The sequence below is a fragment of the Papio anubis genome, chromosome 12, assembly GCF_008728515.1.
Source record: "Papio anubis isolate 15944 chromosome 12, Panubis1.0, whole genome shotgun sequence".
Classification (NCBI taxonomy): Eukaryota; Metazoa; Chordata; class Mammalia; order Primates; family Cercopithecidae; genus Papio; species Papio anubis.
Window position 1 is genome coordinate 51,801,493 of NC_044987.1, and position 72,089 is coordinate 51,873,581.

Genomic DNA, 72,089 nt, shown 5'->3' on the forward strand with positions numbered 1-72,089 from the left:
TGCACTCCAGTCTTGGGGACAAGAGCGAGACTTTTTTTTTTTTTTTTTTTCCACTTTAGCCTTTGTGCTTCCATTAACCAAACAGTTGGTTCTGGCTGCAGTCTAGCTTTTTGAAGCAGGGACAGGAGATTTCAAAACAGTGCTGCATACACAGAATGCAGATTTTTTTTTTTGTTTTGTTTTTATTTTTCTCCCCCCAAGTTCCTTCATTTCAAGGCCATGGACTTTTGCCAAGTTGTGAGGAAGTCAACAAAACAGGAGGCAAGACATGTGTCCACTCTGCAGCACTTCCCTGATTCATGTGGTCAAGCCAAAACAATGGTCTTGGGTATCTACTACTTACTAGACACTGGGCAAAAGTCTACCTGATTGAGTCATGTGATTGGACTTTGCCATCGGTGAAAGTAATGATGGGAGCAGAGTGGGGAGAGATAAGGCAGCAATGCTTGTGTATAGTGGCTGATTAAGGGAGAGGTGAATTTCTGGATTGATTTGTATATCTCTGTGAGCAGAAGCTGAATAAAGAAAGTTTCCATTCCTCTCCCACTGCCTTAATTTAGATCCTTTTCCTCTCTACAAAGATGTATATTTCTGAATTCACACTGATCTCCCTTATATTCATCATGCATACAGCAGCAAACATTATATTTTTGATCACATTATTATCTTGATGAAAACTTTCAATGACTTCCCACTGACTGCCTCAGCTTAGCTTACAAAGCTCCCTGTCATTCGGGCTCTTTCCACCTCTGCAACCACATCTCTGCCACTCTCTGCCTTGTTTATAAAATAATAAACTTTTTATGTCTAGCTCTGTTTGTTCATAAATACTTTGAGTGCAGAGCCTATATCTCATTTATCTTTTTTCTACTTAGCTACGAGCATAGTGTCTGCAATACAATAGAAGTTCTCTAAATATAAGCACATTGGTTTATTGAGGTCAAGGACCATGCATTATACATTTCTATTTCTAGCTGTTACCACACTTCCTAGTATGTTGTGGTGTTCAAACAATTTTGTTTAAGTCACCTGAACTGAAATTGGGCCTCCACAGCAATAACATTTGTTAAATAATGAACTTTTTGTTAATATGGCCCTGTCCTACATTATAGTAGATTTTCTCCAGTTATTCTTAGTGTGTGACAAATTCATTCTGCTAGCTATCAGCTACTATAGGCCTGATTTTTCCCAGTTTTTGCTCCAGAAAAGTCAATATTTGCATCCTATTCTGTTTCCTGGCTTTATAGTGTGTGTTTGACTGTTGGTTTGCAAACTTGATTTTGCAAGTCCAATTCAGTTAAATTAAATTTGATAGCCATATATATTAATTAAAATATAATGTTAGTTTGTACCATATTAATTTGCAAATACTTGAATATCCTTGACTTACAAAAATAGTTACTTTATGTGGTGGGCAAAGATAGTTTGATTTTTCTTAATCTTTCTACCTGTTTTCCTGGTGATCTGATGAGGGTAGACTGTCAACTATGAGTATATTGCTAAGCGACATTGCTTGTGATAAAAAATGATTGAGCAGCCAGGCACGGTGATGGCTCACACCTGTAATTCCAGCACTTTGGGAGGACGAGGTGGGTGGATCATGAGGTCAAGAGATTGAGAACATCCTGGCCAACATGGTGAAACCCTGTCTCTACTAAAAATACAAAAATCAGCTGGGCATGGTGGTGCGTGCCTGAACTCCCAGCTACTCAGGTGGCTACTCAGGCGGTTGAGGCAGGAGAATTGCTTGAACCCGGTAGACGGAGGTTGCAGTGAGCCGAGATTGCGCCACTGCACTCCAGCCTGGTGACAGAGCAAGACTCCATCTAAAAAAAAAAAAAAGATTGAGCAACTAAGATAGAAGAAACTATATATGAGTTATAAATACCTTATGCGAAGGCAATACCTTAGACTTTCTTAGGATGTTAAGTCTTGTAATGCCATGTCTTTTGAGGGGAGCCTGGAAGCTAAGCTTGTGGAGTTTTACAAAAGTTATTGATTTCTGTAGAAAGTGAGGCTTCTAAGCTAGGTTGTTTACCACAATGCCTGTGGTAGGCAGCCTCCAAAATGGATCCAAAAAATCCCTGACTCCTGGTATTCGTGCCCTTATGTAATTTTGTTCTCTTAAGTGTAGGCTGGACCTAGTGACACATCTCTAACAACTAGGATATAACAAAAGTTATGGCCAGTTCCAAGATAAGGTTACAAATGGCCCTAGGTTCCTTCTTGTTCATCCTCTCTTGTGCTCTTGCTTGACTGCTCTGATGTAAGCCTGTTAGTACATTGTGTGCTACTCTCCTGTGGAGAAGGCCTATGTGGCAAGAAACTGAAGGGAGCATCTGGCCAATAGCAAGAATGGAACTGAGGCCTTCAGTCCAATAACCTGTAAGGAACTGAACTCTGCCAATAACCAGGCAATGAGCTTATAAGTGAATCTTCCCCTAGTGAAGTCTTGAGATTACTGCATCCCTGGCTGATGCCTTGATTACAGCCTTGTGAGATACCTTGAACCAGAAGACTCAGGTAAATTGCACCCAGATTCCTGTCCTATAGAAACTGCAGGATTCAAGAAAAAAAAGGTTTGTTGTTTTAAGCTAGCAATTCTGGAGCCAATTTGTTATGCATCAATAGATAACTAATACCCTATATGATGCAAGTTTCATCTCCTTGCATCTGAGCAGTCATCTGGGAAACATGTATCTCCCAGAGAGCTATGCTGGACCAACACTGATGTGCTGGACCACTGCAAGGATTCCTGATGATGAAGAATGCTTGATGCTACCCTGCTGGCAAGTGGATTCTGTTCTATATTCTACTGATGCCTATGGTAGTGTGAGAGTCAGAATTTTAGTTGTACATATGAAGATCTCCCTGACAGTTGCAGATTAGAGTTAAGTCTAATATATCCAGATACTGTATTGGAAACTGGAAAAAGAATTATAGGGAGAGTCTATGATCTCCAGGAAAATAGACATGTAAGCAAATAAAATAGAATATTAGATGCTATCATTTATTAAATGATTATACTATTTTAGACGTGGCCCTTGGATCTTTACTCATCACTATAGTTCTTATATTATTTCTATTTGATAGATTATTCCTATTTAATATTATTATTATTCCTATTTAATGGATTAAAAAACTGAACCTGGCTGGGTGTGGTGGCTCATGCCTGTAATCCTAGCACATTGGGCGACTGAGGCAGATGGATCGCTTAATCCTAGAAGTTTGAGACCAGCCTGGATAATATGTGAAACCCCATCGCTACAAATAATACAAAATTAGCCAAGCCTGGTGGCATGTGCCTGCAGACCCAGCTACTTGGGAGGCTGAGGTAAAAGGATTGCTTGGGCTGGGAGGTCAAGGCTGCAGTGAGCTGAAATCATGCCACTGTACTCCAGCCTGGGTGACAGAGACCCTGTTTCTGAAAAAACAAAACAAAACAAGATAAAACAGAAACAAAAAACTGAACCTAAGAAAAGTTAATCGATTGAGCCAGTGTGTTAGTCCTTTTTATGATGCTATGAAGGAATACTGGAGACTAGGTAATTTGTAAAGAAGAGAGGTTTATTTGTCTCACAGTTCTGCAGGATGTACAAGTGTGACACAGGCATCTGCTCAACTTCTAGTGAGGCCTCAGGAATTTATAACTCATGGCAGAAGGTGAAAGGTGAGCAGGTGTGTCACATGGTGAGAGGGAGCAAGAGATATGCCAGGCTCCTTCAAGCAACCTGCTCTCGAACTAACAGAGCGAGAACCCGCTCATCACCAAAGGTTTAATGCTAAACCATTCTTTTTATTATTATTATTACTATGCTTTATGTTCTAGGGTACTAAACCATTCTTAAGGGATCCATCCTCATGATCCAACACCTCCCACTAGGTCCTACCTCCAAAACTGGGAGTGACATTTTAACATGAGATTTGGAGGAGACACACATCCAAACCATATCAGCCAGTATTACAAACTTAAGAAATGACAGATCTGGTATTGAATCCAGAGTGTGTTTGTTTAAATACCTGTCAACCTTAGGCAATGTTTACCACATCTTTCTCCTGAGAACCCTGCATACTGCCCTTGGATTCCATGATACTGTATTTCTTGATTGTATTTCCTGGGCTTCTCTTTATCAGAATTCTATATTTTTAAAACAGATACACACACACAATACATATGTATACAAAATTGTATGCATTATATGTGTGTATATATAAAATATATTTGCAATGTAACCATTTTAAGTATCCAATTCGGTGACCATTCATTATATTCACAATATTGTGAAACCATCACAGCTGTCTATTTCCAAAACTTTTTCATCGCTCCAAACAGAAACCTGGTATATATTAAGCAATAATTCCCCCATTCTCCCCTCTCCGTAGCCTCTGTTAATCCCTAATTTACTTTCTGTCACTATAACTTTGCTTATTCTAAATTTTTTCTGTAAGATAAGTCATAACATTCACCCTTTTGTTTTTGACTTATTTTACTTAGAATGTAAGATTCATCCATGTTGTAGCACGTATCAGAACTTCCTTGCTCTTTATGCCTGAATAATATTCAATCGCACACATATATTAATTTTTGTTTATCCATTTTTAAATTGACGTATACTTAAGTTATTCATACCTTTTTGTTGTATCTGTTTGAGTCCCTGTTTTCATTAATTTTGTGTGAATTCCTAGGAGAGAAGTTTCTGGGTTATACAGTAATTCTATGTTTAACTTTTTGAGAAACAGCCAAATTATTTTCCATAGTGACTGTACCATTGTACGTTCCTGCCAGCAATGTACAAAGGTTCCAGTTTCTCCAAATCCTTGCCAATAATTTGCTTTTTTTCCTCAAAAAATTATTATTATAGGCATCCCCATTGGTGTGATGTGGTATCTCACTGTAGTTTTGACTTATACATCCCTATTGACTAATATTGTTGAGCATTTTTCATGTGCTTTTCTCTGATGAATTGAATATTTTATCTTGTGGAGTGGTCATCTTTAGTGAGTTTTTTTTTTGTCTTTGGTGCATAGCTAAATCATCTTTCCTTTGTTCATATTTGTGTGCCATATTTTCCTTCATTCTTTAATTTTTGATATTTTTCTATTCTTGCATTTTAGTTGTGGATCTATTTTTTAAAAATCTCTTGACAATCTTTATCTTTTATCTATAGAAAAGTAGCTCATTAATATTTAATAGACTAACATACATATGGGCTTGTATCTACATTTTTTATGCTTTCTCTTTGTTCTACCATCTCTATGATTTTTTTCTCTATGCTATTTGCTTTTATTGTAGACTGAATGTGCTCCCCTACAGGTGTATGTTGAAGCCTTATCCACCAATGTGATGGTATTGGGAGGTAGGGCTTTTGGGAAGTAACTGGGCTTAGATGAGGTCATGAGGGTGGATCCTCTATGGTAGATTAGTGCCCTTGTAAGAAGGGGAAGAGATACCAGGCCTCTCTTTTCTGCCATGTGGAGATGTAGCAAGTAGGCAGCCATCTGCAAGACAAAAACAGAATCTGCTGGGTTTCTCAGCCTCTAGTGAGAAATACATGTCTGTTGTTTAAGTCACCCAGTCTATGGTATCTTGGTAGAGCTAAAACAGCTTCCTTTTGGATTGGCTCAATAACTTTTATCATCCATGTTTTCATATATATCACTTTCTTCTTGCTGCTGTAAGAAATGGCACAAATTTAGTGGATTACAACAACACAAATTTATTCTCTTATATTTATGAAAGGCAGAGTCTAAATCAGTTTCACTGGGTTACAGTCAAGATGTCAACAAGACTAATTCCTCTGGTGGTATGAAAGGGAGAATCTGTTTCCTCGCCCCTTTCAGTTTCTACTGGACACCTGTATTTCTTGCTTTAGGACTCTATTTCATCGTCAAAGCTCATAATTGCAACATCTGCTTTTATCATCACATATCTTTTCCTTTTTTTTTTTTTTTGAAATGGAGTCCAGCTCTGTCGCCCAGGCTGGAGTGCAGCGGCGAGATCTCGGCTGACTGCAAGCTCCGCCTCCCGGGTTCACGCCATTCTCCTGCCTCAGCCTCCCAAGTAGCTGGGACTACAGACGCCCACCACCACGCCTGGCTAATTTTTTGTATTTTTAGTAGAGACGGGGTTTCACCGTATTAGCCAGGATGGTCTCAGTCTCCTGACCTCGTGATCCGCCCGCCTCGGCCTCCCAAAGTGCTGGGATTACAGGCGTGAGCCACGGCGCCCGGCCTCTTTTCCTCTTCTATATCTCTGTAGTCGCCACATCAAATTCCCCAATACTTCCCTCTTATAAGAGGGCACTTGTGATTATATTTAGGGACTGCCTGCGTAGTACAGAATAATCTCTCCATTTCAAGATCCTTAATTAATCCACAAGTTCCCTCTTGTCATATAAAGTAACAATCACAGGTTCCAAAGCTTAGAACATATATATCTTTGGTAGTCACTATTCAGGACCATACTAGCATAAAATTTACACAATTTGTTCCAATGGAGAATGCTCCATTGGTCACCCAAAATATTACGACATGAATGTCTTCACTTATAATACCTGAAGGTAATCAAAACTGTTACCCTCCTTTTGGAAAACATAGGAAATTAGAATACTTTATCTCTTCTCAACTTTTATATTATATTTGTGAATTTAATTTTTATTTTATTCTATAAATATTATTATAATTATATAGTCAGTCTTCTTTCAGATTTATTTACATATATTTCACCTTTATTTTATTCTTTTTTTCTTGTACTTCAGACCTTTCATCTGGGATTATATGTCATAGAACTTCCTTTTGTGAGATTCATACAGTGCCAAACGTTCTAAATGTACTTGTTTGTTTAAAAGTGTCTTTAATTATCTGTCACTCTTGAAAGATACTTTTGTGAGTATAGAATTCCGGGTTGAAAATAGTCTTTCAACATGTTGAAGAGGTAAGTACACTGTCATCTGGCTTGGAATGTATTTGTTAAAAAGTCAGCTATCAGTCTAATTGATGATTGTCTAAGGGTAATCTATCTTCCCTCCCTCCAAAGATGCTATTAATATATTTTCTTCATCTTTAGTATTTCAATGTTACTATTATGTGTATGTGAAAAATTTCTGTTCATTTTCTTTTATACTTCTTGGATTTCATGAATCTGAGACATTGACTATGTCATCATTCTAACATCTGCTATTCTATATTCTATCTATATTTTCATTATGTAATTTGGAATAGGCACATACATTATACCTTAGCTTCCTTTTTTCTGTCTCTCTTACCCACTCTTTCACATTTTCCACCACTTCCTTAATCTTTGTGAGGCCTTCTGAATAATTTTTAAAAACGATTTTCAGTTCTATTTTCAATTGTGTCTAATATATTATTAAGACTGCACATTAATTTTTTACTTTGGACTATTCTATATTTTAATTCCAGAAGTTAAATTCAGTTTTTTTCCTGCAGTTATTATAAGGCTTTCTCTTCTTTTATTTTCTTAAACATTTTAAATATATGTTTAAAATACTTCACATTTGATAATTGCAAAATTATAAAAAATTTCTGAAATTTGTGTGAATTTGTTTCTGCTGGTTTTTATTTAGCTTTTGGATGATTCTCCCCTAGTGTGTCTTGTTTCCTTCTGGGCTCATTTTTGATTATGAAATACTTAGTGCCCACATAAAATTATTTGTGGGGATTTTTGAGTTTACAGCCTTTGTGTTTGCTACTTCCAGGCACCAAAGGGCACCTCTTGTCATGGGCCACTTTTAATTTGAGGCTTTTAGAACTATAAAATGCTATTAATATCAGTCACAAATAAGCTGGAGATTTATCTGCAATCCTGAAGACTTCGTGGAATTATTTTCATATCCCATGCCCCTTTCTCATCAGAGCCAAGGCAACTTTCCATGCATTAGCCTTGGATTGGGACAGGGTTAGATGTTTATTTAAGCCATTCTTACCTAATTGAATTGCCGTTGGAGTCACAGACTTTATTACTCCCCAGGTTTTATTGCTCTACTGAAAATCCTGGGAAACTCTCAAAATCTAAGCTCTTCCTAGGTATGGCAAAATCCCTCAGAATTAAAGTGGTTTCAGTGTTCTGCTCACCTCCTTGGATTTCTACCTTTGCTTAGATTTTAGTGTCATGATTCATAAGTCTGTTGTCAACTCTACATTATTTTAGAAAGATTCTTATAATGTTTTAACCTGAATTTTTTTATTATTTATTATCAAAGTTTGATACACATACTTGACCTATCTCTCAAGTTAATAGAAAGAGAAAATGTCTTCTTTGTAGCTTAACTTTCATTTTATCATTTTCTTTATCGATCTTTCTGTGCTTCAGTTGTGCCTTTTCTTTTGATCTAGTTTCAATTTCTGAATTTCTCCATTTAGATATGTTTAATCAGTTGTTTGTTTAGGCTTCCAATGAAAGTTTAGCGGGCACATAAGTACCTCGTTACGTCATCCAAAGATATTAAGTATATCGTTTGCTGAGTTTACACACACACACACACATACACACACACACACTCTTATATAATCATCACTCCAATTAGTGTCTAAACTATTTTCATAATCCAGTATATTCTAAATTCTGATGTGCTTCTTTTCAGTCACCTATTTCCTCACCAGGCCACACTATGCTCATATCTACAACTAAAGTTTTGTCTATTCTGCTCTAAACTTGTACATAAATAGTATCCTATGGAGTATGTTATTTTTATTTGGTTTTCACTCAGCATCATATTTTTCATATTTATGCATGGTGCTGTGTTCATCAGTACTTCATTGCTTTAATTTTTTGAGTAGCATTTCATTGCTTGAATATGCCACAATGTGTTAATTCATTCATCTGATAATGGACATCTGGATTATTTCCATATCTGGGCTATTATAATATTTCTTATTTTTTGTGCTTATGTGTGTAGAAAACATGCAGAATTTTAAAAAGAATTCTCTAGTGTTATTACCTAAAAGTAGAATTGTTGGGTCTATCTATCTGAAAAACCATTAGTCAACATTTTTTTTTCAAATTTGATTTAAAAAACAAAAACAGACACAGTGCGAAGAAAGTCTGAAAATTAACTAAAGGCAAATAAAACTACATCATAATCAAACAGTTTAAAATCAAAGATAAAGAACATACCTTAAAGGGAGCCAGAGAAAAAAGAAATTTTACACAATGGTATAACAATATTAATGGCATCTGATTTCTCCTGAGACAAAAATAGTGCCAGAAGACAGTGGGATGACATAATTATAATGCTGAAAGAAAACAATTTTTCAGGTAAAAATTTTAGTCCAGTGAAAATGTATTTGAAAAAATGTAGGTGATACATAGACATTTTCAACTGTACAGGTGTTGAAAGAACTTGTTGACAAGAAACCTGCACTACAATACATGCTAAAGTCAAGTGGGCTTGGTGCAGCCTCTGCGGTTATTCCTCCTTCCTTGCCACTCACCGCCACCTGCCTGGTTGCCTCAGCCCTGGGCATGCCATTGCCTCCATGAGTATTTCTTCCCTTGCTACCTTTTGGCCTTTGTAAACTTTTTATATTTTTAAAATTTATTTATTTTTAATTTTAGTGGGTCATAGTAGGTGTAGATATTTATGGAGTACATGATATATTTTGGTACAGGCATGCAATGCTTAATAATAACATCAGGGTAAGTGGGGTATCCTTCGCCTTAAGTGTTTATCCTTTGGTTACAAACAATCCAATTCAATTATATTATTTATTTTTTAAATAAGTACCCTGTTATTTAAAATGTACAATTAAATTACCATTGACTATAGTCACCCTGTTGTGCTATTAAATACTAGTTCTTACTCATTCTTTCTATTTTTTTGTACCCATTAACCATCCCCACTTCCCCACTCCCCAAACTCCCACTATCCTTCCCAGCCTCTATTAACCATCCTTCTACTCTCTGTCTCCATTAGTTCAATTGTTTTAATTTTTAGCTCTCACAAATTAGTGAGAACATTCAAAGTCTGTCTCTCTGTTCCTGGATTATTTCACTTAATATAATAATCTCCAGTTCCATTCATGTTGTTGCAAACAACAGAATCTCATTCTTTTTAGGGCTGAATAGCAATACATTGTGTAAATGTACCACATTTTCTTTATTCATTTAGTTTGTTGATGGACACTTGGGTTGCTTCAAAATCTTGGCTATTGTGAGCAGTGCTCCAATAAACATGAGAATGAAGATACCTCTTCAATATACTGATGTAGTCATTCATTTTCACACTACTGATAAAGACATACCTGAGACTGGGCAATTCACAAAAGAAAGAGGTTAATTGGACTTACAGTTCCACGTGGCTGGGGAGGCCTCACAATCACGGCAGAAGGTGAAAGACACATCTCACATGGCAGCAGGCAAGAGAAGAGAGCTTGCGCAGGGGAACTCCTGTTTTTAAAACCATCATATCTCATGAGACTTATTCACTATCATAAGAACAGCATGGGAAAGACCTGCCCCCATGATTCAATTACCTCCTGCTGGTTCCCTTCTAAAATGTGGGAATTCAAGATGAGATTTGGGTGGGGACACAGCCAAATGTATCAACTGATTTCTTTTGTGTATACACCTAGGAGAGGATTGCTGGATTATATAGTAGCTCTACTTTTAGTTTTTTCGAGGCACCTCCAAACTGTTATCCATAGTGCTTCTACTAATTTACTTTCCCACCAACAATGTGGGAGGGTTCTCTTTTCTCTGCATCCTTACCAGCATTTGCTCTTGCCTGTTTTTTGGATAAAAGCCATTTTTACTGGGGTGAGATTTTTTTTTTTGCAGTGTTGTGCATTTCTCTCTTGGTTAATGTTATTGAGCATCTTTTCATGTACCTATTTGCCATTTTTATGTCTTTTTTTGATAACTGTCTATTCAGATATTTTGCTTGTTTTAAAATTCGATTATTATATATATTTCCTATAGAGTTGTGTGAGCTCCTTATATATTCTAGTTATTAATTCCCAGTCAGATTGGTGGTTCACAAGTATTTTCTCCCATTCTGTGGGTTGTCCCTTCGCTGCATTGATTTTTTATTGGCTTTGTAGAATCTCTTGAACTTGACACAATCCCACTTGTCCATTTAGTTGAAGTTTTTCTACTTTTTTGATGTAGGCACTTACGGCTATAAACTTTCCTCTTAATATTACTTTTGCTGTATTGAGTAGATTTTGGTATGTGTGTTTCCATTGTCACTTGTTTCAAGAAATGTTTCAATTTTCTTAATTTCTTCATTAACCCACTGGTCATTTGGGAACATATTGTTTACTTTCTGTGTGTTTGTATAGTTTCCAAAATTCCTCTTGTTATTGATTTCCAGTTTTATTCCATTGTGGTCAGAAAAGATGGTTGATATTATTTCAGTTTTTTTGAATGTTTCGAGATTTGTTTTGTGACCCAACATATGATCTATCCTTGAGAATGGACCATGTGATTAGGAGAAGAATGTGTATTCTGCAGCTGTTGGATGAAATGTTCTGTAAATATCTGTTAGGTCCATTTGTTCTATGATGCAGAGTAAGTCCAATATCTCTTTATTGATTTTTCTTATGGATAATCTGTCCAAGGCAGAAAGAAGGTTGTTGAACTCTCTAGCTATTATTGCTTTGGAGTTTAATCTCCTTCTTTAGCTCTAATAATACTTGTTTTAACTAGCTGAGTGCTTCAGTGTTGGGGGCATTTATACCTGTAGTAGTTATATCCTCTTGCTGGATTCATTCCTTTACCATTATATAATGACCTTCTTTGTCTCTTAGTACAGTTTTTGACTTGAAATCCGTTTTGTCTGCTATAGGTATAGCTACTCCTCTTCTTTGTGGTTTCCATTGGCATAGGATATCTTTTTCTGTCCCTTTATTTTCAGTCCATGTGTATCTCTAATAAGTGTGTTTTTTCTATGCAATAGGTAATACATTTTTAAAAAAATACATTCAGCCACTCTATGTCTTTTGATGGAAGAATTTAGGCAATTTATATTCAATGTTATTATTGATAAGGAATTACTTTTGTCATTTTGTTATTTGTTTTCAGGTTGTTTTGTGGCCTTCTCTTTCTGCTTTCTTTTTTTAATTAAAGAGTTTAAGGCCGAGTAAGGTGGCTCATGCCTGTAATCCCAGCACTTTGGGAGGCCGAGGCGGGCGGATCATGAGGTCAGGAGATCGAGACCATGCTGGCTAACACAGTGAAACCCCATCTTTACTAGAAATACAAAATATTGGCTGGGCGTGGCGGCAGGTGCCTGGAGTCCCAGCTGCTTGGGAAGCTGAGGCAGGAGAATGGCATGAACCCAGGAGGTGGAGCTTGCAGTGAACCGAGATTGTGCCATTGCACTCCAGCCTGGGCGACAGAGCGAGATTTCGTCTAAAAAAAAAAAAAGAGAGAGAGAGTTTAATCCATTTACATTCAATGTTATTATTAATAAGTAAGGACTTACTCCTTCCATTTTGTTATTGGTTTTGTGGTTGTTTTGATCTTCTCTTTCTTCTTTCTTTACTTTCTGTCTTCCTGTTATTGAAGTTGATTTTGTCTGGTGGTATGTTTTAATTTTTTGCTTTTTATTTTTCATGTATCTCTCATATGTTTTTAGATTTGAGATTACCATGAGGCTTGCAGAGACATCTTACAACCCATTATCTCAAACTTTGACAATATAACACTGATTGCATAAACAAACAAGCAAAAATAAAACCAATAAACACTTTACTCTTTAACTTCATCTCCACGCTTTTTTTTTTTTTTTCTTTTTTTGAGACAGAGTCTCCCTCCATTGCCCAGGTTGGAGTGCAGTGGTGCAATCTCGGCTCACTGCAAGCTCCGCCTCCCGGGTTCAAGCAATTCTCCTGCCTCAGCCTCCTGAGTAGCTGGGACTACAGGCACCTGCCACCACGCCTGGCTAATTTTTTGTATTTTTAGTAGAGACGGGGTTTCACCATGTTAGCCAGGATGGTCTCAATATCCTGACCTCATGATTCGCCTGCCTTGGACTCCCAAAGTGCTGGGATTACAGGCGTGAGCCACCGTGCCCGGCCCATCTCCACACTTTTTAACTTTTTGTTTTCCCTATTTGTATCTTACAGTACTGTCTATGTCTTGAAAAGTTGTCATAGTTATTATTTTTGATTGGTTCATCTTTTCCTCTTTCTACGTAAGATATAAGTAGTTTACACACCACAGTTACAGTCTTATAATTTCTGTGTACTTACTCTTACCAGTGAATTTGTACCTTCAGGTAATTACTTATTGCTCATTAACATCCTTTTCTTTTTGACTGAAGTACTGCCTTTTGCATTTCTTGTAGGGCATGTCTGGTGCTGATGAAATTCCACAGCTTTTGTTTGTGTGGAAAGCGTTTATTTCTCCTTCACATTTGAAGGATATTTTTGCAGTATATACTATTCTAGGGTAAAGGTTTTTTTCTCTTCAATGCTTTAAACATGTCATGTCACTGTCTCCTGGTCTGTAAGGTTTCCACTGAAAATCCTGCTAGAAGTATTGGAGATCCATTGTATGTTACTTGTTTCTTTTCTTTTGCTGCTTTTAGGTATCCTTTCTTTATTCTTCATCTTTGAGAGTTTATTAATTGCCTTTAGGTTGTCTTCTTTGGGTTAAATCTGCTTGGTGTTCTATAACCTTCCTGTATTAGGATATTGATACTTTTCTCTAGGTTTGGGAAGTTCTCTGTTATTATCCTTTTGAATAAACTTTCTACTCCTATCTCTTATTCTACCTGCTCTTTAAGGCCAATAACTGTTAGATTTGCCCTTTTGAGTCTGCTTTCTAGATTTAATGGGTGTGTTTCGTTGTTTGTTTTATTCCTTTTTCTTTTGTTTCCTTTGTGTATTTTCAAATTCTGTCTTCAAGTTCACTAATTCTTTCTTCAGCTTGGTCAAGTCTGCTGTTAAGGGTCTCTGATGTATTCTTCAGTATATCAATTGCATTTTTTCAGCTCCAGAATTTCTAATTGATTCTTTTACATTATTTCAATCTGTTCGTTAAATTTGTCTAATAGAATTCTGAATTTCTTCTTTGTATCCTGATGAGCCCTTGGGCTTTTGGACCACCACAGCTAGGAATGTTCTGAGTCTCACTTGAAGCCAGTAAGTCTCAGAGGTAGGTATTTATTATAGTCTTCAGAATCCAGGCTTATTCGTACCTGTCTTTTTTGGGAAGACTTTCCAGGTATTTGAAGGGACTTAGGTGTTGTGATCTAAGCTGTATCTGTGTTAGGGAGCACCCCCAGCCCAATAATGCCATGGCTCCTTGGTGATCTGGGATAAGATCTGGAAGAATTCTCCTGATCACAAAGCAGAGACTCTTGTTCTTGTTCCTTACTATCTCCCAAACAAATGGAGTTTCTCTCTATGTGCTGAGCCACCTGGAGCTGGGAGTAGGGTGACAGAAGCCCCTCTGTGGCCTCCACCACTGAGACTGTGCTGAGTCAGACCAGAGGCCAGCACAGCACTTAGTCTTGCCCAAGGCCTACTGAAACCACTACCTGACTACTACCTATTTTTGCTCAAGGCCCTAGGGCCCTACAACCAGCAGGTGGCAAAGCCAGTCAGAGTTTTGTCTTTCCCTTCAGAGTCACGAGTTCCCCTAGGCCTCAGGTGGGTCAAAGATGCCATCTGGGAGCCAGAGACTAGAGTCAAAAACCTTAGAAATCTACCTGGTGCTCTATATTACTGTGGCTAAGCTGGCACTCAAACGACAAGAAAAAGTCTTTCCTTTTGTTCCCTCATCTTTCCTTTTGTTCCCTCTTCTTTCCACAGGCTGAGGAACCTCTCCCAATAGCCACCACCAAGGCAGGTTCATGGGGAGTACTGCCAGGGTTCTGCCAATATTCACTTAAGGCCAAAGGGCTCTTCAGTCAGCTTATGGTGAATGATACCGGTCCTGGGACTCACCCTTTAGGGCAAAGAGCTCCTTTCTGGCCAAGGGCAGGTCCAGAAATGCTGTCTAAGAGGGAAGGCCTAGAATTAGGGACCCCAAAAGCCTGCTTAGCACTCTACCCTATTGTGGCCGAGTTGGTACCTAAGGTACAAGACAAAATCTTTACTTTTCCCTCTGCTTTTCTCAAGCAGAGGAGTCTTTCAGCATAACCACCATAGCTAGGAATGTGCTGAGTCTCACCTGAAGCCAGTAAGTCTCACCCACGGCCCACGGCATATGGGTGTTGCTGCTTGTTATTCAGGGCCCTAGGGCTCTTTAGTCAGCAGGAGGTGAATCCTGCCAAGACTGGGTCCTTCCCTTCAAGGCTGCAGGTTCTCTTCTGGTCCACGGTGTGTCTAAAAACATTGTCCAGGAACTAGGGCCTAAAATGAGGGCCTCATGATATTGCCTGGTGCCCTAGCCTTCTGTGGCTGAGCTGGCATCCAAGATGCAAGACAAAGTCCTCTTTACTCTTCCCTCTCCTCTTCTTATGAAGAAGAAAGAGGTCACTTTTGTTTCTGCAAACTGCACTGCCTGAGATTGGGGAAAGGGTGGCACAAGGTGACTCACTAGGTCATGTGTCCCCCACGTCCACTGACTCTGAGCCCAGCACTAGGACTTGCCTAGGAATTGGCAGTCATGGGCTAGATTTCCTTTGAAGTTTATTTAGGACCCCAAGCACTTTAGCCCATGTGGAGTGGTGAGGCTTGTTGAAAGTCATGTTCTGACTGCTGGGATAGGTATTTCTCTCTGGCTATAGCTGGTCTAAATTATCCCTCTATGAGTGCATATTGACTGAGTTCGCCTGGGTTTTTCTTTCCTCTATGAGAAGGCAGCACTGAGTTCAATGAAAAGTCCCTCAATTGCTGTGCTCTCCCTCCTTCAAGTGCAGATTCTCCCCACCATGGAGCTGCTGCCAGGGAATGGGGTAGGAGTGATGTTGGTGATTCAGGACTGTCTTTCCTACCCTCCTCAATGCCTCTTTCAGTGATACGAAGTTAAACTGTGATTTCCCACTGATTTTTGGTTCTTATGAAGGTGCATTTTTGTGTAGATTTCAAATTTGATGTTCCTGCAGAAGGGACAATTGGTGAGGCTCTTATTTGGCCATCTTGCTCTGCCCCTTTCTCTTCTTGGCCTTTGGTACCATCTTAGCTGCCACTTTTCCTCTTGCCTTGAAATAGATTAGTTTTACTTTTTGGGTTCTTAATTACCCATTATATATTTTCCTTTACACATTAAATACATTTTTTATACCGTTACACTTTATATCTGAGAACTTTGGTCATCTAAAGAAATCCATTTTTTTGTTATTTCTGCTGTATCATATGATGGCTTGTTTCCTTTTGTTTTTGTTAATATTTTATTGGTTCGACTTAATCTGTGTGCAACCAGAGGGTATAAATTGATGATGCTTTCCTTTGGAAGTTTTTATTGTTTCTGTTGAGAGCTGGTGGACACTTTTGATTTAGTACTGCATTAGTTCTCTTTGAGGTGCTGAGCTTAAAGTGGGGGACTCCCCAGGTTTATCTTTTCCAACTTCATGTTGGCTCAAAACAGCCTCGCACTGATGTAGGCATTTACCCTAGGGTAACCTGACTTCCATATTCTCTTACAGCTTACCACTCTCAAATTTTATTTTAGCTCTTTGTTTTTGTTGCTGTTCTTCTTTCTTCCTTCCTTCTTTCTTTTCTTTCCCCCCTTTATTTTCCTTACTTCCTTTTTTTGCAATTTATTATAAAACTTGTTGAAATACATCTTAGAACTAGTTATATTGTCATGGTAGGGTACTTCTACACTGCCATACTGCAGAAAGTGGAAGTCAAGAGTCTAATCTCTAGGCTAGAAAAGTCACTCCACCTCAGGTACTCTTCAGTTAGTTTTCCCTGTGTGAAATGGAGACAGTAATAAGTGCACCTGAAGATGATGTTTAGGCTTGCTGAGGCAGTGTTTGTGAACTCACTTTGCAATCCTTAGTTACATATCAGTTAGCACATAGAAAGTCCTCGATTATTCCTTGTCAAATGAACTAGTAAATGAACATAAAGGCTTTACCTCCTGTGGACCTAGAAAGACAAATCAGAGCTTGTTTAACAGCTTTTTTCACTAAACCTGGAGAAAGTCGTGGCAGTGCTGCTCCCTTCATTGTGAAGCCATGCTGGGAGTAAACTAGAAATAAAAGGAAAACGTGAAGAGAATGTTGCCTGTATATATGAGCCTCTGCTGGGGATACTTGAGAAGGGTAGTTGCATGAGGATGTGAGAAATGTGTTGATAAGATAAAACACAAGCAAGATGGTTAGTGAACTTGAGAACAGCTGCAGAAGAAATGAATATAAAACAATAACAATCAGAAAATTACCAGAAGAAGAAAATACTAATATGGTTATGCATTTTTTTCATTTCAAGCTCTATTGTCTTAGAAGCATCTAATATGTAATATGCACACTCTACTTGCCTTCCTTTTTCTTCATAAATGTCACCAACTGTGGTATTCTTAGATGTTGTTTGTATAACTTAATTTCATTAATTTATTTTAAAAACACCAACATTGCCAGGCTCTTGTACACACATAATCTTAATTAATGCTTAAATCAACACAATGAGATGAGCATTTTTAAAATCCCAATTTCTCCAGTTAATAACACTGAAATGACTTTTATATAATTATTTCCTTTGATTTGCAAGACAAGACACAGAGTCTTTCCAGTAATGGCATAAAACAGGTTTCTCTTTATGGATGCCTGTATTCTGTGACAAAATTTTGTCTTGCATGTATCAAAAGCAATTGAGCAGTTCTTTAGCATTTGGAGTTGAATTATTAGAATGTTTGCATTTATCATCCTTTATAGTCTTTCTCTTTGTTTGACAGATATTTTTGAGAATATCTTTTTTACTAAATTATTATTTATTTATTATTATTTATTCCTTTCTACAATAATAAATCACTGCTAATAGAAGAGACTTTAATGTTAATGGGGGAAATACGAGAAATAAAAAATTTTGTTAATATGTAGAGTTCATGCCATGAAACCCATAGGTTGCAAACCTCTCAATTTGAAAAAGTAACCAGGGAGAGAAAAAAACAATCGTTTATGTGATTCAGTGTCCATAGGGTACAAACACATTGTTTGCAAGTAGCTCACATATTGCTGAAATTTCTCTTGTTTGTCCTCATGGAAAGAATATTGTATAATATGGTGAACAACTAACTGGAAAGCATCCCTCCAGAAAATGCAGTTTGGGTTGATGAGGTTACTTTTTACTGTGTTCTTTGGGAGCTTTATGACAAAGCATAAAGATATAGTACAATTCAGGGAAAGCGATTCTATAAAGGCAAATATGATACAGTCTGGGTATATAGCTCTTACACTGAATTTAGAAATATATGTATATAGATATGTATACATGTAATTTAGAAATATAGATTTCTAGTATTTCTGATTTCTAATATTTAGAAATTTCTAAATATATGTATACATGTGTGGGTGTGTATATATAATATGTATATTTTTAAAATGAACTTTATTGAAATATAATTTACATAAAATAAAACTAGCCATTAAATGTACACTGTTTGATGAGTTTTGGTAACTTTATATACTCATATACATATATATTCACCACCATAAGCGTTTCTGTCACCAAGAAAATTCTTGTACCTCAACCCAGTGAAACTCCCTCACATTTACAAACAACTGCTGATTTTCTGTCTGTCAGTAATGATTTACATTTTTCTTTTTGAGAGTTTCATGTAAATGGTATGGTAATATGTCCTATTTTGTGACTGACTTCTTTTGCTCTGCATAGTGTTTTTTTCTGTGTGTGTGTGTGTGTGTGTGTGTGTGTGTGTGTTTTGAGATAGATCAAGATTGTTGCAGGCATCTCTAGTTATTTACTTTTTTGCTGAGCAGTATTCTATTATATAACTGGGCCATATTTTAAAGGCCAATAGAAGTTTCTTTATCTACAATGCCAGTGATCAGTATTGGCTGAACATTTTTCTAGAGTTTAAATATATTCATTAGTCCTTTGATATGGTTTGGCTCTGGCCCCCACCCAAATCTCATCTTAAATTGTAATCCTCATGTGTCAGGGGAGGGATCTTATGGGATGTTATTGGATCATGGGATCCCCCATGAGTCTCTCATGTTGTTCTTGTGATAGTGAGTGAGTTCTCATGAAATCTGATGGTTTAAAAGTGTGTGGCAGTCCTCACAACGTCTCTTTCCTGCTGCCTTGTAAAGATGGTGCTTGCTTCTCCTTCACCTTTTGCCGTGATTGTAAGTTTCCTGAGGTTCCCCCAAGCCATGTGGATCTGTGAGTCAATTAAACCTCTTTTCTTTATAAATTACCCACTGTCAGGCAGTTCTTTATAGCAGTGTGAAAATGGATTAATACATTCTCGTCCCCCCAAAATTTTCTTTATGCAATATATTTGTATGCTAAATTAACAAGACATCAAAATGAGACCTTTTCTATAGGCACGCAATGTGAAATAATCACATCATGGAGAATGGGGTATCCATCCCCTTTATGTTACGAACATTCCAATTATACCCTTTTAGTTACTTAAAATGTACAATTAAGTTATTATTGACTATAGTTACCCAGTTGCTATCAAAAAGTAGGTCTTCATTCTTTCTTTTTTTTGTATCAAAACATTTCATGTGTCCCATAAGTATATACAACTACTATATATACCCACAGAAATTAAAAATAAAAACAAAAAAATGAGACATTTTCTGTCATTATTTGCTAACACCTCAAGAAAGTAAGTGAAATAGGTGGCAAATACTCCCACATTCCAAAGTGAGGTACAAATCTACCTGAATAGAGCTTACCTAGCAGGCAATCAAGAACTAGTTTTTCAATTTTTAGTTCACCTCTAGTCTCAGTTTTCCAAAGGCATTATAGTGGCCAAAGGGTTGTTGGCAATTAGAGCTGCATTTTTAAAAGAACATTGTTAACATGATACGTGGACACAGATGGGGCACTCATAGGGCAGCAGTGTTAGCAATCTGCTTTTCTCTTCATGCCAAGTGAGAGGGGCTTCAAGGAGGCCACTTGGAGAAGTTGATTCCATGTCCCTGGAGTCTGTCAAGATGCAGAGCCTGTTACTGGATCTATGCCTGAGAGGTCTGAAAGTGGACACCTGTCTCTGGAGTTGCCTAGCTGACAGCAGAAAGAAAGATGGTAGCTGCATTTTAGAAGTACTTGTGCTGTGCTTCTACTAATGACAAGTCAGGGTGTATTTTGAGGAACAAACGTGTGTCTTTGTAAGGGGAACAGAGAGAGAATAAGAGCTGGCAAACAAAAGCATGAGCACCTGAGGCCATTTTAAAGGGACATAGTTCAATGGAACAGGAAGGAATATATATGGAATTTCCACATGCAACCAGGGATTGAAAGGGAAGTGTATTATCCATGTTCAGCCACTGTAGGAGGAGACTGAAGCCATCCATTGAATGGGGCTTCTCTATGAGCCTACTAAAGCATCCTATGAGAGAAAGAGCCAGGTGAAATATCTCTTAAACCCGGAGAGCCCAGGCATGAGCATATGACATGCCATTGCCACATTTCTATCTTTTAGAACTTTTCTGCCTCCAAATCTCTTCTCCCTCCTCTGTTCTTAACCCTGATGATACCAGCAGCAATATATTAAATAGAGAAAGAGAATAAAATTACAGAAGTTGGAAATAAATCAAACACAAACATTTTAAATCTTAAAAAGTCTAGATTTTTCTTTTATTCTTATACTTAGTTGGACATATAGCTACTAAGTGATTATTGTTTTGTGATTTAGAAACAAAAGAGCAGTTTTGAAATAGGCCTATAGGGCATGTCTGAATGGACAGTGGGGAAGGAAAAAATAGTATTTTTTTCTGATTGCAGTTCCTAAGCCCAACTTGTTTAAAATTAATATAACTTGTATACACTTGCCTGATTGCAATTTATTTTCCAAAATAGATTTTACTGCTCAAGACATAGAATGGCTAACAACAACCACAATTTGTATGTTATCAGTATGCAATCATCTCAGTGATCTGTTATGAAACATACCACCATATCCATGTAATAGATACTGGACCACTCACCGTCACCAGTGAGTTATTCATGGCCTGGTGGACGTAACCACCTTCAGGTGCTATCCATTATAGCAAGTAATGACTTAATTTTTTAAATGACTTAATTTATCTGATGGATAATTGTGAAAATAAGAATTTTTTTTAGAAGAATTTGTGGTTTGAATGCTTTTTTATCTATTGTATCTATAGTCAGATACAGAGTGTTTAAAATGGCAGCAGGTAGTTCTAGGCAAGCAACTGGGATTCTTACTTTGAGGTCAGGGAAAAATTGTGGTTTAAGCTGATTCATTTGACTCACAGCAAAACCTCAAGGAGGTTTTGATTTCATCACATGGAAGGAATAAGGTGGCAAGAGCTAGGTGGACTATCAGCTTGCTAATCAAGTTGAGGAACTTGAGTACTTGATCAGAGGAGGAGGCAGAAGAAAACTGAATTCAGGTGAATATGCAGATAATTTCTGTCCACCGACATGCTCTGAACACCAGGAGTGAGATCACAAAATGATTTGGAGAAATAATTTGCCATATGTGAGGAATTAAGAATTCATATTTACTACTCCACCAATATTGATTTGTCAACAACAACTTCCAGGTAGAAAAATCCAGTGGCCTCTCCTTGGTCATCATTTTACTCGTCTTATTGGCAAATTATAATACATTTGAGACTTCCTTATGTCTAGAAACATTTTGTTAGCTATGTTTCTCGGATACACACTTTCTGGGTCCTCCACCTACCTCCTGCTAATCAGTCTCCTTTACTCTAGAACATTCCTATATTGGAGTGGCTTAGGTCTCAGCCTACATGCTTATTTTGTTCTCTATCTGAACGCATTATCTAGGCAATTTCAACTGTCTCACATTTTAAATACCACATATTTTCTGTCAAACACACTAATGTATCTCTATTCCTGGCCTTTCCTTGAATTCCAGTATCAAATCCAACTGCCTACTCAATATGACCTCCCCCTGATTTTTATCTTCAAACTTGCTATTCCCCTATTCTTCCTTTCTCAGTAAATGGCAACACCAATCTTCTTAGTGTTTAGAAAAGAAAAAAATGCTAGAGTCATTTGATGTCCTCTCTTCCTCTGACATTCTTTATCTGTTATGAGCTGAACTGTGGTCCCCTTCAAATTTATATGTTGTAGTTCTAACCTCCAGTACCTCAGAATGCGACTATACTTGGAGACAGGGCCTTTGGAGAGGTAATATTAAGGTAAAATGAGGTCCTGTGGGTGGGTTCTAATACAACTTGACTGGTGTCCTTACAAGAGGAGATTAGGACACAAACATTTTGTGTGCAGAGGCATGACCATGTAAACACACAATGAGAGGTCAGCCATTTATAAGCCAGAGAGGCCTTAGAAGAAATTAAACCTGACACCTTGCTCTGGAGCTTCAGCCTCTATAACTGTGAGAAAATACATTTCAGTTGTTTAAAGACACCTGGTCTGTGGCATTTTGTTTTGGTAGTCCTACAAAATTAATACAACATTCAACCTATCAGCGTATTCTTTCGTATATCTCAAATATGACCATTTCCCATCACTTCCTACATTCCTATAATCAAGTCACCACACCTTTTATTTGGCTCTAAATCTTCTCAACTGAAATTCCTACCCCTATTTTTCATATTTTTTTTGTTTTGTTTTGTTTTTTTGTTTTTTTGGTTTTTTTTTTTTGAGACGGAGTCTCGCTCTGTCGCCCAGGCTGGAGTGCAGTGGCCAGATCTCAGCTCACATCATTTGTATTCAGCAGCCAGAGCGGTTGTCCTATGCCGAATATCTTTCTATAGCTTCCAGTATAAAATTAAAAAAATAATAATACCCTGGACAATAAGGACCCTGTCCCTTAACAGCTGCCTTTCTCTTATCTCTCATCATCCTCCCCTTGGCTAACTCCTTCCTTCTTCCTATTCTGTGAATACCCTACCAAGCATACACCAAACTTAGGGACTGTGCCTTACTGTTCCCTCTGTCTGGAGATGCTCAAATGTCGACTCATCAGAGGAAAGATCCCAAGGACATCATGTAAAATGGCATTCCATCCTAGTCACCCTCAGTCCTCTTAAATGCTTCATTTTTCTTTGTAGCATTTATCAAATTAAATATTGATTTTTTTTTTTTTTTTGTAATTCTATCCCCCTAAAATGTAAACTCCAGCATCGGCAAGAATGTTGTTCTTTTAACCTTGCTTTGTTTAATAAAGTTGACTTTATTCCCAGCACCTATCACAGTACCTATGACATGCTCAATAATGAATAAATTTGTTGATAAATGAATTAATGTGTACTGATGGGTTCACTGTCTTGGCCAAGATTGGCTCAAGAAGGGGGTGTAGTCTTAGTATCAGGCACATTAGTTCTTGCACTTGGGAAGAACTGCAAAAACCAGTGAATGACATTGAATTGCAGACTCAATTTTGACAAGCTAAATAAATCTTCAAAATTGAAAAATTCAAAGTAATTATCCAAACAGCTATTTGCTTGCCCTAAGCAATGCCTACAGGAGGCCACTAATAATGCAGTGCTTTTGTTTGATTTGCAAAAGGTAATCGTTTTATAGGGATTGCTCTAGTTTTTGTACCTACATAATCTTTTTCTCCTTTGTTTATTCTGCTTATTTAGTTTATCTTTTTTTCCCTATTTCAGCACAGCTAGATTTGATCTGTGAGACTCTAGAAAACAGAACTTGGATCAGTGGATAAAGATAAGGGGAAAACACTCTGTAGCTACCCTGGGTTATCAAGTAATCTATTATCTGTGAGTATTAATGTTAAGGTTGGAGGACCACTGGTGGGAGTGTTGCAGGGGGAAACATAAACACTGGATCTTAATTTTTTATGTCCTTAGGCTAACTGATTCTTTTACCAGCCTTTATAGGGATAGGAGGACAGAGAATATACCAAAAACAATATACTCATTAATATTCATGGGAGGCAAGAAAGCCATAGCTTTTTATTGGTATCCATGATTTTTCACCCTTGGTAGACTATGAACCAATCAAGGTCAGTGAGTGCATCTGATAACCCTGGACAATAACGTTGGTTATGATACTTATGCTAATGATGCAGTGATGACAAGATTTATATATAAGTAGATTAAGAGCAAGGGCTCTGAAATCAGACAGACGTTAGTTCAAATCATGGCTCCACTACTTGCCAGCCATATCAGAAATTCCAAGTTATTTAGTTCCTAAGAATTTTAGTTTCTTATTTTAAAAGAAGGACAATAATAGTACATATTCCAGCTTACTGTATAAAATTGTGCAGAGGATTAATTGTAGAAAAAATATGTAAAGCATTTAGCATCGAACCTAATCATAGCAAATGCTCGATATACCTTCACATAAGCAATACAAATTACAATAAGAATGATAATATCTGAACAAATGCAATACTAATTACTGTGTGTTTGCCATTATTGTCCTTATGGAAAGCAACCATGAAGGGTGTGAGTCTATCATTTTATTGTGCAGATGGGCCTGCCCACCTGGCCTGTGAGAGTGCACCAGCCTCAGCGGGCTCTGTGTCCCTGTCTCAGACCCTACTTCCATTTACCATGCAAATTACAGAATAGCACAGGGCAATAACAACTCTAGTATAATAGACTGGGAGATCTGCACAGCCTGCTAGGGTGGCTCTGTGTCCTCATTATTAGAGATGAAAATGTATTCAGCACCATCCAGGTCCTTTTGTGACCACATTTCCATATTGATTAAACCTCACCATTCCAGGCTTCTTCAAATTGCTCTCTCATGCCTCATCTCCTTGTTGCCTTGCCATCTGTTTAATGTGTCTCTTGCTGGCCTGATGATCTAGGCTTCATTTTTCTTTGCAGGTTATATGCAATCAATCAAGTACAAATAAAAATGATAAATGGGCATCTATTGAGGGCCTACTATATTTCTTATACTTTGCATAATGTTATCTAATTCACAGTAATTCTATCAAATGGGTGTTGTAGCTATTCTACTTGATAAATGAGGAAACGTCCCCAGGGTCATAAAACTACCAAGGGGAAGGACTGAAAATTGAACTCTATGTCTACTGCTCTTTCCACAACTCTGTTCTTTCCAGTCCTTATAGGCAGCACTGTGCATCAGGCAATCTTAGAGAAGGCTGATCCAAGTAAGGGAAGGTCCCTGTGTATAAAGAGTTTGCAGTTTAGATGGGGATTCACATAGGCTCAGGTCTATAGCACTCTGGCAGGTATTATAAATGAATGCCGTTGTCCATGGAAATGCCAAAGTAGATGGTGGGAAACAGGAGAAATTTGAGCATGCGTTTCTCTTCTAAAAAAGGACAGTTACTACTCAACTATTTGTAACCATTGAGGAAGATATGTTCACCGTTGCCCTCTGAATTTTTAAGAGAAACAAGAAATATGGATTTTTTTGTGTGTATCTTCTTACTTATAGGTACTGGAAACTAAAATCCAAAATAATAATAATAACAGTAACAATACACAGATCTATAGAATGAGCTTAATAGTGGAGCTCATTGTCATTCTCCAGAGATGTCTGCCAAAATATATTTTTTTCTTGTTCTGCAGCACTGGAATGTTCTTATTCTAGCCTGATATAGCCTGGCGTGTGTGAGGGTGGTGTGTGAGAGCTTAGCTATGTGCCATGTAGCTCATGTTGTGAACTATAAAGATTGATAGATGCTCCAGGCCAAGATGAGGTGGTCCTTGCACATATACAGATGAGTTTAAGTGCAAAAAGGTGGCTATTATGCTCCTAAGAGTTCTGATGGGATTATTGCTCATACACATGTTGTCATCTGAAACTGCAAGTGTTTAGTCCCGAAATCTCTGTGCCTTGGAGACACTGGTTATTTCTCTGCTGGTATCCTGATATGCTGATTTTATATTATATAATTCAGGTAAGTTAACTGTATTAGTCAGGATATATATATCCTATTAGTTCTGTCCCTCTAGAGAACATATATATATATTTAATAACTCCAATTTATATACACATGTATATATAATATACAGATTTATCGTATGTATATGATGTATACATATAATACATATGTATTATATAATATCCCATTTATATGTAATATAATACATCTTTATATTATATATACATACAGTACATATGTATTACGTATAAATGGAATTTATTATATTAAGTATATATATTATTATATACATATAATAAATAGGAGTTATTAAGTACTAGATGATCACAAGGTCCCACGACCTATGTGCCTGTCAGTGATAGAGTGAATAAACAAAATGTGGTACATATGCATCATGGAATACTATGCAGCCATAAATTTGTTTAAGCTCCTTATAGATTCTGTATATTAGCTCTTTGTCAGATGCATAGTTTGCAAATACTTTCTTCCATTCTGTAGGTTATCTGTTTACTCTGTAGATTATTTCTTTTGCTATGCAGAAGTTCTTTAGCTTGATTAACTCCCATTTGTCAATTGTTTTGTTTTTGTTGCATTTTTAATATATTAATAAGGGTTCATGCCATTGGTAGTATTTTAATATACATGCCAATGTGATAAGAAGGTTTATCCTGAGGTTTTCCTATTTAGTTGAACCATACAAAATTGCCATTTTTATGAATAAAAAATAGTTTAAAATTATAGATTTTATGTGCTATTACCTAATGCCCTAGAATATTTGTCTACAACTGTTCTTTTTTTATTTACATTAATTTTTATTTTATTTTTGCTCTTTAGGTAACTTCTGTTTAGAAGTTTTCATAAACTTTAAAAAATATTATAATTCTTATAGCAATTTGTTTCATAACTCTTCAGCCATAGATGAAGGAATTTCTCCAATACCACAACCTGTCATCTAGCACACTATTCAAGAAAGAACCAAAGTTCTGCAATCAGATAGAACTGGATTTCATCCCTGGCGTGGATACTACTCATGCAATGACATTGGGAAAATTTGCTCACCTTTCTGAGTTTCGTTTTTCTCATTTCCAAGTAGAAGGACTTGAGCTGAAAAAATTATCTCTAAACCTTCTCCCAGTCATAAATTTTTAACATTATAAACATGAAATATTGATTATTATACACATTATTTTCTGAATCTATTATTAATTATACCTTGCATAAAGTACTGATGATACAAGAATAAACAAGCCAGTAATTTGTTGTGATGTCAAGTGTGTAACAGAATGGTGTAATTAAAGAAGGACTGGAGAGTCAGAAATTTGTCTTTGTGACTTCCTTGCTGAATACCCTCAAGAAAAGCATGTAATGTCTCTTGACTTCATTCTTGTATTCTGTAAAATGGGCCTCACAATAATAGTGATTTAGATAGATCAGAGAATTATAATGAATATCAAAGAGGGCAATCCTTCTAGAAAGGCTTCAGAAGGTCCAAAACAGGCATTTTCAGTTTTGGGATGTCATCATCAGATAAACATTTTAAAAATTAAGGAAATTACATGGTGTTAATGGTTTATTCATTTACCTTTTAAAATACTTTTAATTTATAACAGTGGCAGATTAACAGAAAAAGTTTGAATATTGTACAGAGAATTCCCATATATTCCATAATCAGTTTGCCCTATTAATAACATCCTACATCAGACTGGCACATTTACTATAATTAATGAACCAATATTGATTTATTATTGTTAATTTAAAAGTCTGCACTTTATTCAGATTTCCTTATTTTTTTCCTAGTGTTCTTTTTATAGTCTGGATCTTATCCAGAATACCACGTTATATTTATTCATTATGTCTCTGTCAGCTCCCCTTCACTATGATAGTTTCTCAGACTTTCTTTGCTTTTGATGACATTGACACTTTTGAGGAGTACTGGTGTTTTCTAGAATGCCAGTATTAGAATTGAAATTTGTCTAATTGTTTTATGATTAGACTGGAATTAAGGGTTTTGGGGAGGAAGACTACACAGGTAAAATGTTATTTTCTTCACATCCTATCAAGGGCACACATAATCAACATAGCATCCTTTTTAATGTTAAGCTTTATTAATGACTGAGCTAGTGTTTGCCAGTTTTCTCCATAATGAAGTCATAAAGTTACTCTCCCACCTCCCCGCTTTCCAGACCATATTCTTTGGAAGAAAGTCACTATGCATATCACATATTTTAGGAGTCAGGAGTTATGCATATAAGTGATTTACAATTCTTCTGCATGGAAAATTTTCTTCCCCATATTTGTATTTGTTCAATCATTTCATTATATCAGTATAGACTTATGAATATTTATTTTTATACTTTGAATTATCATGCATTTCTACTTGATTTTATTGCTCAAATTGTTCATGTTTTGGCCATTAGTGGTTCTTTCAGTTGGCTTCTGTGTCCCTTTGATATATTCATATAATTATAGAAATAATTTTTTGAGCACTTACTTCCTGGCACAACATGCTCCAGGCTCATCTTGTACCCCATCTCATACCATCATTTCCTACCCCGGTTGTAGAATCAACCATTTGTCTAAGGGTTCCTGGTTCCTTTTGCTGGTGAATGATATTACAAACCAAGATCTCAGTGCCAGCTGTGCGTCTGCTATGAGTGTGGCATTGCTTCCAGCTCTCTTAAGCTGGCACAGCAAGGGAATGTAAGTGTGTCTAATAAGCCATTTATATACATGTACCTTTAGATGTTTATATACAGAAACATATATAAGAAATTAAGCATGAGTTCATATCTCCAATTCTAATCTATTACCACTTGGATCATTTTAGCTTCTTTCCTTACTTATCTGTGAACTCCTACTCCATCAGAAAAGAACCTGGCTCCCACCATCTGCCACTCATTTACTTAATTGCTCAATTCATTATACATGCATAGTGACATCAGAATTGTTAATGTATACTCTTATGGGAAAAAGCTATCAACTAGACTATGGTACTTATACACAGTGTCTTTTACTTTAGTCTTGTAGATTCTATTCATTTCCAGAGTTATTTATGCCTGTGTTTCTTTCCTCAACTCCCTCCGTGTTGTTATTTCATATATTTGTTTCATACATCATACATTTTATACATACAGCGAGGTTGTTTTTTCACATTTTTGCATTCCATTCTGGGACTTCTGACCTCCTAAATGATTTTAAAAGTTTCACATATTAAGATTTACTCTCTGTGCTGTGAAGTTCAATGGGTTTGATAAATGCATTGTCATGTATCCTATATTAAAGTATCATGTAGAATATGTTCACCACCCTTAAAACTCCACTGCGCTTCACCAGTTTAATCCTCTCTCCTCTCTCACGGAACTCTTAAAGACCACTGATCTTTTTAGAATTTTGTCGATTCCAGAATGCCATATAAATGAAACGGTCCAGTATGTAGCTTTCTCATAATGGCTTCTTTAACTTAGTAATATGCGTTTCATTTTCATCCCTCTCTTTTTGTTGCTTAGTAGCTCATTTCTTCTCATGGCTGAGTAATATTCACTTATGCACATATACCAGTTTGTTTATTCATTCACCTGTTGAAGAACATTTTAATTGCTTCCAGTTTGGGGTTATTAAAACTACTATAAAGATTTGCATAAAGGATTTTCTGTAGACATAGTTTTCAAATCAGTTGGTTAAATATTTAGGAGTATGATGGCTGGATCAAAGGGTAAGATTATGTCTAGAGTTGTAAGAAACTAGAAAACCGTCTTTCAAAGTGACTGAACCATTAATATTTTGCATTTCTACCAGCAGTGAATGTGAGATCCTGCTCCTCTGAGTATTAACCAGCAATTAGTATTGTCAGTTTTTAAATGACAAATTATGTTAATCATCTTTTCATTTGCTATTCTCCATCTATATATTTACTTTATTAGGTGTCTGTTCAGGTTGTTTTCATGTTTTAAAATTAAACTGTCTACTTATTGCTGAGTTCTAAGGGCAGTTATGTAATTTAGAAACCAGTTTTTTCTTTTTTTAAATCAAGGTAAGAGTAGAACTTTAAGAAACAAGTTTTTAAAAACCGGATATGATATTTTGCAAGTACTTTATTCTTACCTGTGGCTTTAAAAATGTTTTCTTAACAGTTTATTTTGCAGAGAAGTTTTAAATTTTAATACATTTTAACTTGTTAACTTTTTTCCAACACTTGGTGTTGTGTGTAAAGACTCATTGCTAAACCCCAAGTCACTTAGATTTTCTCTTGTGTTTTCTTCTAGAAGTTTTATAATGTTGAGTTTTACATTTAGGCTATGATCTATCTTACAATATTTTTTGCGAAAGCTGTAGGATTTTGTTCTAGTTGTTTTTGTTTTGTTTTGTTTTGTTCTGTTCTTGTGGGGTCTCTGTTTGTTTGTTGTTAATTGTTTCAGCACAATTTGTTGAAAAGACTACCTCCATTGAGCTGCCTTTGTTCCTTTATCAAAGATCACTTAATTATATCTGTCTGGATCTACTTCTGGGCTCTCTATTCTGTTCCATTGGTCTATATGTCTATTGTTTCACCAAGGTAGTTCTATTTTGCTTACTGCAGCTTTATAATAAGTCTTAAAACTGGAAAGTGTGAGTCTTATAAATATGTTCTTTAGCATTGTATTGGCATTCTAGGTCTTTTGCTTTTCCACATGAACTTTAGAATTGGTTTGTAGAGATCTACAAAATAGTTTGTTGAGATTTTGACTGGGATTACATTGTCTTTATGGACCATATTGTGAAGAATCGACATCTTAACAATATTATATTTAAGTCCATGATCATGGTATATTTCTTTACTTATTGAAATATCTGAGTTCTTTCATTAGAGTTTTATGGTTTTTCACATATAGAACTGTACATATTTTATTATATGTATATCTAAGTATTTTATTTTTGGTGATGTTATAATGTTACTATTTTTTAAATTTCAAATTTTAATTGTTCAGTGCTGGCATATGGAAAGGCAATTGAATTTTGTGTATTAACCTTGTATCTTGGAAACTTGCTATACTCACTTATCAGTTCCAGAATTTTTTTGGTCATTTTTAAAGGATGTTTTACATAGGCAGTCATATGATCTGTGAATCAAGACAGTTATTTTTGTTCCTTCCCAATTTGTATATGTTTACTCTCTTTTCTGTCTTATTGCATTAGTTAGGACCTCTATTACAATTATGAATAGGAGTGGTGAGAGAATACAACCTTGTTTTGTTTCTGTTCTTAGTAAGAAAGTGTAAATTTTCTTGTTATTAAGTATAATGTTAGTTGTAGGGTTTTTTTTGTTTTTTTTTGTTTTTTTTGGTTGGTTGGTTGTTTTTGTTTGTTTTTGTTTTTGTTTTTTTTTTTTGACAAACATCCTTTATTGAGTGAGGAATTTCTCCTCTATTCCTAGTTTAAAAGTTTTTATCAGCAATGGATGCTGGACTCTGTCACATGCTTTTTTTTAAATTGATATGATTGTATGCTTTTCTTCTTCATTAGTAGATTGATGGGATGGATTACAGCAGATCGGTTTTTGAATGTTGAACAGTCTTGCATACCTAGAATACATCTCACTTGTTTCTAGTGTATAGTTGCTTTTATACATGTTCTAATTGATTTGTTAATATTATATTGTGTGTGTGTGTGTGTGTGTTTTTTTTGTTTTTTTGGTTTTTTTTTGAGACAGAGTCTTGCTCTGTCACCCAGGCTGGAGTGCAGTGGCCGGATCTCAGTTCACTGCAAGCTCCGCCTCCCGGTTTTACGCCATTCTCCTGCCTCAGCCTCCCGAGTAGCTGGGACTACAGGCGCCCGCCACCTCGCCTGGCTAGTTTTTTGTATTTGTTTAGTAGAGCCGGGGTTTCACGTGTTAGCCAGGATGGTCTCGATCTCCTGACCCTGTGTGCTTTTAAGTCTATATTTACAAGAGATATTAGTCTGTACTTTTTATTTCCTTAATGTCTTTACCTGATTTTGGCATTAGAGTTATGTTAGCCTTGTAGAATGAGTTAGAAAGTAAACTCAGCTCCTAGTTTTTGGAAGATATTGTAGAGAATTGGTATCATTTCTTATTTAAATGGGAAAGATTTACTGGTGGAAACATCTAGAGCTAGTGCTTTCTATTTTGGAGGGTCATTAATAATTGATTTAATGTATTGTATATTATACAATACATTATAATAGAATATAGTTGTATATTATATTGCTATACTTGCTTAATAGTTCAAGAAATATTTTTGTCACTTTAAAGGAATATGATACAATTCATTGTAATACATAATATAATTAATATTAAATATATGATTTACAATATATAATTATATATTACTATATATAATTCATTGAAAGATACAATCTAGCAAAATTCACACAATAGAAAATCTGAATAAGTTTATATCTATTAAACAAATGGAATCAATAATTAATAACCTTCCAAAAGAGAAAACACCAGGCCCAAATGGGTTCAGTGGTGAATTGTATCTAGCATGTAACGATGAAATTATACCAACCCCCTACAATCTCTTCCAGAAGATAGAAGTAGAGAGAATACTTCCTAATCAGCATTACCCTAATACCAAAACCTAACAAAGACATTATAAGAAAACTATAGACCAAATGAACATAAATGCAAAAGGCCTCAATAAAATCTTAGCAAATTAAATTCTAGAATGTATAAAAAGGATAATATACCGTGACAAAGTTGTATTTACCTCAGGTATGCAAGGCTGGTTCAACATTCAAAAATCAATTAATTTTAAAAATTAATTTTAAAAAAGTTTTAAAAATCGATGAATCAAGTAATTCCTCACATCAATAGGCTGAAAAGAAAAAAATTACATGAGTTGCACAGAGGATTGGGCACATTCCAAAAATTAAATTGTACTTGATCATAATCAACTTAGTTCTAACTATCAAAATCCATTCATGATTATATGAATAGATGGGAAAATATTTGACAAAATCTAACATCCATTCTTGATAAAAATCTCAGCAAACAAGGAATAGAAAATAACCTTTCAACTTGAAAATGAGCATGTACGAAGACCCCATAGTCACCATTATACTTAATGGTGAGAAAGTCAGAATTTTTCTGCTAAGTTAAGGAACAAGGAAAGAATGTCTTATCTCAAGGAAAGGATGTCTCATCTCACTGTTGCTTTTCAACATCATACTGGAAGTCCTCACCAATACAATTAGACTAGAGAAGGATATAAAAGAAAGATTGGGAATAAAAACAAAATGTCTTTGATTGTGAATAACATAACTGTGTTTGTAAAAAATATGAAATAATTGACCCAAAAACTCTTGTAACTAATAATAAATAGAGCAAGGTTGCAGGATACAAGTTTAACATACAAAAGTTGGTCATGTTCCCATATACCAGCAATGAACAAAATGGAATTTGAAATTAAAAGTTTTGAAGGTATTTTCAAGACTCCCATTCAGCAAGGGTTGAGATATAAACCTCAGTGAGACTCTGGTTATCTCTGTTTTACGGTTAACCTGTTAGCTTTGTGGGCTATTGAATAGCTCTCTCTGCTCTTTAATTTTGCTCATGGCTTTCTGAGCCATAGCAGTATTCTCTCTTTCTGCCTTCCTACTTCTGGTCTTTGATGTGCCACTATGTAATTGGTGAGCACACTTTTGGAAATAATTGGCAGCATGTATGGAATTTGCTGTGAATCTGAGAATCTTCAGAATCATATCCAATATGTTATTTATGTAAGGCCATTATATTTTGCTTGCTTTTCATAACACCGGCAAAGCTCCTTACATATGATGGATTTGCTCCTTAGCTTTCAGGATTCACCTTGAAAGGGTTTATAACTTTTTGGAATTTAGTTAAAATTTCCTTTTTAACATCATCAACCCTCTGATGAGATTAAAGTTTCTGTTTTTTTTTTTTTTTTTTTTACCTTATTCACTGTTTTCTTATTTTGATTTGAGAAATGATCTTTTGTGATCCAAAATTGAAACCTGCTTGTTTTATTTTTGTTATTTCTTTCTCATTTAATTGTAGAGTTGAAAATTCATTGCAAACATTCATCTTTTGCCTTTTGACTGGGAATGACCACACTAAAGTATTAAACAAATTTATGGTACTATTATTGCTTATATTTTACATTTTAAAATTAAGAGGCAATAAATAATTTGCCAATTATTCTGAAGGATGTAAGAAAAAGGGTTGAGTTAGAAGCATCATCCATTCTGCCTATAATGTTGAATAACTTATCTCAGAAACACTGTTGACCATAAATAATTTATATGAGTTGCACAGAGGATTGGGCACATTCCAAAAATTAAATTGTACTTAATCATAATCAACTTAGTTCTATCAAAATCCATATGTAATGCTCATTGTTACCTATTAGTTACAAGAAATAATTTCAGTACTTATACAAAGCTTCTTTTATAAACATTTATAATACCGAATTTTTAAAAAATAGGTTTAAGAAAAATCCTATAAAAGTACCATGGAAGTTTGAGGAAGGGGCATTTTAGAGACACAGGATGAAGATTTGGTGCCTGAATTCTATGCTTCTTATTTCCTCCAAGTTTTGGGGAGGAATCCTGACAAAGGATTATATGCCAGGAAACAAGAACCAAATAGAGAACAAACTTTCACTTTATTAATGACTAGGCAAACACAGGCCCAATTCAGAGTACTTTGGTGAACTCTACTAGAGAACACATCTAAGGATAGAAACATAAATGAAGCCTATTCCTCTTTATTTGTTGTCCTGAATTTATGAGATTGAATGCCAAGGAGAGCACTGACTTGACTTAGTGACATAGACTGAAATCCAAAACTGAGAAAATGAATGTTCAAGGTCCTACGGGCTTACTGCACAGATGTGCTTATTCTGTGGAGGCAAGAAAGACAGAAAATGCAACTTGCACTTGTTTGGGCTAATCTTAAGGTGCACAGTAACCCTAAAGTGGCCCAGCAAGTGATTAGATTCTACTCTATAATATTACCTGTGTTCCTGGATATACCCATGGAAGTCAATGCACTGCACTTTTGATTAACTTTATTGCTTTTATTCGTGATGGTTAATGTACATCAGAATATTGAAGATGGTTACTTACATTTTTAAGGAAAGGGAGACAGATATGGTACATCATCAGAGGACATCTCGGGATAGTGTGTAAGGAGACAGAAATAACCCCAGTGGTTCAGGATCTTCCATTTTAAGCTACTGTAGACTGTGAGTAATTGCTAGAGTGAGAAAATAAGAGATTCTATAGGATTGAGAAATTCTAATAAATTTTATCCTTTTTTTAGTTCTTAAAACTAGAGTTAAAGGTTATGGAACATGTTTTGGAATTCCTTGCAAAATAACTCTGTGTTAATAGACTTCTAGATTATTATCCAGTGCTTCACATAAGATTTGCATTTCAAGACTGCATGCTTGTGCTTGGTCCCTTAGTATCATCCTGCATTTTTGAGTGTTGCTGAAACAGCTGCATTCTATCTGTGCTCTCATCTCCCTGACAGCTGATGAAGAAGAGAGATAATTCCAAAGCAGATTCACAGTTCCAATTCTTTAGTTTGGAACTAAATAGTTTCTTCTCCCATTTGTTTTCATTGAATCACTTCAGATCTGAAAATTCCTTACCAGAAGTAAGGATGGAAGGGCAGATAATGAGAGCTTACTAGAACTACTTAAGTCTTGAATCAACTATTAGTAATAATAATAAAAACAATTACTTGAAAAATTGTATGCTTTATGTTTAAATTGTATTATTACACAATTGATTTGGTCCTGGTGATTTTGTGATTCATCCTTTAGATTTGCATTTAACTATCTAGTTTTTCATTTTCTTGGAGCTTTTCTAGAGGACTAACATGACAGTTTGGTAAATAAGTAGCCACTAATTTTTCAACATGTAGTTATTAATGACTTACAGATAAATTAAGCAAGGGGTAATATAAGTTGACTTGGAACATTTTATGACCTATTTTTTTGCCACATGAAGAATTTGAAGTGATCTATTATTCTCAGGCTCACAGAAGTATTTTATTCTGACTCATTCACTCTGCAAATGAGAAAACTAAGGCTCAGAGAGAGGTTCAATAATTTAACACCACATGGTTACAAGTATGGTTAGTGGAATCATTGTTTGAACCTCAGTACGTTGATATGTGCACCACACAATATTACATTGATCTTCCATAAATGTACCCACTGAGAAATACTGAGAAAAATTTTTAACAAATCATATATATTCATAAGTAACAGAGTTAGTAAATAGAGTTCATTAAGGCAGGATTATATGTATATCTTCCTGGTAGGGTGTTCACCCTTGCCAGACAGATTAAACAAAGAGTTTTGCACAATCCCAAATCTCTGTTGATTCTATTGGTATTTTTTTTTTTCATATAATGACATGATTTACAAACTAATGCTTGCATTCACTGTCTAAGTGAGAAAAAGTGAATAAATGTTCTTTTAAGCTCAATAGAAACATGAGATAGCTAAAATGCCCCCAAAGAAACATTGTCAATATTTACATATAAAACATATTAAGGCTAACACACATCTGGACTGAAATGTGGCTGAATCTTCTAAGCAACTTTGAAAAACCCTGCCACAATAATTAACGTGGTAACAAATGTGAGAACACATTGATTTTTTTAAAAAGTTTGATTAATTGACTGTTTTTAACTGTGATTTATTTATTCTACCTCTAAATGCCCAATTTGCTGTTTATTTTGTGTTTCCAGTTGGTAGGGAAAACATTTTAAACAGTGAAAAGAGAACTGGTGCTAATTTCATTTATCCACATAAAATCTGTACTATTTGGAGGCAGCAAACTATGCCAGTAGTAGTAGTAACAATGAGTATATGAAAAATAATAATTACATAGTTTATGTTTGGTAACATATATATATGTATATATATGTATGTATTTTAAACAAACTTTGATCAAGTGACTACCGTATTCAAGCTATTTTTTTCTCTCATGATTTCATTTTGATTCTGTAGTATAAATACCATTATCTTTTTCTCAAATGTTCATACTAATTCAGGAAGGTAAGCAGTTTGCTGAAGGTCAGAAAAATACTATGTAAGGGACAGTGCTGGGTTTTGAACACAGGTCTCTGTGACTCTAAAAACAATGCTTGTTTAATATGCAACTGTATTTTAGCCTTACAGTAATCCTGAGTGGTAATTAGGTCAGATATTCCTATTACTTTCATATTATATATTTATTAGACAGGGTCATCCAGAGAAACACAACCAACAGAATGTATGCATATCTATCTATCTATCTACCTACCTATCTATCTGACACTAAAAGAGAAAGACATTTTATTAATTTAAATGAATTGACTCATATGACTGTGAGGCAGGCAAGTCTGGAATCTGCAGGGTAAGCCTCAGGCTGGAGATTCAGGTAACAGTAATGTTGTAGCTTTGAGTTTGAAGACTGGAAACTCAGGCAGAATTTTTATGCTGCAGTCTGGGAGCAAAATTCTTTCTTTTTCTGGAAACCCCAGTTTTTGCTCTTTAAGGTCTTTAATTGATGAAGCCCACCCACATTATGAAGGGTAATTGGCTTTATGTAAAGTCCACTGATCACAGATTTTAAAAACATTGAAAAAGTGCTTTTAGAGAAACATCTAGTCTAGCGTTTCATCAAATAACTGGTTACCATAACCTAGCCAAATTGATATATAAAATTAACCATCACAATATGAGAATCTCAAATTTTTTAGTAGGAAGCTACTGTAGGCAACCTCTAAGATGGCCTCCAAAGATTCCTGCCTCCTGCTCTTCATGCCTCAGTGTAATCCCTTTCCCTTTTGTGTGGGCTGGACCTACTTACTAACTTCTAACCAATAAAAATCAATAAAAGTAATGGAACGGCACTTCAGACATTAGGTTACACAAGATGTGGCTTGCATCTTTTGTGTGCTCTCTTCTCTTGCATGTTCATTCTGATGAAGCCAATGAACCAGAGTTAATAAGAAAACACATGAGAAACCTAGTAAACACCTTTTCTAAATACCTACTCACAATTTTTTCTGTTCATTTTTTTTGCTCCTGTTGAAGCAATCTGTGTGCTCCAAAATATAATCAGAAATCAAAATCAGCTCCTTATTAAAAAACAGCTTTTTAAACATATACTTTAAAAATTCTCCCATGCATGCCATAACTTAATTGGAGAATATTTTAGTTAGATTACTTTTCACAACCAAATGATTTGATCAAGGGGTGAACATGCCATTTGAGACTCTACCCTTGTCTCAGGTGTACTTTGAGCCCATTTATGTGAGCAAAATTTATGATAAATATATATGCATGGTTCTTGGCCTTGATTTTGGCAATTAGCTGGTAAAATTTGACTGCACAGAACTGCAGCAGCAGCTTTCAGCAATGGCCCACAGATGGAGCTACTGGATTTGGAAAATCAAATTGGGCTTGGGACATTCTGTCTCGCATTTGTGTAAAAGTATAAAAGTTTACAAATGATCCAACTTCCAGATTATCTCTGGTTTCCTTATAATAGGACAAACCAACTTATAAACTTCCCTATAATAAAATCTGCAGCAGCTAAACAGCAAATGGCCTCAGGATTTTTTAGCAAATTCAAAGAATTATATAAAATATTGTTTTCTATCTATTGGGAGAAGTGGTCCAATTATGGTTACTAATATCCAGGAAGCTCATGACTTTTGACAGCATCCTAGCTGTAAGGTCACAAAAATTCAGTGTTGTGATAAAGTGACATGTCTAGGCCATTTGAGGTATATTACAACTATACTTGTCCTCTATCACAGTTAAATACTAACATCTGCACATAACTTACTTGTCTTAAATTATTTAAGGATAATGTTAAATGCATTCCTATACTGGTGGTACATTTTGCTATACTTTTTAGAGATGAGGAGAAATGCTTGAAATTAGATCTGAGAATTGCATGGGTCTCTCAGTCTAGGTTAACTATATCCATAGTTGTGCTATTAATACATATTATGCTCATTAATACATTGATTCAATTATTTGACAAATATTTATTAAGTACCTGCAGTAAATTGGACAATATTCTTGGTGCTGGACATACAATGGTGAATAAGACACACAAGATCTTTGATTTTTATGAAGCTTACTTCCTAGAAGGAGGAATCTGGCATTGAAAAAACAAACAAACAAACAAAAAACCCAAAACAATTTCAGTTATTTATGTGGTATGAGTTTCCCATTGCTGCTGTAACAAATTATTACAAATTCTGGGCCCACAGCTCTACTCTCTGAACTTTGTGGATTTGCCCTTAGGGATCATGGCTCTGACTTCTGAACGATACTTTCTTTTTGATGAAGGGTAAGAAATGTTTGCATATGAGTAGTCTTATCAGCCTGTTTTATGCCTGTAGAATTGTAGGAGTCCAACACTTCTTTTCTTTTATTTCATCTTTTCTTTGTCCCTTTCAGTCCAAGGTGGCAATATTTTTGCTAGCATGACATTCTCGAAACCTCACAAGTTTCTCACGTATATCTCAGGGATTTACTCCATTAGACAAGGAGCTCCTTCACAAACCTTTTCTGGAAAATTCCACCTTTATTCTTGGTTTATGATTAGAGGGCTGAGAGAATCCATGAGTTACATGCCTAATCTCTTCACAGAGCCTTCTGTGTGATTGAATCTCTGACCTTTGATCCTTCTGAGGTACTAACAATAAGTGGTCCAGCCCAATCCTTGATTGTCTCCTACAGCATGTTTCCCTGACAACGAATCTCCTGAATTTAGTGTCTTTTGCCATATTTTGAGAATTTCCCAGATCAATAGGTACGGGTTCTTTTTTGTTCAATACTTCTTCCCTCAATTTATTTCTTTCTTGTCACATTTTACTATAAGCAGGAAGAAGAAATCAGACTGCAACTCTAGGCTGCACCTTCAATATTTTACTTAGAAATCTCCTCAAATATTCAAATTTATTGCTTATAAACTCTACTTTCCGTATAATTGTAGGACACAATTCTTCTAAGTTGTGTTTCCATTTTACAGCAAGGATCCCGAATTCCTCCAATGGTCTTTTTTGCTCTTTTAATTCTGCATATTGACCTTTTATTAGAATTTAGTTAAGTTTGATAAGCATTGAGTACTTGCTTTGTGCTAGGCAATGTGGTAGAAATGGTATGGGTAAGAAAAAGATCATGTTCCTATCCTCAGTTCATAGTCTAGTGCAAGATATGTTGTGACTTTTATATATAAAAGTAATGACTTTTATATACATATTCCATATATAGTTATTTCATATGTATTTCATATGTTCCATATTCCATATATAGTTATTCCGTATGTAGTGACTTATATATAATATATATATATATATTCCATATATATGGACTATATGGTCATTATATATATATTCCTCTATGTGTGTGTGTGTGTGTGTGTATAAGCATTTGGCTTTCCTCAGTAAAAGAGGGTGTGTTCATAACTCTTTTTTGTTATGTTTGAATAAGTCTTTTTTTTAAAATTATACTTTAAGTTCTGGGATACACGTGCAGAACATGCAGGTTTGTTACACAGGTATACACGTGCCATGGTGGTTTTCTGCACCCATCAACTCATCATCTACATTTCGTATTTCTCCTAATGCTCTCCTTCACTACCCACCCCCACCCTGTGACAGACCTTGTTGTATGATGTTCCCCTCTTTGTGTCCATGTGTTCTCAATGTTCAACTCCCACTAATGAGTGAGAAAATGTGGCGTTTGCTTTTCTGTTCCTGTGTAAGTTTGCTGAGAATGATGGTTTCCAGCTTCATCCATGTCACTGCAAAGGACATGAACTCATCCTTTTTTATGACTGCATAGTATTCCATGCTGTATATGTGCCACATATTTAAAAATCTCTCTCTAAGCAAAAAGAACAAAGCTGGAGGCATCATGCTACCTGACTTCAAACTATACCACAAGGCTACAGTAACCAAAGCAGCATGGTACTGGTACCAAAACAGATATATAGACCAATGGAACAGAACAGAGGCCTCAGAAGTAACACCACACATCTACAACCATCTGATCTTAGACAAACCTGACAAAAACAAGCAATGGGGAAAGGATTCCCTATTTAATAACTGGTGTTGAGAAAACTGGCTAGCCATATGCAGAAAACTGAAACTGGACCCCTTCCTTACACCTTATACAAAAATTAACTCAAGATGGAACAAATACTTAAACTTAAGACGTAAAACCATAAAAACTCTAGAAGAAAACCTAGGCAATACAATTCAGGACATAGGGATAGGCAAAGACTTTATGACTAAAACACAAAAAGCAATGGCAACAAAAGCCAAAATTGACAAATGGGATGTAATTAAACTAAAGAGCTTCCACACAGCAAAAGAAACTATCATCAGAGTGAACAGGCAACCTACAGAATGGGAGAAAATTTTTCTATTTTGCAATCTATCCATCTGACAAAAGGCTAATATCCAGAATGTACAAAGAACTTAAACAAATTTACAAGAAGAAAACAACCAACCAACCCCATCAAAAAGTGGACAAAGGATATGAACAGACACTTCTCAAAAGATGACATTTATGCGGCCAAAAAACATGTGAAAAAAAGCTCATCATCACTGGTCATTAGAGAAATGGAACTCAAAACTACAATGAGATACCATCTCATGCCAGTTAGAATGGTGATCATTAAAAAGTCAGGAAACAACAGATGCTGGAGAATATGTGGAGAAATAGGAATGCTTTTACACTATTGATGGGAGTGTAAATTAGTTCAACCATTGTGGAAGACAGTGTGGCGATTCCTCAAGGATCTAGATCTAGAAATACCATTTGACCCAGCAATCCTGTTACTGGGCATATACCCAAAAGATTATAAGTCATTCTACTATGAAGACACATGTACACGTATGTTTATTGCAGCACTGTTCACAATAGCAAAGACTTGGAACCAACCCAAATGCCCATCAATGATAGATGAGATGTAGTGACTATTAAGTTAGCAGGATGAAACTATTACTACCAAAAATAATGTTATATCCTATAATAGAAATATGCCCAAGAAGTTAATAAAGGGCAAAGATCGGACACCTAATATAACCTGTAGGGGTAGGGAAAGTTTGGACAGGTTTCTTTCTTAGATGTTATGCCTTTTCTGAGTCTTAAAAGATAAGCAGATTTGGTTAAGTAAAGAAAGAGTACAAGTGAGCATTCTAAAGAAAGAGCGCCATAAAATAAAAATGGAGGCATGAAACTTGGTTTATAATCAAAAACCTCTAAGAAATTTTGTTCCTATACTTTGAATTTTTCATAAATATAACATTTCTTTATCAATACTTATTGTGAAGCATGAATGTCCCAGGCAAGGGCACTGTAGTAGTGAGTCAACGCTCCCATCCAAGGTAAAATGTGAATTGTGGCCAAGAGAAAAATAAGGCTGTCTGTAGTTGGGAAAACAGTGCTGGATGTAAGGTGAGCAAACAGACTTGAATCTTGGAGAACTGGATGAAGTGATTGGTACAAGTCTGACCAAGTGGTTCAGATGTGAGGCTGTTGGGTGGTCCCTGTCACTAGTGCTTGGCACAGAGTTGGAACAGGGTCGTTTTATGACAAGTAGAATCAGATAAAGGAAGAATACTTTTTATTTCTGCTCTTGAACTCTTCAAAAGAAAACAAGGAAATGATTTATAAATCAAAACTAGGATGCCAGGTCTGACATCAATTAATGTGTCATGTGCTAAGAAGTTCCCCTGGTAGATAAACACCAAGCTGATTCAAAGAGTGATCTTGGATAATAAGAGACAGGTAATGACAGGAACATATGCCTTCCCAGATGCAAAAGATATTAAGCAGGGATCAGGAGAGAGTAAGTTGCATGCATAAAGTCTCTGTCCTTCTCTCCTTAGGAATTATCAGGAGGATATGTTTGTAAATTTCATATGGCTAAAGAACTTGAGTTTGAAGGGAGGAGGAATAAAGCATGAATTCAGTGACAACCAGATGCTAAGCATATAACATTTGCATACTTTGGGTAAAACCTCATGATCATCCTATGGAACTAGTTATATCCTGATGGAAAAAAGGGACATCCAGAATGGCTGAGTGCCTGGTCTGAGGTTCATCACCAGCACATAAATGTGAGTCTGCTTAGCTACAAATAGTATATTCTTCCCACTCTACTACACTGTCCACTGAAAGTATAGATATTAATTAAAAGAAATTCAGACAGATGACAGGAAAATGCATATTCAGAGTGGGGACAGTGGGTATAAGAATGTAGAAGTGGCCTGGCCTGGGAATTCAGTATAACAGCATTCTGTTCCTGTTTCTGTCATTGACCCAGAGACAGTGATACATTATTCCCCCATCTCTGGGCCTCAGTTTAAACGAGGTATTTGGATAAGAAAAAATGCCAAACTTTTTTTAGCTGAAGCAGTCTAGGCTTTGATGGTAATTCGTTAGGTTGGTAATAAATAGTTAAATTTTGCTGTGAGAGGTTTTTTTAAATCATATTAGACTTCTGATGCATCATTCATTCATTATGCTATAACTGGGTGCTCAAAAGGCCCCATTGTCTGCACCTTTCCAGCGCTACCGCTCACTTTCTATGTGACCTTGTTTCTTCATATTTCAGTGTGGATTGCAATAAAATGCACTTCATGGAGTTTTTGCGAAGAAACAAATTGATGTGGGTAAAGTGCTTATACCAAAGTCTGGCACATACAAATAGTTTGATAAATGTAATATTATGCATAATATATGATTATGATTCTGACTACATCTCTACTCATTTACAACAATCTCTCTTCTCCTGGATCAAATTTTTCCCGTTTTATATACTTCAGTCAACTAGGCCTTGCTGTTTACTAGCTGATTAAAGATAAAACATTAATCATTGATAGTGATAACAAATTACCATACTCCCCTTCTGAGAGAACATGTTCACGTTTTGATAGGATCTTCTGATGTCTGGACACAGAAAGAGCAGTGAAAGGGATCGTTGCATGAGCAAAGACAAAGAGTGGGACACTGACTCTGAGTCCTTTGAGTCTTGTTTTTACCTTTCAGCACAAGCATGACTTTTGAATTGATGGAATAAAAAGAATACTTCAGAGGTCCAGGTAGAGGTTCTCATAAAAAGCCCTAGAGATGCTTAGCAGGTTCTTCTCTAATAGAGGCAGAAACTCTTTATGATGAGATGCGAAACAACTTTGTTTTCTTTTTGCAATCCTTGATTCATTTGAACAGCTAAAATGGTTATTTGTTTGTTTTTAAACTCTGCCTGGAAGGTATACGTTGTTAGGGAATGTTTTTTTTGTTTTTTGTTTTTTTTTTAATTTATTTATTATTATACTTTAAGTTGTAGGGTACATGTGCATAACGTGCAGGTTTGTTACATATGTATACTTGTGCCATGTTGGTGTGCTGCACCCATCAACTCGTCATTTACATCAGGTATAACTCCCAATGCAATCCCTCCCCCCGCCCCCTCCCCATGATAGGCCCCGGTGTGTGATATTCCCCTTCCTGAGTCCAAGTGATCTCATTGTTCAGTTCCCACCTATGAGTGAGAACATGCGGTGTTTGGTTTTCTGTTCTTGTGATAGTTTGCTAAGAATGATGGTTTCCAGCTGCATCCATGTCCCTACAAAGGACACAAACTCATCCTTTTTGATGGCTGCATAGTATTCCATGGTGTATATGTGCCACATTTTCTTAATCCAATCTGTCACTGATGGACATTTGGGTTGATTCCAAGTCTTTGCTATTGTGAATAGTGCTGCAATAAACATACGTGTGCATGTGTCTTTATAGCAGCATAATTTATAATCCTTTGGGTATATACCCAGTAATGTTGTTAGTTGTTAGGGAATGTTATACATTCCCTAATCTGTAATCCGAGGCATGATCATCTGTGTATCCCTGGACTAAGGCCGTATGGAGGGCTGGATACCTGAGATTAGGCAGAAGCAACAATTAAGGGACCGATACATAATACTGGCTCATGTAACCAGGAGATAAATGACCCTGAGGTTCTCCTAGAAAAAGGCAGTTTTGAATGGCAGCCTTTGCTTTCTGGAGCCTGTTCAAAAATCATCCACGGACCTAGGCTAGGAAAGTGGGGGATGCCAGAGTCTGTGTGTTCTGTTACCTTAAGTACCTGAAGCAGGTGTCCTATGTTGGCAGGAGTAGATCGGTGCTCAAGATCATAGGAAAGGGTGCGGAGCTTTGTTTGATGCACTCAATTCATTCCTGGCAATTTTATAGAGATTCTATCACCATACAAGGCAGCTCCAGGCTCTCTATAAAATAAATGACCCATCAGAAGTCATTGGATACATTGTGTAATAAAGGTTGTCAAGTGCCAAGAGTGTTTCAGGGTGGAATGAGTACAGTATTCATTTTTATGGGAATTGACTTGATCACCTTTGTAACCAGAGAGAATGAACCCAGTAGAAAAGGGACTATATAGAGATAGAAGCAAATAAAGTATTATTCTAGAGGAAAGCAGCAGTGAACAGATTTTGCTTTTAAAGAAAAACTATCTCATTGACGGAAAAGAAAGAAATGAGGATCGTGGTGGTTGTAGAGATCAAAACCATGGATATAGAAATCAAATGGATGTAGAGATAAAAACCATGCAAATATTTTACATAATTAAAACAAAATTAAGTTAGAAGAAGAATTTAAGCAATCGTCAAAACTGCAAAACTGAACTTAAATATCAGGTTGGTTGCATAACCATATACAAAAAAGTTAAATAAGTTTAAATATGTTGAGATACGCTAGGGATAAATCAATAATCACTAAGACATCAAACTGGCTTTTTTGCAGTTTTGTTATTGGTAATAACACAATAAGTGGCAAGTAATTTTGTTCCTAACTTAGCAACCAAGGTTTTCAGCATATAAGGGAAAAAAATACAAACATAGAAAATCAGATAATTAAACATTCACTATGATTTTATATTTGAATTGAAAATATCAGCACAAATTTGTTTAGTTTTGTCTTAAAAATGCTTATTCCTTAACTGCTAAAATGGACTTACAAGCAATGGAAAATTCAGTAGCAATAGTCACGTCTTGTTTATGTTTGTGATTTCTGAATGTTATTTTCCATGCAAGGCAACTAGAAGCTAGGACTTCAGTCTGGGACAGGAAATGTATCTAATGAGCCTGGAATATCTTACTGTTTCAGAAGCAGAGAAGCTCTCAGAAAGTGTCAAGGATTTTTGAAAATGATCTAGGATTCATATAAAGGGCTCCCGCTAGCTAAAATGGAATAATTTGAACATGAAAGAGAATAATGACAATGGACTGAAATATAACAACCTAGATAAATCTATGAGTAACAAAACTCAAAAAAACCCACAAAATATTTTGTTACATTTGGAGGTTATTTTGGCACCAACTTATTAGTCTGAAAATCAATAAAATAATGTATCAGTCATTTGTGCTTACCTTCATGAATTTTATTTCAGGGCAATGAAATGGTGAGAAGGCAATGTTCTTATTTGTAGAAGAATTGGAGTTAATAAACACAGAAGGAATAATGGATTTAGAAAATTACCATTTGAGATCCCTAATGGGGAAAAATAGTTTATGCAAAGATTATCAATGGGTATTAAAACTAATAGGCAAAGAAAATGGATGGATTACACTGAAAACACTTATACCTAATAATCTAAACACTTCTAAACTAAAAGTAGGGCAATCAACCATGATGTGTTTCCTAATAAGATATAATAGAAGCCATATATGTATACAGTTTCATCATGGAGGTATGAGGTATTCTTGCAAAACCAAACAAGACAAAAATGAACAAACAAATAAAGCCCTGAGTGCAGTCAAGCACACAGATCTAGCTACTAATGTTCTAGAAATGTGGGAGATAAAAGAAAGAGCTAAACACCATGGGAAAATGATCAGTTAAATTAAAAATGTGGAACAATATACAGGACAAATGACACATTTCCTTTAAAAAATAAATGGCAGCACAAGGATAGATTTTAGTAGGGATCCACAATGGAAAAGTCTAGGAGTATAAGAAAATGTAGGTGCATATGTGAAGACAGTAGAAATAAACTTTATGCAGACCAGGATCAATAGCAAAGAAATAAGGTCTGGGAAGAAATCAACAGGTAGAAAGGCAGGGGAGGGAGGGTCAATAGAATATGTGGGAAAACAGCCTGTTACATGGCAAGAGTGACGTTGTTTTGAAGGAAAGTTGCCATGATTACTGATGTTTGACCTTCACACACCAAAGTGTTCTGGAGTTAGTTCTTTAAACAATGCCTGAAGCATAGATAACCTTTCATCAATATGCATACCTATTCTCCTCAGTGGTCATGAGTCTTGGCAAGAAAGCCTGAAGATATGATCAGCTGCACAGCTTTTACTCTCAAAGCTTGCCATATGAATAATACTTTCTGGAGGGCAGGTGTGGTGATTCACCATCTCCCAACCACCTGAGACATTGCTTCTGTTTATAATTCCCTATTATGTGTTTCTCTCTACAAAAAGGTATTTGTCAGCCTCTTTCTTTGGCCTCTCAGCTCCCTCATCATTTCAGGGTGGTAGGTTTCCATAGACTTGCTCACTGCCGAACAGAATAGAAGTCGAAGTGTTTTAAATCTGTAAATTGCTTTGGGCAGTATGACCATTTTTATAATATTGGTTTTTCCAAGTAATGAGCATGGATTTTTTAAAATCTACTTGTGTTGCCTCTGATTTCTTTCAGTGTTTTTTGTGGTTCTCCTTGTAGAGATTTTTCACCTCCTTGGTTAGCTGTATTCCTAGATTTTTTTTTCTTTGTGGCTGTTGTGAGTGGGATTGTGTTCCTGATTTCATTCTCAGCTTAGACATTGTTGGTATATATAAATGCTACTGATTTTTGTACATTTATTTTGTATCATGAAACTTTGCTAAAGTCATTTATCAGTTCTAGGAGCTTTTTGAAAGAGTCGTTAGGATTTCCTAGGTATAGAATCATATCATCAGTGAAGAGAGATAGCTTGACTTATTTTTAATTTGGATTCCTTTTGTTTCTTTCTCTTGTCTGATTGCTCTGGCTAAGACTTCCAATACTATGTTGAATAGAAATGGTGAGAGTGGGCATCCTTGTTTTGTTCCAGTTCTCAGAGGAATAGTTCCTATGAAACTACCGTCATTCTTTACAGAATTAGAAAAAAAAATTCCAAAATTTATATGGAACCAAAAAAGAGCCCAAATAGCCAGGGCAATCTTAAGCAAAAAGAACAAAGCTGGAGGCATCACATTATCTGACTTCAAACTATTCTATAAAGTCATAGGAACCAAAATAGCTTGGTACCGGTCCAAAAATAGACATACATACCAATGGAACAGAATAGAAAACTCAGAAAGGAAGCCTCACACCTACAACCATCTGATATTTGACAAGGCCAACAAAAACAAGCAATGGACAAAGGACTCTCTACTCAATTAATAGTGTGGGGACAACTCTCTAGCCATATGCAAAAGATTGAAGCTGGACCCCTACTTTTCACCATATACAAAAATTAACTGAAAATGGATTAAATATTTTAATGTAGGACATCAAACTATAAAATCTTGGAAGACAGTCTAAGAAATACTCTTCTTGACATCAGCCTTGGCAAATAAATTTTGGCTAAGTTCCCAAAAGCAATTGCAACAAAAACAAAAATAGACAAGTGGTACCTAATTAAACTAAAGAACTTCTACACAGTAAAAGAAACTGTCGACAGAGCAAACATACAACCTACAGAATGGGAGAAGATATTCCCAAACTATGCATCTGACAAAGGCGAATAGCAACAATCTGTACAGAACTTACACAAATCAACAAACAAAAAACAAATAATCCCATTGAAAATGGGCAACAGACATGAACAGACACTTCTCAAAAGAAGACATAAAGTGGCCAACAAATATGTGAAAAAGTGCTCATCATCCCTAATCATCAGAGAAATGCAAATCAAAACCAGAATGAGATATCATCTCACACCAGTCAGAATAACTATTATTAAAAAGTCAGGAAACAACAGCTCCTGGTGAGGCTGTGGAGAAAAGGGGATGCTTATACACTGTTGTTGGGAATGTAAATTAGTTCAGCAACTGTGGCATACAGCCTGGAAGTTTCTCAAAGAACTTAAAACACAACTACCATTTGACCTAGCAATCCATTTCTGGGTACATACCCCAAATAAATCATTCTGTCAGAAAGACACATGCACTTGTATGTTCATCATTGCGCTATTTACAATAGCAAAGACATGGACTCAACTCAGGTGCCCATTAATGGTAGATTGGATAAAGAAAATGTGGTACATATACACCATTGAATGCTATGCAGCCATCAAAAAGAATGAAATCAGTTCATTTGCAGTAACATGGGTGGAGCTGGAGGTCATAGTTTTAAGCAAATCAACGCAGGAACAGAAAACCAAATGCCACATGTGATCACTTACAAGTGGGAGCTAAACACTGAGCACACATGAACATAAAGATGAGAACAAAAGACACTGTGGACTACTAGAGGGTGGAGTGGGGAGTGGTTATAAAACTACCTATAGGGTACTCTGTTCACTACCAGGGTGATGAGATCCACATTCCAAACCTCAGCATCATGGAATATTCCCATGTAACAAACCTGCATATCTACTCCCTGTATCTAAAATTAAAGTTGAATAAGAAAAAAGGAATTTAAAGTGTAGGGGAAGGGGAAATAAGGACCTGAGAAAGATAATATGTTAGTGAGTCAGGCTGAGGTAGAATACTGAAGCAGGTGACTTCTACGGTGGAACAGATTTGCAAATGATATTGTTTATTATGTGTCCCTGTGGATTACGGACTGAAGTTCAAAGGAGGTAAAGACTTTGGAGTGAAGAAGGTTTAAGGTTAAGACCTGAAGTTTTTAAGAGCCATGTGTATGATTTTGAAGTGAAAAATGAAAACAAGGGCTGGAGAATCTAGAGACTACATTGAATAAAGAAGAGTTCTTAAGATGTTACATGTTGATAGTGGGGAGTAAAGGAAGAGGTGAGAGGTCATGAGTTTCAGTGGATGATGATTGTTGATGGGGAAGTAGAATGACGATGATCTGGAAATGGCAATGGGAAATCAGAAGAGTACCAAGAGGAAGTGTTCAGTAAGAGGGGTGCAGGAGAACCCACGTGCATTTGATAAAAAAGTGATTGAATAGTTTCTTCTGGAGAAGACAGTATTTAAGTCCTCAGGGGAGAGCTGGCCTTTAGTTAAGAATGGACTAGGTACAGAGGGAGTAAAAACAGGATAACTCAGGGGAATTTTTTTTTTTAATAGTGGAAATTGGTTTTCAGATAAATGAGTGGAAAATGTAGGATGAAAATTTGTCAATAAAATACATAGACAAGCATGGAATATAGGAGAGGGTTGAGTGAATTTCAAGATTGAGGCATATAGAATTTGGAATTGAATTTCCACTATATTTGCCTTTCCTTTGTGGGGATACATATGGTGGGCTGACAAAAGGTTGGTTTTATTGGCCAAGATATAAAGCTAATGAGCTCATAAGTGGCTTCTGGCCCCAAAGAGCAAGACTTTTTCACTGTCTCATTTTGGTGCTAATTAGATCGAGCCAGGAATAGGCCCTAAAAGAGTACAGAAATAGGAGCCTGGGATCATCTAACATACTAAACCAAGGAATACTCTCCAAGCAGAAGGAGTTTTGCTGCTCCTAATCCACCTGAATTTGGCTACTATAGGTTTTTAAAAGATGTTTTAGGAGTAGAAACCCAGAAACTCGGTAGAGACTCAGGTTTCTACTCCTAGAACATTAAAAAACAATAAATAAATAAATAAATAAATTAATTAATTAATTAATGAAACTATGGTGACTGTGCTATCTCTGAGCTTAAAATCTGAGCCTCATTTACCTTGCCTTAATAATTCCTATTGTATAGAACTATTGTATAGACTGAAACTAATATATACAACAATCCTGGAAGAGCACCAGACACATTTTCAGCTCTCAGTGAATGGTGAATATTACCTCTATTATCGCTATTACTGTCACTACTACTACTCACCTACTTACTGATCAGAAACTTTATGGCATTAATATATGGTTCCTCCTAATGTTTCCACCTAGCCATTACTTCTCTTTTTTTATTCCTCATAATGTACAAGACAGTGATAAAATATATTCAATGAATGAAGATAATTCTAAGTTTGTACCCGATATATTTTGAGAAATCTTGTAAATTCTGAGATATTTTATATATTCTGAATTTTTAAATAAATTTTTCAATACTAGTGTAATATATGATTAATCCTATAGAAGAGGTACTTATCTACATATGGTGAAAATCAAAGTTGATTCAAGAAGCAGATAGGGTTAAAAACACCTATTACCTAAGTATCTTGTTCTAACACATTGGAAGAGGTCGTACATGATTTAAATTCAGGACTTGGCAAAATTTAAAATTACTAATAGATTAACACAATTGTTTTGGATTAGTATGAAAACTAATGTAATTCTAAATTACAATCACTCATTTTGATTGAGTCATAGTACTATATACTAATGTATACACAAATGCAATAAACAATAAATGACCTTCAAATTTTAAATTACTCAGAGTTCCAGAATGGAGCTTGTTGATTGGTTGGATGGCTTGAGATTATTATTTTTTTTTAATTCTGTTTTTGTCCAGAAGCTCTTCCAAGCATTAAGATTGTCAAGCTTCTACTCACATGCCATTTTAAGATATTCAGAGATTAACAAAATATTGGATTGAAAATGAACCTTAAAATTCATATAGCCCAATGATCTCTTAGCTCTTAGCAATTCTGTCCTTATAAAAATAAGTTACATATATCAGAGACTCACAGCAACTCTTTAAAGCAGGTAGAATAATGATAATTAATTTTTACAGATGAAGAAACTGAAGATCAGACAGGCAAAGCAATTTCTCAATTGGAGCCTAGGACTTGAATTCAGATCTTCTGACTCTAGATGATTTAATCATTTTATGACATATTTTTCCTAATAATGGGCTTCAAGAATGGAGGAAAAAAATAATTTATTGAGCAATATGTGAAACAGTTAATGAGGTTAATTGGTAAGCTTGCCATTTGTTTTAATATACAAACAACCAGTGATGTTGGAATGAGCAGAGGACTTAACAAGATTTAGGTATAAGTCCTGGATCAGCTGTCTGAGTTTGGGGAAGAAAGATATTCTAATCCTTAGATGCCTCCCATGTTGAATGAGAATAAGAATACTTGCTTTAAGAAACTGTTATCAAATGAATTGCTTTATGTGAAGGTGCTTGTGAATGAGAATAATCAGAATGGTTGATGTTGTTGATAGCTTTGTAGTTATATAAGGAAGGACATAGGTTCAAAAGAGTGACCCTTTCAATTCCCCAGTGCTTTTTCCTGTGTGACCAAGGGACCAGGAGACACACAGTTTAACTTTGGAAGGGCTGTCTGGAAAGAATTCAAAATGAGTTTCACAAAGCCAGTTGGAATTTAATAATGCATGAAAAATACACCAAGGAGAGGAAAGAACCAATTAGGAAGCAATTAAGAAGATTGCAATAACAATGCATCTTAATAAAGTACAAAAAATATTACACTACAAATAGGAGACAAAGTAGTTACCTGTGGAAGAAAAGAGAAGTGGAAATAGAGTTTCCAAGGTAGATATTACGAAAACAGAATAGAAAAGGGAAAACAGAATAGAAAAGGAAAAACAAAACTGTATTTCACTATCTTTTTTTCTGCCTGTTCATATCTCAAGCATCCTTCAAAAACCTTTCCCTCTGACATTCCTTTAATCATTTATATTCAGCACTATTATTAAGTTCCTGGTCTTAATTAACAATCTTTAAAAATCTAACTCTCATAATTCCCCAAACAGAAAGTACAAATGGTTAGTGAACTCTTGAAAAATAATCAACTATCTTGAAATTCAAATAAATACAAATTGAAACAATTTAATATCCCATGTTAGTTTGAAAATTATAAACGAATTTTAAGTATTTTTTTAAAAACCCTGCTCTCTGTTCATATTTGCATTTGGGGATCCTCCTTAATATTGAGCAGCTATTTGAAGAACAGGGATTTCTCCAAGCATGACTACCAAGCAAGTGTGGTGTGGAGGTCCATAGGGACAGGAGGTCCCTAAAGAGACCAGAAGACTGGGCCGGGCATGGTGGCTTACGCCTGTAATCCCAGCACTTTGAGAGGCCGAGGCGGGTGGATCACGAGGTCAGGAGATCGAGACCATCCTGGCTAACACAGTGAAACCCTGTCTCTACTAAAAATACAAAAAATGAGCCGGGCGTGGTGGCGGGCACCTGTAGTCCCAGCTACTCGGGAGGCTGAGGCAGGAGAATGGCAAGAACCCGGGAGGCGGAGCTTGCAGTGAGCCGAGATGGCGCCACTGCACTCCAGCCTGGGCGACAGAGCGAGACTCCGTCTCAAAAAAAAAAAAAAAAAAAAAAGAAATCAGAAGACTGAGTCAATTGGCACCTCAGCTCCAACAATGGAGTCACAAGAATTCAGATTTAAAACCAGTTTACTATTGATTAATAAGTGTGAGAGGTGATAACTTTATATCAGATGGTTAATTTTCACAGTAATCTCTGCTTATTGTTATACCCCCATCTGAGCAAAGGAGAGAAATAAAACTGAGGGATTAGCTATCTTTTCCAAATTCAGGGTCTTAGTGAAAATCATGCAAGTTATAGACATGAAACGGCTTTGAAAACTAATTAAATGTCATTATTATTATTATTATAAAATAGAACAACCTATTTGAGCAATATTAAATGTTAAAAGTTGCAAACAAAAGAAGTTAATGGTGTGTGCACCTAAAATTCTCAATAGTAAAAAATAATAAGAAATTTTGAAGACAGTTTTAAACGTTTACATTTCTTTTCTATTTTAATATGATATTGGACATCAAAGCCAAAATTGTGGTATGGATATTTGAAATCAGCTTTAAACAAGCTACATAATTTTTATTAGATTTGTTTTTCATTATTTGGAATATTAATATGATTTCCCCAGTCACTCATTTAAATCCTTTACATGTGTCCAAACCCAGAGTGATCTGTCTGGGTACTGATCTGGCTACCCAAAAACTAAGAGTCTGTTATATTAGCTTTAGTACCTTATTATTGCCACTTGAGTTAGATATAGTGCTTTATTGTTTACTTTCTTTTAATTTTTGTTAATTTTGATAAGGATATGGACAAATATTCTTCATATTTGTTTAATACGCGTGAGTCTTTACCCCAGAATTGTTTTATGCATTCTGTGGAGCAAAGGCTATATTTTATTTTACAATTTTTAAAAATTCTGTGTACTTTTGCTGGGCACCACTTGATAGAGTGCTGGATATAGTGTAATCCACTCTCCTAATGCATGGGGGAATCAGGAAGAATGAAAAAACCTGGGATCAAAGAATGGAAAGAAACTGTAAGATGACATAGGACCTGCCTATGCCCTAATTTCGCAGTTTGCCTGTCTAGACCCTCAGCACCACTTGACCTTTATCTAAAACTCTACCTACAGTTCCACCAAAGTTTTAGGGACAATTCTGGTCTTAGGAAGAGAGGGATTTGGGGAAACTCTATCACATTTAAAAGTCAAGTGCCTCAGTAATATGAACCCATATTTCTGGACGAGTTTTGACTTTTGATCCAGGTAAAACTCTTTGAGCTTCTGCCTTATTACCAAATAAAGTCCAGTATAGGATCTTATCCGTTTCTGGATTCCCATTTTGATAACCTTCGATTACTCCATTCTCTCTCTACAAGGACATTGCCTGCTTACCTGAGACAGCACTGTGAATTGGAGAGAACACTGGCTTTGGAATCACACAGGTCCAAGTTTAAATCCTGACTTCATCATTCCCTGGTATGTGATTGTAGATACTTATTTATAAAATTGAGTTATCTAATCTATAAAACACGATCAATTATACCCAACTCAAAGAGTTGTAATGAAAATCAAATGAGATTCTAAAAACTTGTGCTTTAAGTTTTTAAACTCAGAAAATATTAATTTCTTTTTATTTTCCTTTCCATTTATCTATCTTAGAAACTATACCATTCTCCTACACTTTATTTATATGCTACACTTAAGCTATAAGCTGTGTGCTTATAGATCTCCACAATGTCAAGACTGCTCTCACTGCAAGCCTGCCTGTGTGTTCCAAGGTAGGCAGTCTAGTTCTTTCATGTATAATGTACTCTAGAAACTTGTATGACAGTCACAGATGCAAAATAAATGAATTAAATATTTTAAGAGTTCCAGTCCAAGGCATCAAGTAGATATTCCCCAAATTATGATGTAAATATTCCAGTTTACTGTTATATGTAATACAATGTATATGTGATTATTTAAAATACAGATTAAATATCAAATAAGAATAAGAAAATATAGTTAAACAATTTTTTCCTTCAAACTGTTTTTCTCAGCTTATTCGAAAGACAATGAAAAACAGTTTTAACATTACACATAAAGGTATGCTGTTCATCATTTTGCAAAGTATTTTGCAACTTTGAAAAAATTTTGTAAAGTTAGTATGAATCACCAGCCTGTTTCTCTTTATTAAAAAAATCTGTTCTACTTTAGGAAGATATAAACTTTTTGTTGCATTTGGATTACTGGGATGCTTTTATAATGCCCATTATAAAATTATAATTTTAAGTATCATTGGTAATTTTTTTTTAAGAGAAGCTGCCTGCGTTCCTTCCCTCTACAATGCTCATTCCTTCAAACAGAGGTGTGCTGAAGTTGGCTTGCATCAGAGAGGAGAGCTGATTGCATTTCTTTCCAACTATGTTATCATGGTGTCATATCGGCAGGCTATGATGGGAATATTTGAACCATGGAAATCTATAAATGCTACAAATTAAGAATATTTGTGTTATTTTATTTTATTTTATTTTATTTTTTTGAGACAGTCTAGCTTTGTCTCCCAAGCTAGAGTGCAGTGGTGCAATCACACTCACTGTAGTGTCGACCTTCTAGGCTCAAGCCATCCTCTCACCTCAGCCTCCTGAGTAGCTGGGACCACAGGCACATGCCACCACACCCAGCCAATTTTTGTGGGTTTTTTTGTAGAGATGGGATTTTGCCATGTGGTACAGGCTGTTCTTGAACTCCTGACCTCAAGCCTCTACCCACTTTGGCCTTCCAAAGGGCTGGGATTATAGGTGTGAGCTACTCTGAGCAGACTATTTTTTGAGAGCTAGTTTTCGAAGTTACACCCTTACCCTAACATCTCAACCCTTGTTATTTCTGCTTATACTCAAGAGTCATCAGATTACACCTGAAATTGTATGTTCTACAAAAATCTCTTGAGTGATCATCTTTATTTATGTGGGTTCAGGAGGCAACATTAACTAAGAGAGAAGAGGGCAACAAGCTCTTTGCTTTCTTTGCTTGCTGAACAAAAGCTTAATCACGTTTTGGGTACCTTCGTACCCTTTATTTTCACAGAGTAGAAAGTCAATTATTTGTACAAGGCTTTCCAGAGTGAGAAGAGATCAAGACCCAGCTACTACTGCCCATATTTTCTAAAAGGGAAATCATTTAGTGTGGACCAAATTGTTTGCACTTATGACTCAATGAAAAAGGAGGTGAATATGCCTGGTGTATTAAAATTATTATGAATTCAAAAGGAGTCTGAGGAAGTGAATTGGATTTAACATAAAATCAGGGTCTGTGGGATAAGCCTTGCTTTCGCACCTCCTGCTGCTGCTATTTGTGGTAGCTCCCATCCTGGCCACCATGGCAATTGAAAAGTGGCAAGTGGCTGTGCCTAGGGAATAATTGCTGAGAATCAGAACCATTGCAGGGGATCAGAAGGAGAGTGTGAGTTTGGAGCCCCTGTGTAGACAGGGAGTTGGATTAGCAAAGGTTTGCCAGTGGCAGAGGACTCGTGTGAGTCGTTAAGTAGGGGCACAAAAGAGAAAGGCTGGAGAGGTGGACAAGATCAGTCCCACTTCTATTCATTTTCCGTCTCACCTTTGGAATCAAGTCTGCCTTCCTGAGTTTGGGCAATTTGGGAAACATGTTCTCAGGAGTGAGTTGCTGGACTTTCTGATTTTAGGCCAGGGAGTAATTAATTTGGGAAATTAAAAAAAGATATGACCGTATTCATTAATCTACCAATTCAACAAAGATTTATTTAACTCTCACTACCTTGAAGGCACCGTATGGGTACTTGGGATAAAGCAGTGAACAAAACAGCCAAAGATCCCCACCCTCATGGACCACATTTGCGTTGTTTGTATTCTGAATATGTGGAGCAAATCACATTGTACATTTCCCCCACTTCTGCATTGCTCCTTTCTTCAGAAATTAATTTATAGCATTTGGTATATACTTTCAATTTTTCTCTTTCTTCACAATTATGTCCAAGCATTTACATTTTTGATATGCCTATGTATTTGTACTTTTGCACAATTATCACTGGTATCTAAATTTTAATGTATTCTATTTTTCATTCATTTGGTTAAATGGGTAATTAAGTCAAACATAATTGATGTGACCATTTTTGTAATTGTTTTACTTCCTGGAGGTGCTTAATAATTTCTTACTAGATATTTGATCAATAATTGTTGATCATTTCCTTCAACGGTTTCAAGGGTGATGTGGGATAGAGGCAATATGGTAAGATTCTTTGGTATGGACAATCCATAAATAAGTCAATTTTTAAAAAAATGATAAGTTCCTTCTGTTTCTTAACTTTGAGTCCTAAACAGAAAAACAGTCTAAATCTAATGTTGTAATGTTTGCCCTGGGTTAGAATGCAAAGAAGATTTAGAGACTTGAATTGAAATCCAGTACTCCCTCTTATTGACTAGGTAAACTTGCGCAAATAATTTAAACTTGCTTAGAATCTATTTCTAATTAATAAAACAGGGGCAATACCCAATTCACTGGTTAACAAATAATGTACATAAAATAATATTAACAGCTAAGCCTATCGAGTGGTAACTCTGTGCTGTCACTGTCACAATTAGTCTCTTCTTTCTCATGACAATTTTTTTAGGTAGCTATTATTATTAGCCCCATTTTACAGATAATTAAATTAAATTAAACCATGAAAGTTGAATAACTTGCCCCAATTCACGCAACTAATAAGTAGCAAATGTGGGTTATGATTAAGAGCACATTTGCTATTGATCATTAATGTATTTGGCAAGGTTTGTCCACAACACTACTGGCATTTTGGGCTGAATAATTCTTTGTAGTGAGGGCTGTCTTTGCATTGTGTGAAGTTAAATAGCATCTCTAACCTCTACCCATGAGATGCCAGTAGAACCCCCACTCCCAAATATAACAACCAAAAATTTCTCAGACCTTGCCACGTGTACTTAGAGGAGCAAAATCAACCCAAGTTGTTAAGAACCGTTACTCTACTGCATACTGCCTTCGTAAGAATGTATAATGCATAAGCCCCCACAGGCAAAAATTAGCATGTGTAAGAAGTGTTCTAAAGAAATGCTCTTTATCTGTTTTCCTACTTTGGGTAACGGAAACCCAAACAAAATTCATGCTCATCTGTCAATGTATTAAAATGCCTCACAGATTTATTAAGGGGGATGCTAAAAAGATAATGAAGGATTTTTGAGGATTATTAAAACTATGACAAAAAATATTTTTGATTTACTAAATATACTTATGTGTGGTAAACAATAGTTAAGAAAGAAGCTATATTGGTGATCATAATAAGGATAATAATGATGATTATGATAATGATATAATTTGTCAGGCTTTGTTAAAATTACTTTATATATATTATTACATTTAATAGAAGGTAGGACTACCTATTATCACTATTGTCTGAGTTTTATAGATGATAAAACTGAGGACCAGAAAGGTCAACATTTCTTTCCCAAGGCTGGCAGAGCTGATCATGTTTTTCTATTTCCTCTGCCTCTAATTCTGTTTAGATATGAATTTCTTGGTTATAACCTGGTTCTGTGCTTTAGAGCATTCAGAGGGGTATATTTTAAACCTCTTTTGGTGATAATAATCACTTTTTGCTTGCATTCTAAATACACTCCACAGGAACATTTTCTGCTTTTCACCACTGAACATTGCCTGGCAGACATACCTTGGTGCATTATTAAATCTCTTTATGTTCCATATCATTAACAATACCTGGATCTAGGAAAAAGGGAAAGCAGAATTGCACAAGAATTCATATTGGCTTCCACTGAATACCTGTATCACACCTGTGATGACCTAAAAGCTTTAAAAAAAAATGAGAAACAACAACAACAAAATCTAAAACAGAACATACCAGATTTGCATCTGTTAGGGCTTTTGCCTGTGGGTGACAGAAACCAATAGATCTAGTATTACATAACATTAAATTGCATACAAAATTTTTAAATGGACCAGAGAAGTAATGGGTTCAGCTTGGACCCACGAAGTCAAACACAACACAGTCAGGAAAAGCACACAACTACACAATGGGACTATTCTTAGAAAAAACACTGCCACCACTGCCTGCCTCTACACATCTATGAAAGGATTAGATTCTAGAATTTAACTCCAGTCACCCCAGATATACCAAATGTTTCTTCACCATTCACTTGCCCATAGAGTCTGCACTATGACCAAAATTAAATAACAATTCTCTTGCCATGGTCACTTTTGCATCCAACTCACAGGTCTGTGTCTACTTGGTAGAAGTTAACTCATGTGCTGCACTATAGCTGCAACCGTCTGAGAAATGTAGTTTTACCCTTCTTGTCTTCATAACACAAGAATGGAAGCTAGAAACAAGGAGGTTGAAATAAGAGCGGAATGGGCCAATTTACAGTACTTGTCACCATTTTTATATGGAATTATAGAAATAGAAGCATGCTGTCTTTTCCTTAGTGCAAAATATTGAAAGCATAATCCATAGCAGTCTAATGCTTATAAACTGAAACACACTGGAATACATTGCCTTGCACATAATAGTGGTCCAATAAATATCTGTTGAAGTAAGTTAGATATGCAGTGCAACTATAAGGTACTCTAAAGGAAAGGAAACTTATTTATTGAGCTACTTCTACACTAGCAACTTTTTGTGTTTTTTGTTTTTTGTTTTTTTTTTTTGTTTTGTTTTTTTTGAGACGGAGTTTCAATCTTGTTGCCCAGGATAGAGTGCAATAGTATGATCTCAGCTCGTGGCCACCTCCGCCTCCCGGGTTCAAGTGATTCTCCTGCCTCAGTCTCCCAAGTAGCTGGGATTACAGGCATGCACCACTATGCCTGGCTAATTTTGTGTTTTTGTAGAGATGGGGTTTCTCCATGTTGGTCAGGCTGGTCTTGAACTTGTGACCTCAGGTGATCCGCCCACCTCGGCCTCCCAAAGTGCTGGGATTACAGGTGTGAGCCACCATGCCCGGCCTACACTAGCAACTTTATATACTAATTATATTTATTTTCCCCTGCAACCATATGAAAGAGCCCCATATTGTAGATTTGAATACTGGAGGTCAGTAATTACGTGATTGAGTGAGAACCCAAAACTGGTAAATGGAAAAACATCTTCTTTTTTCTAAAAACCAAACACAATTTGGTTTTGCATCAAATTGACCTATCTCCCAACTGATTGGGTTACAGTACGTATTTACTTATCCACATAAGTACAATTTTTAGGTTGAGTGCATAGAAAATGGACAGTGAGCGTTAGGAGGCCTATTTCACCTTTTTTGCTCTTGAATTTCTGGAAGAGGATCTGCTCCTGAAAACAATATTCTCAAGAGAAGACCAAAACAAAAACATGATGAAGATCAAGCTTTAAATATAGAAGAGGTACAGGGACAGGAAGCAGAAGTACAATTATGTTGTTGCCTTAAGAGAATTCCCTGTTCCCTAATCTACCTTCTTATACAAATTCCCTACTCTAACAAGATTGACACCTCATGTCGACTATTGCAATTCTTCTCACACGTTTCCAAAGCATTCTCTTTCTTCAAGGACCAGATCAAATTCCTCTTATCTCCAAGGCCTTCCCTAACTTTATCTCTTTTCTTTCCTATGCACATCTGTGGGACATGGTGTCTGTTAGATGGTATAACAATGAATTTTCCTGGAACATTTTTTGTTGTATATTAACATTATAATTTCCAAAGTATACATAACTTTTTAAAAATTGAATCTTTCATTTTGAGATAACTGGAGATTCACATACAGTTGTAAGAAGTAGTACAGAGTGATCCCATGGTAAAGATACCCTTTACCCTGTTTCCTCCAGTGGCATTTCATTGTAGTTTTAATTTACATTCTTTAAATGGTTAATAGTGTTGAATATCTTATGCTTAGTTGCTGTCTATATATCTTTCCTGAAGAAATGTCTTGTTCATTTCTATAGTCCAGGTTTTGATTGGATTGTTCTTTATTTTTACTGTTAGGTTTTGAGAGTTCTTTATATTTTAGAATACTAGTTCTTTGCCAGATATGTGGTTTGCAATTATTTTCTGTCAGTGTTAGTCTTTTTATCCTCTAAACATTTGGTCTTTTACAGACAAAAATATTTTAATTTTGATAAAGTCCAGTTGAACATGTTTTACTTTTATAATTTGTAGTTTTGCTATCGAGTCTAAGAATTCCTTGCCTACTGTTAGGTATCAAATATTTTCTCCTATGACTTTTTTTCCTACACATTGTGGAGTTATACATTTTATGTTTAAGCCCATGATCCATTTTAAGTTAATTCTTGTATAACATATCAGTGTTAGGTTACAGTTCTTTTATCCTCTCCATGGGTCCATGGGTATCTAATTATACCTTTTAAAATATCAGTTGGGCATATGTATGAAGGTCTATCTCTGGTTTCTCTATTCTGTTCAATTGATTCATGTTTCTATCCTTCTGCCAGTACCACACAGTGCAAATACTAATACTTTATACTAAGTCTTGAAATTCAGTAGCTTTATTTCTTTACTTTATTCTTCATTTTCAAAATTGTTTTAGCTAATATAGTTCCTTTGTCATTTCACATAACTTTTAGCATAATCTTGCTTATATTTATACAAAATGCTGAAACTTTGATAAAATTGCATTAAACCTATATAACCTATGTATCAATTTGGGGAAGCTTGACATAATTACTATGCTAACTCTCAAATGTGGTTTTTCTCTCCATTTACTTAGAACTTTAATTTTTAAAATCAGTGTTGTGTAGTTTTAACATACAAGTCTTATATATGTTTTGTAAGATTGACACCCTAGAATTTCATTTTTGAGTGATTGTAAATGGTACTGCATTTAAAATTTTAAATATCTATGTGTTCATTAGTAATGTATAAAATATAATTGATATTTTATCTTGTGTCTTACATCTTGTGAATTTGCTGACCTCAGATATTAGTTCTAGAAACTTTTCTTTTAGATTCCCAGATATCTTCTATTTAAAAAAAGATATCGTCTTCAGTTAAACAGTTTTATATTTTTCTTTCCAATCTCTTTACCTTTTTTTTTTTTCTCTTTTGTGCCCTAATGCACTGGCTAGAATTTTCCAGCACTATGTTGAATAAGAGTGATGAGAATGGACATCCTTGCCTTGTTTCCATCTAATGGGGAAAGCATTCAGTCTTTCACTATTGAGTAATTATAATTTTAGCTACAGGTTTTTCTACACAGGATTTTTTTAAATCAAGTTAAAGAATTTATCACTATTCCTGTTTTTCTGAGAGTTTCCATTATGAATGGGTGTTATAATTTGTCAAATGGTTTTATGCCTACATTGATTGATGTAATCATGTGATTCTTCTTTTTTTTAACTGCTTAATATGGTGCCTTAAATTAATTGATTTTCAAATACTGAACTAACCTTGCATTCCTGAAACAAAAAATTATATTATATGCAAAGAATAACAGTTTTATGTTTTCTCTTCTGATCTGTATGTCTTTTATTTCCCTTTCTTGACTTATTTCACTAATTATAATTGTGTGGCTTTGTCATAGTGTATACTTCTTTTTATGTACTGTACTATTCACAAATAGAATTTGCAAATATTTGTTAAGGATAAATGGGTATATATTCATGAGGGCTATTGATCTGTAGTATTTTTTTTTTTTAGTGCTGTTTCTGTCTGGTTTTGGTATCAGAATAATACTAAATTCATAAAACAAACTAGATATTATTCCTTCACTTTTTATTTTCTGTAAGAGATTGTGTAGAGTTAATGCAAATTATTTTAAAAATGTTTGTGAGAATAATCCTGTGAAATCATCTGGGCCATGAAATTTCAGTTTTGGGGAGTTTTAAAATTATTCATTCAAGTTCTTACATTAGCACATAGTATCCAAGTAATTTATTTCATATTGGGTTGGTTGTAGTAGTTTTTGTTTTTTGAAGAATTGATCCATTTCTTCTAATTTGTCAAATTTATGCATATAGATTTGTTCATAATATTTCCTTGTTATTAATTTGATGTCTGCTGTCAGTAAAAATATCTTGTTTAATTCCTGATATTGGTAACTGGCATCATTTCTCCTTTTACATTGTCAACGTTGCTAGAGGTTTGTCAATTTTATTGATCTTTTGAAGAAATAGCTCTTTGATTAATTGTTCTTTTCTACTGTTTTTTGGTTCCTAATGTCATTGATTTCTACTTTTACCTTTAATATTTACTTTCTTCTGCCTGCGTTGGGTTTATTTACTCTTCTTTTACTAGATTCTTCAGGTGGGCGCTTAGATTATTGATTGGAGATGTTCCACTTTTTCTAATACATATATATTCAGTGCTATAAATTTCCCTCAGTACAGCTTTAGTTGTGTTTCATACATTTTGTTCTTTTGTATTTTTATTTTCTTCATTTTTATGTATTTTTTTAATTTACTCTGAGATTTCATCCTTTATCCATGATTTATTTAGAAATATGGTTTTTAGTTTCCACCTGTTTGTAGATTTTCCTGATATCTTTCTCTTATTGATTTGTAACTTGATCACATTAAGATAGGGTAGCACCATATGTGTAATTTTTAAAATTTCTTTTGAAGACTGTTTTATGATCCAGTATATGGCCTATCTTAGTATATGATATGTGGGCACTTTAAAAGGAGGTGCATTCTGCTATTGTTGGGTAGAGTTTTAAGTGTTGTTTAGATCCTGTTGGTTGACGATATTACTGAGTTTTTCTACATCTTTGCTGATTTTCTATCTAGTTGTTTTTATTAATTGTTGAGAATGCATGTTAAAGTCTCCAACTAATATTATATTATAAATAGTTTATTTATTTATTTATTTTTTAATGTATGCATGTATGTATTTTTGGAGATGGGGTCTCACTCTGCAACCAGGCTGGAATGCAGTGGCGTAATTAAGACTCACTGTAGCCTTTACCTCCTGGCCTCAAGTGATCCTCCCGCCTCATCTTTCTGAGTAGCTGGAATTATGAGTGCTTGACAAGCTACCATGCTTCACAAAGTTTCCAACCATAATAGTGAGTTTATTTATTTTTTCAACTCTACCATGTTTTGTTTTACACATTTTTGAGGTGAAAGTAAAGGGATGAAATGATGTATCATGCAAACATTAATCAAAGGAAAGCAAGAATCACTGTATTAATATCAGATAAAATAGACTTCAAAACAAAGAAAATTACCAGAGACAGAGACAGATATTCTATAATGATAATAGGGTCAATGCACCAAGAGGACCTGGTAATCCTAAATGTGTGTGCTCTAATACACAGAACTGCAAACTATGTGAAGCCTACATTTTTATATTTTTAAGTGAATGTCCTGTGGAAAGCATATAGTTGGGTCACATTCTTCAATCTACTCTGCCAAACCCTCTTTTTCGATTGGTATATACAATTCACATTTAATAAAATTACCATAAGTTAAGGCTTATATCTACCATTTTATTTTTCTTATTTGATATCTCCAATTTTGCTTTCTCTGTTTCCTTTTTTCTGCCTTCCTGTAGGTTACTGGAACAGTGTTACACCCACCAATCTCAAAACAATAATAATTTATTTAGCTCGTGATTCAATGATTTGGCAGTTTAGCCTGAGCTCTGCTGATCTGGGCTCTTCTGGTTTCAGCTGGGCTAAATTTTTTTATCCACAGTAAACTGCTACTGGTAGGCTGGCTAGTGGCTCAGTGGTTTTAGATGGCATCATTCCCATGTCTGGTGGTTGGCTTGAAGTTTCCTGGGGCTATGGTGGTGAATGGACCACCATCTCTCATCATGTAGCAGGGTAATCTGTACTTGTTAACATGGTTGATCAGCAGGTTTTTAAGAGAGAGTGCAGAAGCATGCACAGTCTCCTGGTGCCTAGATTCCAAACTAGCACTTCTGAAAGAGTCTACTGTCCAGAATAAGGCACAAGCCTACTTAGATTCAAAAGCTGGAGAAATAAATACCATCTCTTGATGGAAGAAGTTGTAGAGTCACATTTTAAAAGAATTTGCATATAGGAAGGAATCACAAATTATGGCAATTTATACCAACCATAGGATCCACATGTTTTTATATCTTATACACTCAATTATACTATAAAACCCTTGAGTAGTTTAAAGAACAGTGAGCATGGTCTTATTAACTAGGAAAATTTAAGTGGATGAAATGAGGAGTCTATATTTTAAAAAATCCTTGGGGTATACTAGACATAAAATAATTTCTACCTGAGAAAAGTTTAATTTCAGATCTAAGAGGAAGTTATTTTCCCAGCAAAAAACAGAGTGGAATATGCCTCAATCAAAAGATTCAAAATATGTTGTGTTGAGCATATCTGTAGTAAATATTAAAAGATAAAAAGAAAGGAGTCAAATAACAAAGACTCTTAGATCAGGGAAAGAAAAAAGACAAATTGGCCGTGTTTTTTTGTTTTTGTTTTTGTTTTTTGAGACAGAGTCTTGCTCTGTCAACAGGCTGGAGTGCAGTGGCGTGATCTCGGCTCACTGCAACCTCTGCCTCCAGAGTTCAAGTGATTCTCCTGCCTCAGCCTCCTGAGTAGCTGGGACTACAGGTGTGCGCCACCATGCCCAGCTAAATTTTTTGTATTTTTAGTAGAGACGGGGTTTCACCATGTTGGCCGGGATGGTCTCGATCTCCTGACCTTGTGATCTGCCCGCCTCAGCCTCCCAAAGTGCTGGGATTACAGGCATGAGCCACCACCCCCGAGCCTCCCAACCCCAACTTTTTTTTAAATTGAATATGGAATATATTAAGGTTCACTAGAAAAATACAACATAATTTAAACTACTTTTATTATAGACACAGTTTGAATACAGGGCAGGTGGACACTGACATCTAGGGTTGTGGGAGCCAGTCTATTGCTATAGTGGGCCTGAAGTCTGTGGCCTTGGGGCTGCCTGGTGCTGGGGGCAGTCTGGAGCCTGGAGCCTCTGGTATCAGCTTGGCACTGGAGCAGGCCTGGAGCCTGGGGCTGCAGGATTTATTCAGGCACTGGAATGGATGTTGGGGCTCAGTTCACAAGTACCAATCTGAAGTCTGGCATTGTTGGGGTTTGTGTGGTGCTGGGTTTAACTAAAGTGGGCCACTTTGGGAGTCTGAGGCAAAGTCCAGTGTTCACTTCCCTCTCCTTCCCCTAAGTGGAGGGTATCTCTCTCCATGCTGGGCTGCCTGTGGTTAGGGAGACAGTGAAGCAATTAATGTAAACCCGTCCTTCCTACTCTCTTTAATGCATGTTTTCTTATTTCTTTGCTAAAACTAGGTACTGTGATCTCTCGCATGATTTTCTTAGCTCTTATGAAGGTATTCTTGTGTGTGGATAGTTGTGTGAATTGATGTTTATGTTATGGGAACATGCACAGGAGAGTCCCTTCTGCCATCTGGCTTTCTTGGGAGATTTCAAATTGCTACTTCAACCTCTTTATTTGTTACTGGTCTATACAGGCTTTCTGTTTCTTCCTGGTTCAATTTTAGTAGTAGTATGTTTTTAGGAATTCACCCATTTCATCTAAGTTATCCAGTTTGTTGGCATATAACAGTTCATAATAAGCTCTTATAATCATTTTTATTTCTGAAGTGTTTGTTGGAATGGCTCCACTTTCATCTCTAATTATATTTGAATCTTCTATGTTTTTTCTTAGTTAGTGTAGCCAAGAATTTGTCAATTTTATTTTTTTCTAAGAAAGCAACTCTTGTTTTTGTTGACTTTTTTGTACATTTTTCTATTTTCTATTTGATTTATTTTTGCTCAGATCTTTATTATTTTCTTTATTTTTCTAACTTTGGGTTTAGTCTCTTCTTCATGTTCTAGTGACCCTAGGTATAATGTTAGGTTGTTTATTTCAGATCCTTTTTCTTTTTTAAAATGCATACTCATAGGCATAAACTTCCCATTTAAAATGCTTTTGCTGTGGGTTTTATTATGTTGAATTTTCATTTTTGTTTGTCTCAAGATATTTTTAAATTTCCGTTTTGATTTCTTATTTGACCCATTGGTTGTTTTGGAATGTATTTTTTAATTTTCACATGTTTTGTGAATTGTCCATGTTTTCTCTAGTTATTGATTTCCAGTTTCATACAATTAGTGTCAGAAAAGATACTTGATATAGTTTCTATTTTATTAAATTTGTTGACTTGTTTTGTATCCTAACTTATGATATATTCTGGGAAGTATTTCATTTGTGCTTGACAAGAATGTGTGTTTTGCTGTTGTTGGATGAAATATTCTAGTATATATCTGTGAGGTCTGTTTGGTCTAAAGTTTAGTTCAAGTCTGTTGTTTTCTTATCAATTTTCTTTCTAGTTAATCTATCTGTTTTCTAAAGAAGAGTGCTGAAGTCCCCTATTATTATTGCAGTGCTGTCTATTTCTTCCTTTAGATGTATTAATACTTGCTTTATACATTTAGATGCTCTAATGTTGGGTGCATATATATTTACAATTTTTATGTCCTCTGGATAAATTGACTATTTTATCACTACATAATTACCTTCTTTGACTCTTGTGCAGTTTTTGACATAAGATCTGTTTTATCTAAGTATAGCCACACCTGCTTTATTTTAGTTACCATTTGAATTAGATACTTTTTTATTCCTTCACTTTCAGCCTATTTTTAAAATTAGAGTGAGTCTTTTGTAAGCAGAAGGTAGCTGTATCTTGACTATTTTTATTTAATTTTCAGCTACGTAGGGGTAGTGGTGGGGGGAATGGGGAGATGTGAATCAAAAGGTAGAAAGTTGCAGTTATGCAGGGTGAACAAATCTAGAGGTCTAATGTACAGCATGAGGGCAATAGTTATAATATTGGGTGCTCTAACCACAAGAAAGAGAGGTAATATGTGAGTTATGGATGCTGGATTATTAGTCTACTCGACTGCAGTAACTATTCTACTACTTATAATTACATCAGTATGTTTTGTTGTATACTTTAAATATGCACAATTAAAATAACAAGTTAAGTGTACCTCTGTATTATAAAGATAACACTATCAAAATATAAAAAATATTTTATACCCACAATTTACTAGTTATAACATGAAGGTTTTGTAACTTTCACCCATGGCACTCTGATTGGGTTATATAAAAGACTAGAAATTTGAATAAATTTATAGGATACAGAATTTCCTATATATGTATTGTCCCACCCTTTCTCTAAAGCTAAATGATGGATCTTTGAAAGGTACCACTCAGAGAAATTGGGAATGGCTGAACAATGGATAACTGGCCTTTCACTATATAGCTGAATGCTAACGTGTATGATTCTGTAAGTCTTCTCTTGGGGGCAACAATGGAAAACTGTCTTAGAAGAGCTTGATACTGCAAGACATTCCTACAGATGACTTCGGACTGACCCAGTTCTCCTTCTCTTTTTTTGCATACAGTTATGTAGAATAACTAGAATGTAATGGGAATGCAGTATCCTGATATAGGGAGGTACTGCTTGCAACAGTCTAGGCCTTGTTTCTGTCCCTCCTACGGCTTGTAGTATCTTGAGTTAGGGTGGAACTTCCCAGGCAAGCCAGGCTTTGTTCCTCTCTCCCCTGGAAGCAGGATGTTCTTCAAAGTTTTGCCCAATGTGTCATGTAGCCCCCAAGGTATCTGAACCTGGGCAGGTCCCTTATAGGGTCCTTCAGCTGTGGTGCAAAGTGGATCACGTGCAATCAAGACTCCATCCATCCTGGGCAGCTTGAGGAACCAGCCTACAATGGATCCAAGAATTCATCTGTCCCTGGCTGCCTATCTGTAAGTAATAAACCTGCTTTATATAACTTGTTGTGTGTGTGTTCTGTCTCACTAGGCTCAGACAAATAGGTAACCAGTGCATAATGAACCTAAACAGTAGCCCAGGATACAGTAGGCAGGAGTATTTGAACCCGTGTTCTGGTGGTTAGCATAGTTATGATCTTTGCTATTTCCCACAAAGTGGGAGTCCTCCTTTGGGACTGGAAATTAGCAAAACTGCTTCTCAGATACATGTTTTCTGAATTAAGGGACACACAAGAATACCTAAAGAATTCATACCTAGAGAATTCTGGAAGTGATAGACTAATGGGTGTGGCCCATAATAGTAGAGCAATAGTGAGTCAACCTGTGCCACTACTGCTTGGCATGGTAAGGAGAGGACATTTTTATTTCCTCTGGAACAAGTGAATACCAGGAAAAGAAGACAAGCTAGAGCCATGCTAAATGTACTTTCAAGAAATGTAGATGAGTAAAGTGCTCTGCTGAAAAGTGAATAATTATGTCAGCCTCCAAAGCCTCTAAAGCCTCTGAAGAACCTACGTAAGTGACCATGTGATAATCAGAATTTGAATATCTACCAGACAAAGGCATTGGCATCCAATCAGTGTTAACTAGTAGAGTGAGATAATTAGGGAACAATAAACAAAAAAAATCAATAAAATAAAAACCTTTTCCCCCTCCTTCAGTCATAAAGGACAATGAGAATGAATGAAAGAATAGAATATACCCCTTTCCCAAACTTTAGGTTATAACAGGGCATCAGAGGGGACAAACTTTGGGTTTTTTGGTAGATTGAATTTTGATTTAGATAGGTTTGAACCTTTAAAATCAGTGAGTCCATCTTAATTGTTAAAATATCACTGTTCTTATAACTGATAATGATACTAAAGTGAAGAAATTCACCTTTGGTATCACCATGGTAAGGAGAAGAGAGATTCAACAATGATTTAAAGCAATATTAGAAGAAAAATTTCCTTTTCATGACCCGTTGAATTCACAATGTTCAATGAATTGGTTATATGAGAATTAAAGTATATGTTTTTTGACTGAATGGGCAAAAATGATGACAGCAGACAAATATCTGGTCTTAAGAGCAGACAGTCCATGTGAGACCTGCCTTCCATTCCTAACTTATACTTTAGAATAAGGCCTATACCACATTGTTAATATATTTTTTCTGAGTGTAAACCCATTTTACATTTCATACATATCTGCATTCTTCATAACTCCTTGCTTAGGCTATGCAGATAGTAGATTTTTTATGAAAATATTGTTTAGTATTATATTATTAAAGATTAGCCCTTTAATTTAGATAACATGTGATTTTGATGTTTTGGTTAAACAGTGTTTAGAGGAGACAAGCACTCTGAGCAATAAATGTAATAATAGATGTCAATTTATAGCCATCTAGTCTAGCCTTCTGATTATGATGCCTCTTATGCATAAATGCAAGTAATTTCTTGTTTTGTTTTTCTTCTGTATTCCATTTATGGCAGTAAAAGCAACTATATTGACACACAAATTTCATTGCCTCTGATTAGTTCAATAAGCTCTGATCTCTTGTATTTAAGAAGTCCAGTAAATTTCTTAACTAAACTCTCCGTCCTTTGTTCATAACCTGAAATATTTTATAGAATTAGATTTTATCGATTCAGATTTAGCAACTGTTTTGAGCTCAATTTTGTATTAAGCACTGAATTTGGCACTTTCATACATGATATATTTTTTAGTCACAAAACCATTACATATTTTGATTTTATGTTGGTAAATTATTGAAGTCCCAAGATATTGTGTGACTTTCAAAAGGATCCTGGCTGGAGAGCATTAGAACAGCAGAGGGAATACATAAGTGTTCCTGTCATGCAAATTACAAGGGAAAATACCCAAGCAACGTATCACAGACTTGCTAGAGCAGTTTTTATTCGGGAACACTTGCAGACAGAGATGTAGAAAACGTACCAGTCCCAAGTTTCTCATTACGCTCTAGGCAGTGCACAGCCATCTGGCAGGACCAGACGTCAGCTTGCTGAAAAGAGACCCTGACACTTGGCTATGACACATGGAAGCTGAATCTGGGGAAAGTCCTTGTCTTTTCCTGGGGAAGAATAGAAGCCAAGATACAGTAGGAAAGTGATGTTGTGGAACCTGGGTTGTAGCTTTATCCTGTCATCTAAGTGTTCATGTTTGGGAAAGCACTGGCATCTTACCTGGCATAATGAGTCGTACAATTGCAATCAAGACTTATTGACCAAGACTGATTATTTTATTCACTTGGTCATGTCAGTTTCTGTGGCATTTTGCTGGAGACATACTTCTTTTCTGGTAAGTTGGCCTTCAAGTGATCAATCTTGGACAAGTTAATTCTTTTTTTTTTTTTTTAAAGTAGAGATGGGGTGTCACCGTGTTAGCCAGGATGGTCTCGATCTCCTGACTTCGTGATCCACCCGCCTCTGCCTCCCAAAGCGCTGGGATTACAGGCATGAGCCACCGTGCCCAGCCGGACAAGTTAATTCTTACCTCTCAATTGTATTTCTTCAAGTTTTGTACATGTTTTATAGATATTCTATCCACACAATGTTGATACAATATATTATTTCAAGGAAAGTTTTAGGGCTGGATTTGAAACTGGGCCTTCTGACTCCAATTTCCTGTTATTATTTTGTTGCATTTTTGTTACAGTTTCTATAATCATTTTATAGCTGAAGAGAATCCATGACAAAGTCAATATTACTCTTTAGAATTTGAAATTTTTTCTTCTGTAGGAAACAAGGAGACAAAAAAAAAAAAAAACTTGTGGAGAGAAGTACGATTTGAGTTGTCCTCAAGGATGCAAGCTGACAGTATGGTGGAGGATGACTTGGAAAAGGAAAAAGAACTAGATTTAGGAAAGTGTAGTACATGTAATTGTTTAGTTACTACACAAGGAGATTTAAGTAGATTATTGGAAGTGAGAAAGAGAAACAATGGACAGATGCCAGAGGCAGAAGTGAGAATCTTTAATAAGTTGTTAGTAATGGGGAGAGAGGAAAACAGAA

The 72,089-nt window shown here is 35.7% G+C and overlaps 1 long non-coding RNA gene across 1 annotated transcript; it reads left to right on the forward strand.

Annotated features, from left to right (window-relative positions):
- The first annotated feature begins 6,152 nt into the window (after nt 1–6,152).
- LOC110741251 lies at nt 6,153–54,959 on the forward strand. Its single transcript, XR_004177429.1, has 3 exons — nt 6,153–6,934; nt 23,679–23,789; nt 54,686–54,959. It is a non-coding gene; the product is annotated as an uncharacterized LOC110741251 (long non-coding RNA).
- The last annotated feature ends 17,130 nt before the right edge of the window (nt 54,960–72,089 follow it).